Below are 72,089 nucleotides of genomic sequence, written 5' to 3'. Positions count from 1 at the left end.
AATTTTGTAAAAATTGAAACTTATAGCTCTCGGTTAGCACTATAATTGGTGCTAAGATGGATTTTGGGCAATTGTTCGTTTTCAAGAAAATTGCAAAAATGTTGCGCATTCGCACGCGACAAAAACAGAAGTTACTTTTTCAAAAACCAGTTCAAGCACTTATTTCAGCGAAACGTGATGAAAGATTTTAATGCAATTAATTTTAATGTATTATGCATATATTTATCTAAATAGTGTATTTGGTTTGACTTAAAAATATTAAGTTGTCTTTTTTTAAATTAAATTTTAATCACTGTCGCACGCGACATGTCGCACGCGACATTTTTTCCATCATACTTTTTATGCTGTTTTTTTTTACTTTTTAAGTTCATTTGAAGAGCATATGAAGCATTTTCATAGTTTTTTAATATATTCAATATATATTTTTATTTTCAACTGAAATTTCATACTTTAAAAAATAACTTTAATAAAGGTAAACAAAACGAAATATATTCATAACATGTACATAAGAAACATAATTACCTATCTTAAATTACATCATTAATGTCAAAAAAATTTTTTTTATGAATATACTGTTCTAGTAGATTTCGTTTGTTGGCCATTTCAGCAAAACAAATTCATTTGGTTTATAACCGGTATACTGTGCACATTCATTCTATCATTGTTTTTAATGACAAAGTCTCAATTGGCGCTTATGACATGAAATTTATATTATTTTTTGCACATAAAAAGAGTATGCATCATCTACATTAAAAAAAAAAATAATTTAACGAAAAAAAAAAAATTTTTTTTTTGCCATGTCGCACGCGACAAACTTTCAAAAATTCTTAAAAATGAAGTTGTGCTTATATTCATTCAAATTTTATTTTATTATATTTGGTAGCAAAAGATGTGTTTGGACACAATTTTGCATGCTCAATGGACAAAAACTTTAGATGCACTCATAACAAATGCTGTTTTCACTGTCGCACGCGACAAAAATAGAAGCTGATTAGCTGAAAAGAAATTTACCGTTATTAGCTATTGCATCATTTCTTTTATATATTTTGTATATTCCTTGGATATTAAACAAGATATTAAACTAAGGGTATCAATGCATACTGACTCCCTTTAAGGAAATGAATCAAAACAAAACTTGCAGTAGAAATCTTCAAAACAGAACTTTTGCTCATCTTCGACTTTGCATTGAAATTTTTCAAAATGTGTTATGAGTAAATGGAAAAATCGTTTATATTAGTTAAATGTAATATTTTCCCTATAAACAAATGTGAAGAAAACATGCTTTTATAGAGTTTGAATTTTTTGGCGCCGGTTGCACTTTCTAGAGAATTGCCCATATATTATATATATATTCTAAGTTCTGCCGTTCTTGATTTATAAGTGGTCCAACTTTATAGACTTTCTTTTATATATGTATGTAGAAGATAGAAGAAGATATATCTTCATACATATATATATGTATATTCTGAATCGTCATCGACGCTGTTAAATTTTGACAGATTTGTTCATTTGTTATTCTGCATTATCACATATATACATAGATTTATAGAACCTTTTCCATAAGTTTTTGTCTCAATATATGACTTTAGTTGCAAAATTAACAAGTCGAAAGTGCTGGACTGTGAGATACCCGCTACCCATTTTCACAAAAACCATATTCTACACGTTTGCAGTAGGCGATCAGACGGACGCTGATAAAGAGTATATATACTTTATGGGGTCAGAGATGCTTCCTTCTGCCTGTAATATACATTCCCTGCATGCACAAAATTATAATACCCTTTTAACCTATCGGTAATTATTTCTACCACTTTTTATTTGTCATATACATACTCCTTTTCTGTTTTCACTTTTGTTTTCTTTCATATAAATTATTATTGATATTTATTGATAATATAAATTTTATTCTTATTTTATGTTTCCTCTTTAATGAACTATCTGAGATTCAAACTATATGAGTACTTCGGTTTCTTCTGATGTTAAATACAGTTCTGAAACTAAAAATATAACTAATTATAATTTTTTTTTTTTTGTTTTGTTTGTTTATGTAATATATATTGTTTTTTATTATTTACATTTTTCTTTTATGCAATAAAAGTTAAGTTGGGGTTTCTTATTAATCCACATTTTATATAAATATTTTGAATTTTCAAAAGTGGTGCAATTTTTAATTTCGCTGCTGTATGATACATATTTCCTCATATGATAAGGTAAAGAGCGGCCTTCATGTCGTCAGACCTGTGACGAGCAGTCAAAAATATTATATTTGCTGGTTCTCTCCGCTGATCTCTCTTAGCTTAGCAACCGCTCTTGAGCACCGCTTCTATCTATAATTCTGCTAAATCTAAATCGGGAGAGGCGGAAGATGATGATATACAGTGTGTTCCGATGGGTAGATCAGCTAAGTGATCTCGAACATTTTCTATTTTAATAACAAATTGTCTTTAACAAACGTGAACAGGTCTCCAACTTTACTGCAATTAAAAATTTATCGAACGCGTTTAATATAAGTCATCACATATAATAAGTTATTTTAATAATGATTTTATACTTTAAATAACAAATAATTAGGATTATACATACACACAAAACACAAAACAAAATTTAAAAATCAATTTTGGTTCGACTATAGTTTTGGACGAATAAGCATCTTAGCTTTATTGAGATCGTGGCCGGAATCTTTCATTGAAGTTACTCTTAAGGACCATGTAAAAATAAATTATTTATTATATATGTACATATGCTGAACTGCTATTATCTGAAGAAAAGTCATTGTCCCGATCGATGTTTAAGCAAAGCTCAATACGTAACCTTTGAATTCATCGGATACAATCGTATTCTTCGTAACGAATGTACTTTGTTGAGTTATCTGATAATACCATATGAATGTAAAGCTCGAGATAAATTTTTATCCAATCCAAGACAGAAATCGCTATCCGGGGAACCGAATTCTTATCAATACATTGCCCAATCCCTATTGAAATTCTCATTTCCACCAACTCACTGACTATCGGATAAATCATCGAAGAAACTATATGCAATTTTAAACTTTCATTATACTTTTTTAGTATTTAATGCATTGATTGTTTTCCCTTAATTTGTTTTGTTGTAACTCATTTTATATTTGATGAAAATAGTCGAGAATTGGGTGCATAATTTTATAAGTACAAGAGCCGCACTCTTGTTTAATTTGTTGGTTGAATTGAGATGTCTGATACGGAGAAAATAATAATACTAATAATTATCTATAATAGAATAATAAAACATTTAATAGTATGATTAGATACACGAACTTGATGAGTCCCCTTCAATCTGAATATATATCAATTCGATGCATTTAAACACTCAATGATCACTCTAAAGTTTAGAGTCTAAACGGATCAGTGATCAGTACTCTTTTCTCTGCTGATGAACATCGTCTCCATCTTTGCAAATGCTTATTTCTCTATTTAATTTAGAGGTAACTTCAAAGGCTTCATTGAAAGAATATATTCAGGATGATTAGAAATCTATCTTTCATCTCGAAATTGCTGATTGCCTTTATCCTGTATTATTCACTTAGTACCTCACTTCCTGTATTATTCGAGAGGAGAACTAAACAGAACTTACATCACATTGACATTATATCAAAGGCAGCATCAATGGACCAAGAAATCTAATGATGTAACATGGACTTACCATACACCCTCACTACTCGCTCTCTCTCTCTGCCTCTCTCTGTCTATTTCTTTTTTGTCCGTGAGAGTGATTCTATTCCTTACCGTCGCAATGGTGCAGATGATGCAGATTTTGCTGGCTATATGAAATATTATATATTTAAAAATTGTAATTTATTTTTACTAATCATCATGAACCTATTAGCCGAGATTGCTCGATTACAAATTGACCTACAAAAGTTTTTTAAATTTACTTTATTTATATATTTTTTATACCATCGGCAGATTAATCTATTTGTTGCCAGTTTAATTAAAAAAATCGGTACTTTAAATAATTAATCGTAGATTAATTAAAAAGCAAATTTATAACTTCAGTTTATCACTTCTTCATCGCTTCTTTGGGACGAATTAGCATCTTAGCTTCTTTCATGTAAAACATTGGGTAAAACAATTTTGGTTGATTTAAGTTACTGCATAAAAAAAAAATAATTTAGTATATTCCATCAAAAGGGAAAAGTTGTAATGCTTACCAATGCTGACAAGCGTTGTACCACCAGCCACTTTTGATCCCAAGAGCACAATTGCCATCGTACAAATCGTTGTCGCGATCGAATGTTGAGAATTTCATGTTTTCGCTGTATCTCATCGAATCTATAATAATAGTTTCGCTGAATTTACCCAAACTCAGTGCGTATCCATGGTCTTCATCAGATATTTTGAAGTCGTCATAACCAGCGTAGAAGAGACTTCCATTCACAGCAACCAAATGTATATAAAGTTCGAAACGCTGCAAGCTCGTGATACGATGAATTTTCTCGAGCCCCAGGAAGAAATCACTCTTATAAGAGCCGAAACCTTGGCGATACGTTGCCCAATCCCTCTCAAAACTCTCATTTCCACCAACTCGTTGTTGTATTACAATCCATCCAGGTCCAGCTATCTGACTATCACATAAAACATCGAATAAACCTTCGCCAGAGACATTGAGTTGATGTACACCAGGATAATCTCCAAAAGGAGCGCAACTTGTTGGGACAAGAGTATTGAGTAAAGTCTTATTCAATATATCAATTTCAGATTGACATAACTGATTTTCTTGCACTTTATCTATTAGCTTAGTTTCACTTTCATTTAATTCCAATTGAATTTTTTTCTGCTGTTCTCTGATATTCTCTGATGTCCGATTTAATGTATCAATTTCAGACTGACAGAACTTAATAACTTCATATTGCTTTATTAACAAAGTTTTCTTCTCATTTACTTCCAATTCAATTGTTTTTTGATGTTCTGTTATATTTTGAATATTCCCACTTAATCTCTTTATATTTTTATCTCTTTCAATTAAACTAGAATTAAGATTTTGAAATTGAAGTTGGCAATTTTCTAAGTTGGTGGATTTAACAGTTAATTCTCCTTTTAATTTCACAATAATATTTTGTTGCGAACTAATATCAGATTCTAAGTTTTCAACTTTATTTTTACTCAATTGCAAATCGTTTTCCCCTTTAATTACTTTGTTTTTATACTCATCTAATAGATCTGCCTCATTCATGAATTTTTCATGAACTCTGACAATTTCGTGATACTTTTCCATAAGATCCGAATTTAATTCAATTAATTTATTTTCCTTAATTTCTTTATCTTCTAACTCATTTCTAACCTGTCTAAAATAATCAAGCAAAGGTTTTACGGTTTTATAATTATGAATGCGGCACTGTTCTTCCATTTGTCGGTCGGTTTCACACGTCTGATTAGAAGAAGATGTAAACATTCTTAGCACTCACTGTACTACACTGCTTTAAGTAATTGTTCTCACCTCTTCGAAGGCAGCAGTGGCCACCAAGAATATTTCAAGTACTATTAAGAAAAGAACTGTTTTGATTTTTATTTTGCACATTTTTAAATTTTCGACTGCTCGCGGAAAAGATGAATTTGAAACTAAAAGTTTCATTTAAATCGACGAAAATTACAGTTCTGAATTCTGTATGATTTTGGGATTAACACGTGATCAACGGATGTGGGGTCAGCTCAAAAGTTCGTACCGGATGTGAAGGCGATAGCAAATGGTGTCAATGTCGAGACAATATCAACTTTCTGACGCATGTCTAAGAGAGGATTCTTGATTCTTCATGAAATTAGAAGTGATGACAGTTTTTGAGTAATTTATTTTACCAAATTTTGATTATACTTAAAATTCGAAAACTGTGTAGTGTAAAACTGAAATGTATTATATATAGTATACATATGTATCACAGGAACATTATATTGAAGTCCGGATTAAGGAGTTAATATATTATATATATATTATATCACATAGACCTCAAAGTATGCTCAGCTGAAGATGGTGTAACAAAATTATTCAATTTTCTAATTGAGCTTGCATCAACTTATTTAAATGATATTTTTCTTTATTATGGTTGACTTTTTTGTTCTGTTGAACTTAATAAACTTGGAATTCAGATTGGATAAATCACATAAAATTAGATATTAAAATCCAAGCAAATATATTAATTGTTGCTTGTTAAATTAATTCCGAGTTTTAAGGGCAGATGAACATATTGAAAACAATTTTGAACATTTTAATAAATACTATTAGTATTCTGTATAATAAGATTTTCATTAAATAAAATTTCAAACTCAGGGGACTGGGTATCTTGTAGTCGAGCAATCGTTCTGTTTTGATTTATTTAGAACTATTTGTTTAGTAACTACATATATATAATTGCTCCTAAGTCTTTCACACATCATGCCTGCACGTGTTTCTCTCTTCACTCTCAGTTGCTTATCATCGCATTGCTGGCCTTTGCTTCAAAACTGCCGAGCAGCTTGGCAACAATTGTCAGAATGACGTCTTTTTGGGAGAACGCTTCAGCAAAATCATAATTCGCTGACCTGCACCAATTATTTAATTGTTGAAAATAAACAAAATTAAATTCTTCGAAGGCGAAATGTGCGCTCCGCACAGACGAAGACATTTCGAGCACACAAAATATATTCAACGATATATATTATATATATATTCTAAGCTACCTCCCTACCAATTTTCACTCAAATCTATTCTGCCGTTCTTGATTTATAAGTGGTGCAACTATATAGACTTTCTTTTATATATGTATGTAGAAGATAGAAGAATATGTATATATATTCTGACTCGTCATCGACACTGTTAAATTTTGACAGATTTGTTCATTTGTTATTCTGCATTATCACATATATACATAGATTTATAGAACCTTTTCCATAAGTTTTTGTCTCAATATATGCTCGACTGTGAGATACCCGCTACCCATTTTCACAAAAACCATGTTCTACACGTTTGCAGTAGGCGATCAGACGAACATGGCTATATAATCTCGGCTGCCGACGCTGATCAAGAATATATATAATTTATGGGGTCAGAGATGCTTCCATCTGCCTGTAACATACATTCCCTGCAGGCATCCTTTTAACCTATCGGTAATTATTTCTACCACTTTTTATTTGTCATATAACTAACGATTCAAGTGAAAAATAATCGACGAAGAATATAGTTCTGAATGCTGTATGATTTTGGAATTGTCACGTGATCAACGGATGTGGGTTCAGCTCAAAAGCTCGTAGCGGATGTGAGGGCGATAGCAAATTGTGATAATGTCAAATTTCTGACGCATGTCTAGAGCGGCTTCTTGATAATGCAACTAGAAGTGGCGACAGTATTTGAGTAATTGATTTATTGGTAATTTGAATATACTTAAAATAAGAAAACTGTGTAGGGTAAAAATGCAATGTATGTGAAGTGTGGCACTACTGGTGGCTGGCAACGAGTGGCAACGCGAGCTTTGGGAAAGGTTATGGCAGCACTGATCACAAAAGCAAGATCGACGAGAAGTCAGTTGGTGTGTCGGCGTTGACAGGAACAGTTGTCCTCAAATCGTGTTGAACATTATTCTGTTTAATTTATCATTACTTCATTACTTTTATATTTTCTATCAATAAATTACTCTACTTTGTTACATGTATTATATATACATATGCATGTATCACATGGATATTATGGCTGATCTTGAGTTAAATTTATTGTCAATATGTGCAAATTGAGTATTGAATTGGGAAATGCAATTCACAAGAAAGAACAACCTGACTTTGCAATCGTTATTATCAAATATTATTCTACAGGATGAAGTGTCTTTTAAGTCTGTTTTCATTTTCTGTGCTTTTGACAAATATGTATGTATGTATATACTAATCGTTTTATATGTTGTTAATTCATTAAATGTATGTCATGATGTCGGAACAACATGACTTTGACATTGGACGCTGTATTTTCGGGCATTAGGTTTTTACAGTGGAGTGTCATCATCAAAAGAAGCTCAAAGTCTGTTCAGCTGAAGATAATGTGACAAAATTATTCTATTTTCGAATTAAGCTGCATCTCAAAGTAATTAAATATGTGCTTATTTTAAGAGTAATACCCTTTATTGAGGATGGCTTTTCTGTTCTGTTGCATACAAGATGTTTTAATGTACTTGGAATTTTGGAAAATCCAAGCAAATATATATATATTTTTTTTAGCAAACAATTAAAAACAATTTTGAACATAATAATAAATACTATTAATATTGCCAATTAAGATTTAATAAAACAAACTTTCAAGTTCAGGGGACTGGGTATTTTGTAGTCGTGCAATCTCGACAAGATCGTTCTTTTTCAATCTATTTGTTCAGTAAATGCATATATATAATGGCTCCTATGTCTTTCACGCATCATGCCTGCACGTGTTTCTCTCTTCACTCTCAGTTGCTTATCATCGCATTGCTAGCTTTAGCTTCTAAACTACTCAACAGCTTGGCAACAATTGTCAGAATTACGTCTTTTTCGGAGAACGCTTCAGCAAAATCACAATTCACTGACCTACACCAATTATTTAAATGTTGAAAGTAAACAAAATATAATTTTTCGAAGGCGAAATATGCGCCACGCTCAGAGAAAGACATTTTTGAGCACACAAACTATATTCAATATATATTTTGAATCGTCATCAACACAGTTACATTTTGGCAGACTCTGCATTACATTACATTCATATTTTTCAAATAAACTAAAGATACTTATGGAAATATATACATAAGTGCTTTTATTTAATCTACAAATGCATTTCTTTAACGTTAAATTAATAAATATAATTTGCTCATCAGATGCAAGCACAGTCGCAAAAGGTTTCACATAACATGTAAGTACAATGTAGATCGCTATCGCACTCTTTCTCCTTTGCTTCAACCATATAGTTGTTGTTGTTGAGATTTGTTTTTTTGTTTTTGCACATGCAGATGAACAGGCGTCCGTGGGATAGACACGATCAGCCAGCGTTTGTTTTGGCAATCGACTATCGCGTACTCGCTTACACTCGCCTCCAAGCGTGCAACTGTTTGAGCTTAGAAGCAACTGCTTCTCTTATACAACACCACAACTAGCATCGTCTTCCGTTTTAACGAAGTAGCAACTGCTTCCGCTTGACTAATAGCAACTTCTTGTGTTACTCGTATACACAATCCTTTTCTGATTAACTTTTGTTAACTTTCATATTAATTATTATTGATATTTTTTTATTGATAATATAAATTTGATTCTTAGTAAATGCCTAATGTTTAGTCTTGAATTCAAACTATATGAGTATTGTTCTTAAATAAGTTATAAGATGTAAATATGTACATATAAAACAAAATTCAATTATGTTAACAACTATTACTACTGAGTAAATTGTTTCTTAGCTATTCATATTATAAATCACGGTGAATCGATAGAAGGAAAGAGAGCTTTGACTTCGATTTCTACTGATGTGAAATACAGTTCTGAAACTAAAAATATAACTAATTGTATTTTTTTTTTTTTCTATGTTAGTTTATGTAATATATATTGTTTTTATTATTTACATTTTTCTTTTTTTGTAATTAAAGTTAAGTTGGATTTTCTTATTAAATACATTATATATATAAATATTTCGAATTTTCAAAAGTGGTGCAATTTTTAATTTCGCTGCTGTACATATTTGCCCAGTTGATAAGGAAAAGAGCGGCCTTAATGACGTCAGACCTGTGACGAGCAGTCAAAAATATTTTCTGGCTGTCTACGCTAATCTCTCTCTGCAGCTTAGCAACCGCTGTTGAGCACCGATTCTATATATGTTTAAATCTGCCAAATCTAGCGATCGGGAGAGGCGGAAAATTCTGATATACATTGTGTTCCGATGGGTAGATCAGCTAAGAGATCTCGAACATTTTCTATATTAATAACAAATTGTCACCACATTTAATAAGCTATTTTAAAAATTATTTTATAATTTATATACCAAATATGTTGGCATAATAATTAAGAAAATATTTTATTTATACTTAAAATACAAAACAAAATTTAGAAATCAATTATTTTTATATTGTATAGGTTCGGACGAATAAGCATCTTAACTTTATTGAGGTGGTAAATTACACATCGTGGCCAGAATCTTTCATTGAAGTTACTTTTAAGGACAATGTAAAGAAAAATAATTTATTATATATGTACATACATATGTACATATGCTGAACTCCCATCAGAAGTGCAATTATCGGAAGAATTGTCATTGTCGCGATCGATGTTTAGGCAAAGGTCAATACGTAACCATTGTATTCACCGGATATCATCGGATTTTTCGTAAAGAATGTAATTTGTTGAGTCTTCTGAGAATACCATATGACGTATCATTTCGACAGTCCATAGATTTTATCCAATCCAAGACAGAAATAGTTATACGGGGAACCGAATTCTTAGCAATATATTGCCCAATCCAATAAATCATTGAAGAAACTAAAAATCGCAAAATTTTGATCTTATGAACACCTGTATGTTCTCCGCAAGGAGATCATTTAGTAAATAACTTCAATGGTTTCATTGAAAGAATATATTAATGATGACTAGAAATCTATTCTGGGAAATTGATATAAAATTTACAAAAGCAATTACTTTAAAATGGTAAAGTTCAGCAGTAGACATAGAATTTATAGCTTGAAAGCCTTTAAAGATGTGCAACTTACGACAATAAATTGGATAAATTTCTACTTTAAACATTTGATACTATAATTATTAAGATATCATATTCGAAGTCAAATACCTTCCGTTGTTCATTTGTTCATCGCTTCTTTGCGACGCATTTGCAGCTTAGTTTTTTAAGTCCATTGTCTTCATCAGATATTTCGAAGTCGTCATAACGGGCAAAGAAGATCTTGCCATCCATACAATCAAATGCAAATAAAGTTTGAAACTCTGCAACCTTTTTGATACGTTGCCCAATTCCTATCGAAACTCTCATTTCCACCAACTCACTGTTGCATTACAATCCATTCAGGTCTAGCTAACTGACTATCGCATAAATCATCAGATAAACAAACTTTAATTTTATGAACACTAGGATACTCTCCAAGAGGAGACCAACTTGATGCGATAAGAGTATTGACTAAAGTCTTATTCAATGTATCAACTTCAGCTTGACATACGAGTATTAACATATTTTGACTTTCATCAAATTACAACTTAATTGTTTGTTGTTGCTCTGTAATCTCCTGATACTTTCATCCTTTTCAAATAGACTAAAATTAAGTTGTTTTAATTGAACTTCAGAAGATTTTAAACTGTTGGATTTATCTGCTACTTCCTCTCTACAATTATTATAAAGTTTGGAATTTGGTGTTAATTTGTCAACAATTTGCTTTTGTGAATTAATCTCATACCCTAATTATTCAACTTATTTTTCCCTTTTCAGTATATTGATTCTTCTTCCATATTCGATCGGATTCACACGTCTGATAAGAAGTATATTGATACACTTTTACACTACGTTATGTAATTGTTCTCAGCTATTTTTCAGGTGCTGTGACAACAACAAATATTTTATGTACCATTAGTAACAAAACTGCATTTATTATTATTCTGCCTATTGCGATTCTTTCAAGCAAGATGAATATGGAACTGAAAAATGCATTTAAATTTACAAATAAATCTGCTCTTAAAATTTAAGCTGTGTTAATATAAGAGCAATCGAATGTTGCAATAATGATAAGAGATAGACTTTCTCATCGCGTCAACAGAAGAGAAAATATTATCTGATCATCTCAATTTAATGAACGCGTTTATTAATTTAATCTGTTTATTGATTGTTTAGATAAGAAATTAATTTGTGTAGATCATTTATTATGTTACTTTAATATTCAAGGTTCGATAGAAAGGATATATACATGATAATCATAGTTTACTTACTTTTAGGTATTTGCAGCTCTATTGAAACCATTTAGAGAACATAAAATTCAATAAAAACTGTTCCATTTCAACTTTAAAAATAAATCACTACTTAAATAGTCGATCGTTTTTTTTTTTATTCAGAACGCAATTTCTTAATGAACTAATTTTTTATAAATGATTACATAATTGAGCCAAATATTGGATTTTCAGCTCTTCAGTTGCTCACTTCTTCATCGTTTTTTTTGGGCGAATTAGCATTATTGTTTCTTTCAATAGATTTCGTTTGTACCAATTTAGGTTTGACCCGTAGAGTGCATTTAAATTACTGCATAAGAAAAAACCAAAATCAATAATTATGTGTATTTCATCAAAAATAACAGTTTGCAATATTTACCAATTATAACAATTGCTGTACCACCAGCCACTATTGTATTGAACTGCGCAATTTCCATCACTATATGTGTCGTTGTCGCGATCGAATGTTGTGAATTTCATGTTTTCAGCAGTTCTCATCGCATCCTCATTAATAGTTCCACTGAATTTACCCAAACTCAGTTTATATCCACTGTCTTCGTCAGATATTTTGAAGTCGTCATAACGAGCGTTGTAGATACTTCCATTCAGAGCAACCAAATGTATGTAAAGTTCGTGACGCTGCAAACTCGTGATACGATGTATTTTCTCTAATCCGAGGAAGAAATCGCTCCTATAAGAACCGAAACCTTTGCGATACCTTACCCAATCCCTCTCAAAACTCTCATTTCCACCAACTCGTTGTTGTATTACAATCCATCCAGGTCCAGCTAACTGACTATCGCATAAAACATCGAAGAAACCAACTCCAGAGACTCTTATTTCATGAACACCAGGATAATCTCCAAAAGGAGAGCAACTTGATGGGATAAGATTATTGAGTAAAGTCTTATTAAATGTAGCAACCTCAGCTCGACATAAATGATTTTCTTTCACTTTATCTATAATCTTAGTTTCGCTTTTTTTTAATTGCAATTCAATTTTTTTATGTTGTTCTCTGATGTTTTCTGATGTCCGATTTAATGTATCAATTTCAGATTGGCATAACTGAATATCTTTATCTTGATTTATTAATTTAGTTTTACTCTTCTCCAATTGCACTTCAAGTGTTTTCTGATGCTCAGTATTATTTTGAATATTCTCACTAAATCTCTTTATATTTTCATCTTTTTCAATTAAGCTTGAATTGAAAGATTTTAATTGAAGTTCGCAATTTTCTAAGTTGGTGGATTTATCAGCTAATTCTCCTTTTAATTTCACAATAATATTTTGTTGTGAATTAATCTCATATTCGAATTTATCAACTTTACTTTGACACGATTGCAATTCGTTTTCTCCTTTAATTACTTTGTTTTTATATTCATCTAATAGAACTGCGTCCTTCATGAATTTTTCATGAATTTTCACAATTTCATGATACTTTTCCATAAGATCCGAATTTAATTCATTTAACTTATTTTCCTTAATTTCTTTGTCTTCTAACTCATTTCTAACCTGTCTAAAATAATCAAGCAAAGGTTTCACGGTTTTATAATTATGAATCCGGCACTTTTTTTCCATTTCTCGGTCGGATTCGCACGTCTGATAAGAAGAGAGTTTAAACATTCGTGTGCACTGGTTTAGGTAAATGTTCTCACCTCTTCAAAGGCAGCTGTGGCCACCAAGAATAATTGAGGTATTATTAAGAAAAAAACTGAGTTGTTTTTTATTGTACACATTTTGAATATTTCGACTGCTTGCGAAAACAATGAATTTGAAACTAAAAATCTAATTTAAATCGACGGAGAATATTTTTCTGAGTGCTGTTTGATTTTGAGATTAACACGTGATCAACGGATGTGGTTTCAGTTCAAAAGTTCGTAGCGGGAGAGAAGGCGATAGCAAATGGTGTCAATGTCGAGGCAATGCCGACTTTCTATCGCCTCTCTGATTGACGATTCTTGATAATGAAATTAGAAGCGGCGACGACATGTGCATGGTTTATATATTCTAATTCTCATTATTGAACGAGAAGCATCAACATTGCACAAGGAAAAGACTGTAGTGTGGAATTATACTGTATTATTAGAGATGAACGGAATTATTAACAAAATTATCATCATCAGTAACTGCTGATGAGTAAAGATTCCGTCTTTATTTTACACATTATTATTCTCACACATTATTATTCTCTTTTGGCAGTCACTTTATATATTTTATGTTGTCTCTCACTTCGTCTTCGAAAGCTGAGAATTCATATGCAAAGAGTATCACAATTCATCTCGATTCATTCATAAAAGATAATCAAACATGAAACACAATGTTTAAGTTATTTCTACAATTTCATGCTTTCTGATTGAGACAAATCTCATCGGCCAATAAGTGAACAATTTCTAACAATGCTTTAAGCCTTTTAAGTGAAGCTTACACCAGTAATTAAATCTTCTTTCTTAGCAATAAATTCACAACAATTTGACCCTTTTGCTTAAGTGCCGCTTGCAAGTTTTGCATGCGATAAACTTGGACTATCAGTAACCCAAAACAATCGCACAAACTCACACGCAAGGGCTGGATTAAGTTGAAGCATGCCCCCGATTAAGATATTTTGCGGTCATCTACATGTGTTAAGAGCAGAGGCATGCATATAATTACGTTCGAGGCTTCCAGGCAGCTCATTCATCACGTTGCCCAAAACGGGCGTACCGTAAAAGTATCTCAAAGATTGTTAGCACTTGGGCAGACAGAACTGGACAAGGAGGAGACGAGTTATTTATGTTGGACAGCGGCAGCAGCAGCAGGATAACTATTAAAAGTAACTACTTAGCAAACACATCGAAAGACATCCAAAGCAGGCCAAAAACGGACTTTATCCCCAAACAACTTTTTCGGCAAAGTGCCATTTAGTTAAACATTTTGACACATGATAAATGAGTCGCGTAGGAAACCGACAACCCTCCATTAGGTCAGACATATGTTGAATACTGGTCGACTCGATAGATTCAGCTTTGGCAATTAAGAAGCACCACGCCAGGCGCTTTTTGGTTAACCCATAAATAGTATCTGTAATATCAACTGGGTTCATGTAAATTTCGTTGGTCAAAACGGAGGCTGAGGCTCAAGGAGGTTGCAAAGGAAGCGCGAGTGAGCTCATTAAATAGAAAGCATTTATTGCGCATCAAGATACAAGATACAGATACAGTTACAGATACAGATACAAGCCTCGTTGGCCGGTAATAGAATGTCATGAGCAGCTGACACGACGGGAGTTTGCGATTGCACAAGAGGGTGCGAGATTGAATGACGCACTGCACGAATGAGTGAATGAATGAATGAATGAATGAGTGGATGAGTGAATGCCTGAATGCCTTCAATGCTTTGACTGTGATATCAGCAGTCAAACTTTGAGGGCAGCCCAAAAAGCAACAACAACAACAACAGCAACAGCAACAGCATCGTAAAAGTCATCGCCTGCTCGTTCCATTCTGTCGACAGGAAGGTCATTTAAGTTTTAATGATAGAGTTGTGCCAGTGAATAGGAAGGAAGGATGCGCCATCATGGGTAATGAAAAAGTTGCGCCCTCACCAACTTGCGGTTCCTGAATCTCATCGCGCCCCTGCTTCAATTCTCTAGTCGAAAGATTGCTTTAAGTACTGAAACAGCAAAGTAAACATCGAGTGTTGAGTTCTACAAGTAAATTGAAACTTTGATGAGTAAACTAAATGAATGAAGTACAAGGCGAATTTCCCTTCATCTTGGACGGCGTCTTGCGAAGTAATTTCGCTTACAACTATTTCCAATTGGGAAGACGCAATTACAAGCAATGTGACAAAAAGTCTTATGAATCTGATATAACACTTTTGAAGCGCTACATAAAGGATTGGAGTAGTCCAAAATACAAGGTAAAAGTTGTCTCTGCTGAGACCAAAGTGAACCTTAATCTGCTGTAATGTGCTTTCTGTTTCAATTGTTTTCAAAATATTTGAGATCTTATAGTATATCTTTTCTTGGCGTTGCTGAATTTGTTGTTTAAAACAACATTGGAAACCAATAAATAATAAGAGTCGAAGAAAGCTTACAGTCTAGAGAGTTCGACTGTCAGATAGAAGCCACTTATTTTTTATAAAAGCAAATGAAGGGACTATTATTATTAAAATATACCAAATGAATGTACCCAAAATACTGAAAGATACCAAATGTATGTTTTGTTTTAAATCCATTCTTAAAATATACAAAATAAAACTTTAAAATATATACGGTATTTAATATATTTTTGGTTACCTTGAATAATTGTTATAAGATCATTTTAATGAAATAAGAAAATTTTCTTGTTTACTTTCAGTGATTTCGCATTAATCAATTCTTAAAATGTACCAAAAATACAGAATTATACTAAAGGCTATATGTGGTATTTTTTTTGGTTACCTTATATAATTTTTATAGGATCATATTAATTAAATGTGTAAACTTTTTTTATTACTTTCTGTGATTTCGCATTAATAAGTAATTGGATTCTGCACTTTTCCGATTGATTACACATTGGGATAAAATCAAACTGTGCCTTATGCGGGCTGCGTGCGAATCATCGGCAGATCATTCGGGAACAATTGATAGCATTGTGCTGTCAAAGGGCGTGCTATTTGCATCTGTAAAATGCGAACAATTGACGCCGCTTTAGAGCAGAGCGGATATCATTAACGCAATGGAATACGGAATAATTTCAGAGCTAACCCTCGGCTGAAGTCGAGTCGAGCGTTGAGTCGTAATATTGCAGCTCCTGCTGTGTTTTATGCCTTCGCCACTCCACAACACTTTTGCGTAATAAGTGTATTTACTTTGTGTGCCTGTGTCAGTGTGTGTGTGTGTGTGTGTGAAAGGAATGAAAATGGCTTTCGTAATAATGGATTTCATTAAGGCCATGCAGGACAATGAAGGAGTCGCTGCTGATGCTGTTTCCCTGTGTGCCCTTGTGTGTGTGTGTGTGTGTGTGTATGTGTGTGTGTGTTTGTGTGTGTGGACGCCAATTCAAACTACGCCATGCGTAACAAATAAATTCATTAAGCGCAGCCAATGCCTCGTCCAAAACATTATCATCGACCCAGCTGAGCGGAAGGGGAAGGACACAGGCTGAGGTATAGTGTATGTGTGGCAAGCCATAGGAGGGCGGGGAGTGCGGAGAGGAGAGGTACGGAGAAATGGAGAAACGGAGAAACCGTCTCTGACTGAATGATAATAACAAAAGCCGCTCGGCTTGGCACGCGTAATTAAGTCGCATGTTCGAATGTGTTGCCTAGTCGCAACTTCAAATGTTCCAAACCTGGTCCAGAGCTGGCGATTTTTGTATACCCGGCCGTCGCATGTTAAAAGAGTCGACCAACTTACTGGCAAATACAAAAATCAAAAGGTACTTCTTAAAATATCATCAAAATTCAGTATGTCTTATTAATAGTGGTTATATTTTTATAGATTTCATATATTTATAGCAAAAATTCTAAAATCAAATCTACTCTCAAATAAAAAAATCAAGTTCATACAATTTTTCTACAAACTAAAAATTATTATTTTTTTTTTATTATTATTTTTAATTTCTGTTTTAATATTTTATATCATTTACACTTTTTTTTTAAATGTGTATTCATAATATTTTAAAATATTTTTATTTAAACTAAAACATGCATAAAATTTCCCATAAAAAGTATAGAAAACTTTTTTAAAAATTAATAAAATTAAATGGAACTTTTATTTATTGTTAATTATATTCTGTTTATCTTTCTTGATCGTGCTATAGTGAAAAATAAATAAATATAAATATTTGATATATAATTTATATCTCCCTAACTACCATTAAAGTTACACTGCAAAGTTTTGTTTAGCCTTTTATTAGTCGAAATATTATTACTAGTAGAAAAATTTGTGGAAGGTTTTCAATTCTTTTGTTTGCAGCTGTAAAGACAAAAAATGATAATTATTCACTCACAATTAGTACCGAACTTTCAATTGTAAGTTTATGAAAGATGCGATTTTCAGTGAATTCAAATTTTTGGGCTTCTACTTTAGCTGCATGGATTAAATTCGGATGTTTAACGATCTATGCGCCTATTAAAGATTAGATTAGATTTTTAGGGACACACAAAAGAGTTCTACTTAGATGATAAAACTGTATTTGAATGGTAGAATTTCGAATGTTCTTCTGAATACCCAGAATTTTAATTGTATTCCCAAAATGTGGCAGTTGGCCAGTATCTTGAGGGCGAGCACAAAATTCGAGTGAAGCTTTGTTGCTTGTTCGCAATGCGGAAATGTAACATCCGGCCAAACGGTGCCCAGCAGCATTGTTTCCCCGTCATCTCCCCGCTCCGTGAACATTGCCCTCTCCCCTTCCGTCTCTCGTTATTCAAATGATATTTATGCCAGTTTTGCGCACGCTCGATGTTTACGATTATGGGACACGGCCGAAATGGAAGCGGGTCTCTGACTCCGTGACCGGGATTAACATGAAATTGTCAAGTATGCATCTTAGTTGCTCTCCCCCCCCCTCCCCACACACTCTCCAGCATCAGTTGTGCTATTGCGGTTCCGGTGCGAGACGTTTAATTAAAATGTATATGAGCCGTGGAACTGCGACAACAACGACTCCTCCAGAGACAAAGAAAGAGAGAGAGAGAGAGAGAGTGAGCAAAAAAGCAAACGAGCGCTTCATAAATTTCAAATTAATCAATGGGCTTACACGACCGTTGTCGTCCTTGTCTCGCTGTTAAAATTGCATTTGTCTTGTTAACCAAAAAAGAACCTGCTACGTCTTTGTCCTCGTCTTGGACTGCGGTCTTACATGCGAATTGAAAGTAATGCTCTGTCTCCTTAGGCCCAAGTATTAGATACATAAATTGCCAGCGAGGAACCAAGGCACAGGTGGCGTGCCTCTGGTTCAGGAAGTAAGCTCGGGGAATCAACTAGCAAATTGTCGCGCAGTTAGCAAAAGTTTTAGCATCATTTAATTGTTTGCAACGCAGCGTCTGTTAATGGCGACAGCATCAAAGAATTTGCTATATTGGCTGAATTACTTAAGTAATGCAGTGAAAAAGTTCGATATTTACAATTTAAAGACCACATTTTAAGACGAAAGCAAAGTTTATTAATATAACAACAAAATCAAGTAAACAAGTAAGAAAAATACAGACGAGTGTGCTCAAGATTGTGAATACAAGAAAACAGTTCGGTATTTATTTTAAAATATACCTAATTATTATAACGCAATAATACTAAAAACATAACAAAGATTATTTTAGGTATATCAATATCACGGTATAACCACCATATACGCCTGATCCTTAGGTAATTAAAAAATTGGCCAGGCTAAAACGGAAGAATACGAGGGGGAATGATAAGAAAACATTAAATGAATACATAGATTCCTTATATCATTCTATGAAGAACCTGGTTTTTGAAATTATTCATCACAAATTGGGCAATACTCATTACTGAAATTATTTTCTTTATTTCTAATGAATAAAATATTCACACCAACAAAATGTGTAAATTTGAAAAATGCTTTTCTCATTAAAATTAAAAACCCTGATTAAATTGACCAACGAACATCCACATTTTGAATAGCTTTAAGAAAATGTTAAAAAAACACAATTTTGTTAAATTTGAATAATCATTTTTTTCATTTAAATTACCATTAAATACCAAATGGTTTTGTATGTCAACCTTATTTTAAGGCTTATAAATATAATATTATACATATTTTCACCAATGATTATTGGCGTACTTTAAAGCTACATTTCCTGGAGGCACAAAGTTATAATAAAATATATTAATAGTGCAAAATTAAAAATTAGAAAATTCACTAAGCGTAAGGCTTTTGTTGCTCTATTAAATCTATTAAAAGATTTTTAGCCTTATGCCAAATATTGAGAATACTTTGGAGGGCTAAAGAAAGGAACACATTTTTAGGTTTGTTTTATGCTCATTAACATATCTCACGCATTTAATGTTAATGCTAAATAATAAATGCGACTAAACAGTAAATAAAAGACATAGGAAATGATTTATGTAACATGAGAACCATTAAAAATGCCGGATTTGGTCACGCTGTTGAATATATTTGACACTAGCTATGAAATGTATTTCGTATTATTTTGCGGTTTTGACCACGTGAAAATACGTGCCCAAAGTAAAATACAAATATTTGGTATGAGACGTTGAGCTAATTGCGGCCTATTCAGTTGGCCAAATTAATTGGCCGCTTTTGGAGGATCCATTAGGGCACAAAATTGAAATTTATTGCGTAGATTTGTAAGTCGGCAATGCGAAACACGTGTGCGGCGGCCCAAAACGCACACACACACACACACAAATTTATTACTCGAGAATAACAAAAAAAAAATAAGCGGCGAACGAGATTTAAAAAGCCAAAGAAACAAGAAGCAACCTCCCATCGAGTGGAGCACAATAATGGCGTAATGGGTTAATTAGCCTTATCGCCGTCATAGGCGAGGGCAAGACCCATCCGCAGTTCTTTGGCTCAACAAAGTGTTACAAATATCACACTTAGCATAGAAGAACAAAAAAAGAAAAACAAACAAAAATGAACTCGACCAAAAATAACAATTGGCTACAGCTTGACCTTCCAATTAATCAAATGCTGCAATGCAAATTTACGTTCATATTTCGTATGCGTATCCGTGAGATACGCAACACTCAACTGGCCTCAAAGAAACGGTCAACAAATGCAAATGTAACTCCAACTATCCGACACTCTCTCAACGGTCTATATATGTATATACATATACCAGTAGTATCGGGGTCTTACCGGGCCTCTTTACAACTTTTGGAATGTGCGTGTCTCGAGAAGCTCGAAACAGCTGAAAAGCTATACAATTATATTTATGTAGCCTAAAACCGAAACAGAGCTAAGTAATGTCAATGTTTCCAGTTCCCATAATCATAACTTACGCCAAAAGGTCACTCCATAGGCCTGGAGTGAAACAGCTGACTTAAATAGCCGCACAGTGGTGCAAGTATGTTCTATTTTGTCTTCATTTTCGACTGCTTTTAAAAGTATATTTGCAGTATTAAAATATAATGTATTTAAATGAAAGGAACACTTAGGATTATTGAAACACTTGATTAGAAAATGTGAATAAGGATTTTAATTCAATTGATTGAAGTAATTAAAAAACAATGTTAATTAATAACATTTACAGAAAAAGTTGTTGCAAAAAAACTTTAAATTACCTATAAATTACCTATAAATTATACTTATGCAAAATCAATTGAATTTTATAAAAAATATTACTCTAATTTTTGATATTAATATTATGGTAACCTTTTGGAAAGGTTATTTAATAAAACGAATTATTATTAATACTACAAATAAGAGTTTCTACCTCTAATTTAAGGACACAAGTTCTAATGTGTTCTTATATTTTCTTGAATTTTATATTTAACTTTCTTTCTTTATTTAAGTTATTATATACAGGCATGTTTCATTAAAAAATCTTAAATTGATTTTGTAAAGATTTTAAATTTAATTTCAGATTGCACTTGCTAATACGTATTTACATATATATTATATATATTTGAAAATGAATTTTATGAAAATATTGTGTAAGGAAATTTTAGAAATTATTTTTTTTAAAAGACAAGAAATATATTAGGAAGACTCTTAGGCTGTTCTGTACTTTGTCAGATTATATAATATAATCCATGAAACACTTGTCCCGATCTTTTTTACGTCTTGCCACAGTGTGGCAGTCCAAACTTACCCCACATACCAAAGTGCCGCACATACGCCTATGCGTGATTATTTTGCGCCTCGAAAGCGAGGAAAAATGTTAATTAAATGATATTCCCAGCTAGGGCTTACCAAAAAAAAAAAAAAAAAACAAAAAAAGAAACAATAACGTGTGCAGAGAGAAAACCCCTGAAATGTGGCCAGTGTCCGGTGGTTGCTTGGTTCGCGACTCGCCGGAAAAGTGCCTCGAATTATGCATTACTAAAGGTATTTTGCGGCGGCCCACGCATATATTAGCGCCCAGATAGTGATCAGAAGGGGCTCAGGAGTGACCAACTAGCCGGGTCACATGATTTTGCATATCGGCCAGTGGAAATATAAACAGAAACAGGCGAAAGAGAAATATAATAATAATAATACGAGTACGAGCAAGAGGAGAAGGAAAATGTCAGGCAGTCGAGCGGGAATGTGGTTGAGTGACGACTGACAGCGCCTGCCTCGAATAGGCTCAACTCACGCACAGCTCAGAGCTGGCTGACCTGTGACCTCTGGCTAACTAGCAGGTGATGGACAGCTGAGGGGGTGTTCAAGGTGTGAGCGGACAGCTCTCTCCCTCTCTCTCTCTCTCTCCCTTTTTATATATATTTGTAAGTATTTCTCTTTTTCCTGCTCCGCTTCACACGTCAACGGCAACAAAGCCGAAAATTAGTTAACTTTTTTTTTCCATAAATATTTACATCTGCCCTACACCTGCACCTTGCAGTCGGTAGAGTCCATTAGTGCTTTGACACAACGATGGGAAAACTAACGGCTGCTTCAAAAATGTTCCAACCCTTGGACCCTAAGACTAAAGATCGGCGACCATTCGTAATCACATTGATTGATTGTCATTTCAATTGTACTACGAATTGTATTACATTTCTTGAATTCTTCCTCATCTTTTGTGAGTTGTGATATGAAGTTGTCTTTCAGACCATTGATGCGACAGACTCCCTATAGAGACATTTATCTTAATTGATGTGCTTATTACTTGGCCGGAAGTCTCTTAATTAATCGCGTCGTTGCAGCCTCTTAATGATAACAAATTATGTGCATCGCAAAGCAAATCAACAACATGTAAGCTAGACAAATTCATCATAATCATTGTAAATTATTCTATAGAATATTTCTTCATTTAATTCTCAGTTAAATTCGATCTTTCAATTATGTTTTAATTATAATATAGATAGGAAAAAAAACGTTGAAGCTTAAGATCAAAATACAATTGTTACTTCAAGTGGTTCTTTTAGTTAAATTGTGCATTTATTTTCGAAGATGCGTTTTGAAAAATATAAAAATTTAAAATTTTGATTATATTAAGATTATTTTTTATTTTTTCGGAATTTTTTTTTTAGTTTCTTGATAATTCTCATCAATAATTCAATACAATAAATTTTGTACTTGGTCTGGCTGTATTTTAAAAATTTGAACAAAAAAACCTCATATGTTATTTGTTTTTAGTACTTACATTCTATTCTTTCATAAAAATTAAAAAAACCTTATAATTTGCTATTAAAAGAAATATGAATATTTTATTTACTTTACAAGCCACAAAGGTCTTAAATTTACAAAAAAAGGGGGAATTTTGGATATGGAACTAAAAAAAGTAATCAAAAGTGCTTAAATTATTTGATTTTCTAGTATTAATTTTGATAATTTTAAAAAGAAAAATTGGGGTTTGCTTTTGATTTCTTGAGAGTTTGTATTTTATATTTTTTGCATATTTTCATTTTGTTTATTTATTTTGAAGAAGCTTTTAATTTTCTGTATAAAATGACTACATCATTTATTAATATTTTCTTAATTTCAAACAAACTTTTAATTTTTTCAATAAAATTACCAAAGGGCAAGAGCTTGGAAAAAATATTAACTAAATTATAAATTAGAAAATAAGATGTTGCAATATTATTCCATTATAGATTGCTAAGCTACAAAAATATAACATATTGTATTATTTTAATTATTTATGTTTAGCTCTTCTTTGTCAGATATATAAATGCTTTGTAGAGTATTTTGAATGGCGCTCAAGTTGTCAAAGTTTTTCCTATAACAATAAGTTTTTCGTTTCCCGCCAGTCGCACACATTTCATATTTTCGGGAGTGTTTGGTCTGAGTGGCCCTACAAAGCCATCTAATAATCCATCCACATTCGTATGTAGCAAACATTTCCAACTTCTGACGGCTCTGATGACTGACAGCATTTGGGGATGGGGCTGTCGTTGTTGTTGTTTTTGTTTTTGTTGCTGTTCGCTGCTGTTGGTTGTGGCATTTTCAATTGTTGCTAATGAGTGCCACAAATTAATTAGGTTACTTCGTTACGCTGACGCTATAAGCAATAAGCTATGCAAGGGGGAGCGAGAGCCTGATGCTAAGTTGTGATAGTTGCTCAAAATTAGCATAAATTTCTAATTCTCTTTCTCGCTTCCGCTATTTGACTCCCTCTCTCTCCCTGTCTCTCTCTCGCTAGCTCTCACTTCGCACGGAAAATTGAGCAATTTTCCAACGTTTTTCTTGGCGAGGTGAAAAACGTAACGCCTCAGTTCAATTATGAGCAACTTTACTTCTACTCTGCATTCCTTTTTTACGATCTTATCAGTTCACTTTTACCCCTCCATACAATGGCCATGACATGCAGAAATCGTTGGAGATTTTTTTAGCGAAATTAATTGAATTTAATGTAGGCGTGGCAGGGCTCGTAAGATGACACAGCAAGAGACGACGATAAATGGCAATCGGCTTAAAAGTCGGCTCAACAAATTAAATCGAAGCAAAATTGAAATTCAACAGACATTGGCGAAAAACATTTTAAAAATGTTTACATAAATGAACATTTTTGATTTTAAATGGTTTAAATCACAAGTAAAGTCGTTTTATATATTCATAATTTATAGAGTTTAGCTGTGAATGATGAAAAGGGTTTTACAATTATTTGCAAATAAAATAAGGACTGATATGGATGTTAAAATCTTATTTTAAAAATCTAGGAAATTAATATAGCTTTCAACCACTGATTTATTATCGAGGGAGAGAAAATTGTTTTACTGATTGGTAAAAAATATAAAAAAAACTGTGTCACACTTCAGATTGAAGATTGATTAAATTAAATCGAAGCAAAATTAAAATTTAAGAGAGACTTGTGACTATGCAAGAGAGCATAAATGCTTTCATTAATGAACATTTTTCATTTTAAGTGATAGCAACTGATTCAAAACACAAGTAAAGTCGTTTTATATAACAATGCATTGAATTTTACAATTATTTGCAAATATATCAAACACTGATGTAGATTTCAAAATCTGATGTAAAAACTGTAGAAAATGAACATAGCTTTTAACTTCTGATTAATTATCGAGAGAAAGAAAAATGTTTTACTGTTAAAAATGTTTTACTGTAAAAAATGTTTTACTGTTAAAAAAATAAAAGAGAACTGGGGGGAAAAAATGGATAAATCTGAACTTACTTTAAAAATTGATGCCAAGGCAATATTAATTAGTACTAAGTATGTTAGAGTTAGTACCAATAACGAGATAATAAATTTGTGCCCGCAGGACATGTATATAACAGACAAAAGGCGTCATCTCCGAGCTATAAAGAATATATTCTTTATCAGCGATATAGCCATGTCCGTCTGTCTGTATGAACACCTAGATTTCAAGACTATAAGAGATGGAGATATAATTTTTTTGTCGACAGCACTTGTTAGGTGTTATGTTTTATAACATTTTACTTGAAGCTAAATATAAAGTTTTGGATAGGCAATAAAAAATACTCTTATGGCAAATTACGCGTACTGCAGTGGGGTCTTAGCTGCGTCAGCTGACAATCTTGTATATTTTGACCTCTATAGTATATTTCGAATACTTTATCGATATACCATTTTTTTGTAATTTTGGGGCATATTATTTTATTGGAATTGGGTAGCGGGTATCTCACAGCCGAGTACACTCGATTGTTGTTTTCTTAATTGATTTTTTTGCAATTGGTAGAAAATAGTGAATCCATAAAGTGTTGTAAGTCTTCAATGAAATCGACCCTTGGTGTCATCCAAAGAGCAGCAATAAGTAATCGATTGCAATTGTACAAATCACTGTGATCGATAAGTAAACGATAATCGATAAACGATTTTAAAGTAAATTGAAAATGTAAGAGTCGAATGCCAATGACTTTTGCTTGTCGGCAAGCTTATAGCAAAAGCGTTGCCTGCTATTATTGTTATCATTATTAAATTTTGCTCTGCGTAGTGCTGATTATTAGGGCTTACACTCACACACACACACATGTGTGTGTGCACAATTACATTTTCATAAAGGATACGCATAAGCAGCTTATGCCTACGCATCAGTACGGGAAGCAGAAGCTGGATAATAGCAGCAGGAAAGGCAACGAACGCCACAGAGCAAAGGTATAGGAATTAGTTTGGGGACTGAGTTGAGGGGTTCATGATGTGGGTCGTATGGTGAGCTGGGAAGGAGAGCTTGAGGGGGAGGGGGAAACGGAGGATTGCGGTTTACTGGAAGTTCTTGTTACTCGTAAGCGTCTATTATGAAGCGAAAAGTAACGCTAATGAGTAAATCAAGTGCACATGTGTGGGCCGTTCAACTGGAATCCTTGAATGCTCGAATCCTTGAATCTCCCCTCTGGATGCCTTCCCCCCTCCCCCTTCCCCCCCCTCTCACACTAGAGAGCATTGCCTTTGAAGCTGCGCCAGTTGGCGTGTTGAAGCATAAATAAGCCGCGAACTACGCTCGCTTCTTGCCCCACTTGGCGCTGTTTTAATAGCTAAATTATGTAATCATGATGTGTGATACACACACAAAGACACACACACTCGCACACTTACACACACATACATATGTAGCCAGTGAGCAGTAGCTGTGCTTGCCACTGCGTTGCACGTTCGTGTTGCGGCATTTATGCAAATCCTGTGACGTCGCTTCGCTTCTTCGCACAAACTTTTACTTTGCCATCAGCCCCTATCTGTGGGCAGGGGCACGCCTACCGCACATCGCCCAACACCCACCCGCCCTCTGTCTGCCCCTTTTTAATTTGAAATTTTTCATAATGAGCAGTGGCGGCATGTGGCATGTGGGAGCAGCTGAGTTTGAAGTACGCAAAAAGCAAACGAGAAGGGGCACGAGCTGCTTGCTTTGACGTTGCCATAGTGTGAAGATTAAATTCTACTAATTAGAGACGTCGAGTGGAATGTTCGCGCTTTTGTATGTACAGCACCCCCCATCCCCATCCCTAGATCCCCTTTTAATGTTCCCTCTTCCCACTGGTAGGGAAAGAAAGAGAGCAAACAGAGTGAGAGTGGGAAAGAGGTGGTTTTTGGGTGGCGGGAAGTTTGTGTGGGCGCCTGATTGGGCAATGGCAAACAAAATGGCGTTGAACTCGTTGGTGCAGTCAAAGACCCCCAACAAATCGCAGTACCCCTTGCCCTCTCTCTTTGCCCGCACTCCACACTCCTTTCAGCCTTCACCACGTAATGCTTCAACGCTTTTATTGATATGTCGAGCGTAAAAAGTTCAAATCTGTAGAGCAAACAACAACAACAAAAAAAGCCAGAACACTACTTAGCACAAAGTGCGAGGGCTGCTTCAAAGTCTCTACGGTAAATCTTTATGATCTAAGAAACTATTCATTAAATAGAATCTTCTAAAATAAACAATCTTGGATTATATTTTTGTTATTTTTCTGAACAAAATATGAATATAGTGAACAAGTAATTTAAAAAAAAGGATGATATGTAATTCAATACGTTAAAATTGGTTGTTAATCTGGAATATTTTATTTACTGTATTTACTGTATAGTATTTTATGAATACAATATCATATCGATGTACTAAATATAGCTAATCTAATATATTTTTTTTGTAACTACATTTAAATATAATTTGCCAAATTTCAAATAATCATTTTCAAACCTTTTAAATATACATTTATTTATACATCTACTTTTATTTTATTTAAGTTACAAGCAGATTTGCACTATTGGCGAATTATTAAATGTACTAAAAATACACAAACATTGTGGTATAATTGATAAAGGCATCTTTGTAGAGTAATTCAACATTCGGAGCATCGTCATAATATCACTATATTTAAAGAGTTTTTTTTAGGGTATCAGCTAGCAGACAGATTCTTCAATTACAAATTTACATGAAAATCAAAGTTTTGTTTGCTTGGATTTTCATAAAAAAATATGTCGGCTTAAATAAAAGTCCGTTACTTTTTGTCGGTTGAATTTCGCGCCACAGAGCACAGAGGGAAATATGTGAGGGCAAGAGAGAGAAAGAGAGGGCAAGAGAGAGAGAGAGAGAGAGAGATAGAGAGGGGGAAAGAGGGAAAGGGAGAGATAGAGATGGAAAGAGTAAAAAAGGGAACACGTCAAGCGGTAAATGAATTTATTATTATTATTTCTGTGTTTGCTTAATTTTCGGTCGGTGTCATAAATGCGAAAATAATTAAAAATGGATTTCAGTTTTTTGCCACATGCCACACAGACAGACACAAATACACACGCATACACACACACACACACACACACACACACACACACACACACTGTTTGGACATGACAGGACAGTGCAACAGGAAAGATGAAGGTGGGGGGAGGTGGGAGGGGGATTACACTATAGAATGGAATGGCGGAAAAGTGGCAACTTTTTGGACACGAACTTGTTAAAACTTTGGCGCTGTGTTTTATATTTAATTTAATTAAAACTCACACTGAATAAGCCGCTGACATGTTTCATTCTCTCTACTTTCCTCAGATATGCCAGCCCAAAGATGTGAACTGCAGTATCACCAATATTTGACGTTATTTTGAATACTCTGCCACAACTAACATATTTATAGCTAATAGTTATAGCAAAGGGTTTTTTTGTTCTTGGTATTTAATGTTGGATTCATATAACTTGTAGATATACTAGTTTATTTTTTAAACTAGTAGATTGTTTATACTAAAGGTGTTTTACGAATTTTTAAACTTTGTGGTCTTGAGCTAAGAGAGAGCTAAGTCACAAATTATTGACATATTTCGAAAGCAATATGTTGAAGAAATATTTTAACTATAATATTTAGTATTTTTACTATAATAATATACACAAATTTAACGTTTATGGTGTGGGTATTTCCAAGTCAAGCGGCTCCCATTTTATGCAATCGCATTATAAGAAAGATTGAATGAACAAAAACAAAAAAAGAACATTCGCATTTAATTAGCTAACGACTTTAAACGGATTGTCAGCGAGAAACTGTAGGGGATGTTGGATGGGAGAGGGGATGGTTTCTTGGTTGCTAAATCAATTATACAATAAAACGGTTGACAAATTGCCCACAAAGCAGTGACGGTGAGAGGGGACAACGGGGCAAGGAGGCAACTGGCAACTGGCAACTGAGGATGGGCAAGCGAGTTAACTCTCATGTAGTCGAGTGAAGTTGTCAGGAGGCAAAATGCGTTTTTAATTTTTCAACAACTGGCTCAGCTTGTGGTTGCCACTTGGAGACGTGAGATGGGGCAGGTTACCATATACATATGTAGTATATCAGCTGCTGCTCAGGCAAAGTGGCATTCACTTTGATGTTTCACTTCAACCAACTGCCTCTCTTCTGTTGCGCCAAATGATTCTCATTGAAATTTTATTTTTCATCTGGCTGTGGATAAAGTTCACAGGCTGCATCATAAAATGTAATGACAGCCTCCTTGCTCCCTCGCTCGCTCGATAATGACGAACGCGAATGATGATGCTGCTTGAGTATCAGAGAGTGATGCAACTGCGGCAGCAAGCAGTAGAGAAAGTAGCTAAAGAAGTCGAGAATAACATAAAAGAAAGCTACAGTCTAGAGTGGTTGACTGTGATATACTCGTTACACTGAAAAGAAAAAGTTTTAAAACCCAAAATCTCGTCTGGGTCGCGGCATTTGTAATTAATATGATATAGTTAAACGTTTTGTTTCTATTTTGACATACATGTTCAAACAATCGAAACAATTTTAAGCACCCCTGCTTTAAAGGTGTATTTACGTAAGACGATTTTGGTAGGTATCCTATGTCTTGTTCCTGCCTCTACGCTACCTCCTCACCAATTGTCAGCCATATCAGTTAGGCCGTTCTTGAGTTGTAAACAGTGTAACTAACACAACTTCATTTTATATATAATACTTCATTGTATATATAGATTAGACAGCATAATATACATAGATGAGGCTTCTTCGTCCTAAAGATCTCCCCATCCAATCACCAGCTCAATTGGATCGACGAGAAGCATAAAATCGAATAGCCCCAATAATTAAGTATGCTTTTTTTCATGATCATATTTACGAATCGCACCAAAATGTTTTATATGTTAGCTCGCTTTGGCCATCTCTCTTTTATACTGATGATTTCAGTCTCCGTCTATATCAATGCTTGGCGTGGCAAAAATTTGAAACAAACTTGATCTGCGTGCAAACATAACAAATGCTGTCGAAAAAAAATTATAGCTCTATCTCTTATAGTCTTTGAGATCCAGTATTTCATACGGACAGATGGACAGACACACAGACACACAGACGGACAGACGGACATGGCTATATCGTCTCGGTTGTTGACGCTGATCAAGAATATATATACTTTATTGGGTCGGAGATGTCTCCTTCTACCTGTTACATACATTTCCTGCCGGCACAAAGTTATAATACCCTATAACAAGAAAAAAAGTTCAATAATCGCGATAAGTAGTCCCACATCTTTGATAAGAGCGTGTTTTTTCAAGTACTTGATTGCAGAACGAATGTATTTTGTTTTACGTATTGATTTTTTTCCAATATGAATATAGTTATGAGGCTCGATTGATTTTATAAAGTACAATTACACAATTACTCTTAAACACTTCAGAAAATATAATATAAACAATCAACATAAACTGTGTTACAATTCATGTTATTTAAATACATCCATTATAGAATCTACTTTATAATTGGTTATTTATTTAATAAATATATATAATCGTTTATCATAGTCATTTATAAAGTGTTATATTTGCGAGTAAATCCGACAACTTTGTCCACCTTGTGTGCATAGTTCAATCACTATCTCATAAGGCAACCGCAAGGTATGCAGGCTATATTCGAGGTGTAGGTGTGCTGCATGCGGTGCAGCAGCATCTTCAAAGGTTGTGGCACCCTCAAGTGTACTTTGATACCGACTGTTTTCCGCACTCTCGGCTCCAGCGGCGAGCATTCAACGTGTTTCCTCCCACGGCAGTAAGAGGAAGCAATTATGAGAGCAGGCAGCACATTCAACTCGAGCTCCAGCATCAGCCCACAAAATGCAGTGTTTCCAGCTGCCCTGTTTTTAGCCAATCTCAATCCCTCGCCCCTTTTTGCCAGTTGCAGCTACTTTTTGCCACAAAAGCGTCACAGCGCGTGTTGCTCATAAGATAAAGATAATAGAAAAGTTGAATTTATAGCAAAACACTTTTTCAATCATGCAACCAAAACGTGTGCCACGAACCCTCAACTCTGCTCCAAGTCTATCCACACTGTGTTCATGCTAGGGAAAAAAGACTCTGCTAGGATATGGATCCTTCTTCTTCTTCTTCTGCTTGCAGTCGACGTCAAATCATTTCCGCAACACTTGCTTATACACATTGTTGTTGTTGTTGTTGTTATTGCTGTTACTCACGTTCACGTTGTTTTGTTTCTGAATAACGTCAAAGTTAATGGCTGCTGACACTTGAGCACCATTAATACAACGACTGCTGAATACTCTGCTTCACTTGATTTGCTCTCGTTTTTAAAAAGATTCAAACGTATTTCTAAATAATGTTTTCTAAATGTTTTTATCTCAACAATTTTCCATTTATTTTTTATTTTTTATTCTTATCAACAAAAATTCCCATTACGAAAAATATCTACATATAAAAGTAATACAATAAAATAAGAAATGTCATCTTAGAGTTAATTGATTGTTGATTATAGAATATTTTAGAGTTACATTACTTTGCTTTAACTTTCGGTTAGAGTATGCCAAAGTAACTTTTGGCTGTGCATAAAACATCTGCCTGCGAATATTTTCTCTCTGTCTCTCTCTTTCTCTCTGCCTCACACGCTCAGTCCACCACCCAAATGTATCTGGCAGATAAACTCGACTTGACTCGAGAGACAGAGAGTAGAGTAGACCTCCAGGGCGATCTAACTGACTATTCATGCGTCTCAAATTTTGCAATACAATCCTCCCCCTCCAAAAAGGAAATGTATAAAAGGCAAAAAGAAAAAAATACTATATAAAAGATGATGAAAAGCGCCGCACATTACACTTTACGTTGAGGCTTGGGCAAACAAGTTGTTCCCCTTTTTTTTTTTTTTGCTATTTTATCTCTTCACCAGATTCAAGGGGACACCGCACTGTATATGTCTCTTTCCCACCATCCTCCTGCGTCGTGGCACACAAATTGATAAGAAACTTTAAAGAATATTTAGCGAACTTTCAGTTATTGCTGCTGAGTAACAAATGTTATTTTCAATTTATATATTAGTGTCATTGCGTCATGGAATTGAAGTCAACAATATTTATATTTAATTTTGATTAAATATAAAAAAGGAGTAAAAGAAAAACATAGTTGAATGTGTACATTGAAATGATATCTTCAGGATAATCGTAAGTCTGTTCGGAGAGTGGTAATATGTATAAAGTTTACAACAAAAATTACTTTAAAATGGTCAAGTGGAGTATTAGATACAGAATTTGCAGATATACTGAACTGATATAATGTGGAACTGAAAAATACACCTAAATCGGCTCTAAGCATTTAATCTGCGTTAATATAAATGCAATAGAATTTTGCATTAATGATAAGAGATAGGCTCTCTCAAAATTGTCTTATGATATTCTCTGAGCGAGAGACTTCATGATAATGAAATTTAATGGAAACTTAATTGAATTGATTAAAAGCTGCTACATCAACGCGTTTACTTTAATTTAATATTGAAGGTTCGATTGAAATAATATAAATGGGATAATCGTAGGTTTACTTACTTTTAAGTATTTGCAGTTTTATTGAAAGCATCTAGATACTTACAATTTGCTACATCAAATCATAAAATACAATAACAACTGATCAATTTAAATTATAAAAATAAATCGCTGCATTAAATAGTCGATAGTTTTTTTTATTCAGAACGCAATTTCTTAATGCACCAATTATATATTATATAAATGATTACATTATTTAGTAAAATATCGGAATTTCGGCTCTTCAGTTGCTCACTTCTTCATCGCTTCTTTTGGGGCGAATTAGCATCTTTGCTTCTTTCAATGGATTTCGTCGGTACCAATTTAGATCTGGCCCATATGGTGCATTTTAATTACTGAATAAGGAAAAACGAAAATCAATAATTATGTGTATTCCATCGAAAATAACAATCTGCAATATTTACCAATTATAACAATACGTGTACCACCAGCCACTTTTGTAATGAAGTGCGCAATTACCATTCTGAATGTTGTGGTCGCGATCGAATGTTGTGAATTTCATGTTTTCGCCGTTTCTCATCGCATCCTCATTAATAGTACCACTGAATTTACCCAAACTCAGTTTAAATCCACTGTCTTCGTCAGCTATTTTGAAGTCGTCATATCGAGCGTTGAAGGTACTTCCACTCACAGCAACCAAATGAATATAAAGTTCGTGACGCTGCAAACTCGTGATACGATGTATTTTCTCTAGTCCGAGGAAGAAATCGCTGCTATAAGAACCGAAACCTTTGCGATACGTTGCCCAATCCCTATTGAAATCCTCATTTCCCCCAACTCGTTGTTGTATTACAATCCATCCAGGTCCAGCTAACTGACTATCGCATAAAACATCAAAGAAACCAACTCCAGAAACATTAAGTTGATGAACATCTGAATCTCCAAATGGGATGCAAGATGTGGGACTTAACTTATTAAGTTCAGATTGACATAACTGATTTTCTTTCACTTTATCTATTAGCTTAGCTTCACTCTCTTTTAATTGCAATTCAATTTTTTTCTGTTGTTCTCTGATGTTTTCTGATGTCCGATTTAATGTATCAATTGCAGATTGGCATAACTGAATGTCTTTATCTTGACTTATTAATTTAGTTTTACTCTTCTCTAATTGCACTTCAAGTGTTTTCTGATGCTCAGTATTATTTTGAATATTCTCACTAAATCTTTTTATATTTTCATCTTTTTCAATTAAGCCAGAATTAAGGTTTTTAAATTGAAGTTCGCCATTTTCTAAGTTAGTTGTTTTATCAGCTAATCCTCCTTTTAATTTCACAATAATATTTTGTTGCGAATTAATCTCAGATTCTAATTTCTCAACTTTATTTTTACTCAATTGCAAATCGCTTTCCCCTTTAAGTACTTTGTTTTTATACTCATCTAATAGAGCTGCCTCCTTCATGAGATTTTCATGAATTCTCACAATTTCATGATACTTTTCCATAAGATCAGAATTTAATTCATTTAACTTATTTGCCTTAATTTCACTGTCTTCTAACTGTTGTCTAAAATAATCAAGCAACGGTTTCACAGTTTCATAGGTCTGACTGCAGCAGTTTTCTGCCATTTGCCCGTCCGATTCATTCGTCTGATAAGAAGAAACAACAGGTAAACATTCTTAGCACGCACTGTATTACACTGCTTTATGTAATTGTTCTCACCTCTTCGAAGGCAGCTGCTGCCACCAAGAATATTTGAAGTATTATTAAGAAAACAGTTGCGTTGATTTCTATTTTGCACATTTTGAATGTTTCGACTGAATGCCAGCAAGAATAATTTGCAACTAAAAGTTGAATTTAAATCGAAGAATTCAACTCCGAGTTGCTGTTTTGTTTTTGAGCTTTCAACGGATGTGGGTTCAGCTCAAAAATTTGTAGCGGAAGTGAAGGCGATAGCAAATGGTGTCAATGTCGAGAGAATGTCAACTTTCTGACGCATGTCTGAGAGAGGATTCTTGTTAATGAAATTATAAGTGATGACAGTTTTTGAGTAATTTATTTAGCCGAATTTTGATTATAATTAAAATTAGAAAACTATGTAGTGCAAAATTGTAATGTAATATACATATACATATATAAATATAAATACATATACAGTATGCATCACAGGGACATTATATTGAAGTCAGGATTAAGGAGTCAAAATATTGATGATTTCACATAGACCTAACGTTTCATGATCAGCTCTCTCTCTTTCTCTCTCTCTATCTCTCTCGCTCTATATGTCTCTCTGTCTCTCTTCTATGTCACCGTTTTCAATCAGTGAGAGTGATTCTATGGCTTATCTCCGCAATGCTGATGCTGATGCGTTCGAAATGCTTTTAGTATTCTGCCAATTCTGCTCGACTGGGTATCTTGTAGTCGAGCAATCGTTCTGTTTTGATTTATTTCGAAGTATTTGTCCAGTTAATACATTTATATAATTGATCCTAAGTCTTTCACACATCATGCCTGCACGTGTTTCTCTCTTCACTCTCAGTTGCTTATCATCGCATTGCTGGCCTTTGCTTCAAAACTGCCGAGCAGCTTGGCAACAATTGTCAGAATGACGTCTTTTTGGGAGAACGCTTCAGCAAAATCATAATTCACTGACCTGCACCAATTCGAAATTTTAAGCACACAAAATATATTCAATATATATTCTGAATCGTCATCAACACTGTTAAGTTTTGACAGATTCGTTCATTTGTTATTCTGCATTACCACATACATAGATTCACAGAACCTTCTCAATAAGTTTTTGTCTAAATATATGAATGCAACTAAAATTAACATGTCGAGAGAGCTCGACTATGAGATACCCGTTACCCATTTTCACAAGAACCATATTCTACTATTCAATACATTTTACAAATATACCACAGAGATATTAAAATATACAAAGGGCTATGTTTAATATATTCATAAAGTACTACATTCAAAATCTACGATATAAAACAAAATATATCAGATATTTTGCCCAAGTACTTGTCATAGAACTAACGATTCATAATTTAGGATTTTCTTAACGCAATAATTTGAAACAAAGTTGATTAGTGTAAAGCTCTGCTGCTTAGCTCAGAGGTCTGAGCATTTTCAAAGCTTAGCGAATGCAGATGAGTTCAACGAGAGCGAATATTTGTTTACCAAGATTTTTGATAGGGAGAAATAATCTTGTTATAATATTTTTTTTTTCAGAAAAAAAAAAATTAAAAGATCTTAAAATTGAACAAAGACATTTTAAATATAGATCAAACAATTCTAAATTTAGATAGTTTAAAATAAATCAACAAAAAATTAGATTGAGCTAACAGCAATAACACCAGAGTTTTCGTTTTAATTCTAAAGTATGGGGTTCCAACATTTTAGGAAACAAAAATAAAATTATGTTTTTTAATCTAGAAAAAAAAAACATTCTTAAATCAAAATTTTATTTCTAAAATAAGCAAATTTAGCATAAAAATCTTGACGTATGATTTCAGGTCTAAAAATCTTATTTCAAGATTGTTCATTTATTTCTAGTTTGACCTAATCAACGAATCAATTGAAATAAAATACGCTCCTTCATAAATCATATGTTAATTGAATTCATGTTTTTGCTGTCTCTCATCGCATACTCAAAATTTCCATTCCATTTACTTTAACTCAGTGCGTTTCTATCGTCTTGCCAACAAAATTAACTTTTCAATTGCATGATACTTTTCTATAATATTCGAACTGAAATCAAAATCTTTTTTTCGTTTAGTTTACTTTGACGTAACTAATTTAGGATTTGTTGAATGTAATCGAACATTGGTAGATCAAGCCTTATGTAATTATAATCACCTCTACTTCAGTAGTTGTGACCATCAATAATATTTTAAATAATATCAGAAACAACACTGGGTTTCTTTTTATTCTGCCCTCAAGCAAGAGGAATATGAAATAAAAGTTTAATTTAAATCAACAAAAAGTTTAGTTAAGTTAATCAAATGAATGTCAAGTTTGAACCTTAAATCAATATCGAAAATCAACCACATATCTAATTTTTTTTTTTATTGTAAACAATCTAAATTTAAGATTGTTTGATCTGGATTTAAGATTTTCATATATACGAAACAACTAGAGAAAAACAGAGATCAATGACTACACGTCACAATGATTTACGGCATCTCTACTAACTGAGCTAAAACAACATCACAAGAAATAAGGTTCTAATATAATATTAAAGGCATTTTAAGAAACCAGGACAAAATTTTTTTTGTCTAAGATTGAAAAGTTTTTTATTCAAGACTTGCAATATTATTTTCAATCTAGAATGAAACAATATTGTATTATTAAATGTTTTTCAACTTGAAATTTTGCATACAAATTTTGATAGTTTCAATATTATTTCAAGATGGTTTTGTTTAAGATCGAAAAATTCTTAAATTTTTGTGTTTTTTCGAATTTTTATTATTTAACTTATGTACAAAACATAAGAAATGAATCTAAGTAGTCTCATTAAGAAATATAAAAAAAAACAAAATCTACTAGTATGTCTTCAGTTATGCTCATTTTGAACATTTCAACAAAAGTTTATTTTTTAATACTTGGTCCTAAGACTCTTATTTCTAATTAATATATTTATGCTATTTGCTTTTAATCAAATTTTGTTGATTCTAGAATCGTAGAGTCGGCTATCGACCACAAATTGGAAAAATTGGAAATTTTAAGAGAATCATTAAAGTAGTTTTTTGCTTTTTCGAGAGGTAAGAATACAGACTCCTATACTCGGTGAATTGAATATGAAATGAGTTTTTGGTAGGATTTAGGGAAACTGAAAAGAGAAAGAGAGAAGGATAGAAAGAGAGAGGGGGTGTTGTTATTAACGAAGGGATTAGTCAGGCAATTTGTTTACTTAGAACAAACAGTGCGCGACAGAATCGTCTAATCGTCTAAAAGCCCCTGAGGAAAACCATCTCTACACATACATACATACGTATGTACTCAACGTGCAACATTTGCCACGAACTTGCGCCTCCCTCAGCTTTATTTTGGGTTTCTTGTGGCGTCGTCGTCGTCTTGGTGGCGTCGTCAAAGTGCCAAAGTTTTTCATTGTAATAAATATTTTAATTTTGAACTTGAGCAATTAACCCAAGAAACGCATGTGAAGATTGTGCCACACACACACACACACGCACAATTGAGTGGAGATGTGAAAAGTGGAAGTGCAAATGTAATGGTAAGGGAGTTGGCTGTGCTTATGCTGTCATGGCAATTGAACGACTCCTCAAGCAGGAGGCGGGTCAACCACATGTACAAGAGACTTACCCTCACCCCATTCCCTCCCCCACACTCTCCGAGCATTATGAACTTAAGCTGTTGCCCCAACCCACAAACTTCAACCTTCAACAACAACAGCAATAACATTAAGATCCTTAGCCAGACTTCTCAGTCGAATTGCTCTTTCGGTTCTGTTTATAAACTTTTGTCTTTTGCATTATTCAACGGAAAAGTTAACTGTTTGTTCTAACAATTTAAATAAAAACTAGAGCAGAAGTTTTGCAAGAAGTATACTGATGCAAATGAGAAAATATGTCTAAAATAAATCAAATATTTTAGTTTTTATTGCACATTTTTATTGACAATTACCAAACGCATCTGCATTCAAATATGTCCCATTGTCGATGTTATTATGTTTTTAAACAATTATTCAATTGTCAAAAGATGTTAAATTTTATTGTCATTGTAATGTTTTTCAATAAGAAAACGCAGTTTAGATAAATGTTTATAATTTATCGAACATATTTCAATCAATCAATATAAATATGAAATATAATGCAACAAAGCTTTGTAGGCTACAATCACATATCACTTATAAGTTGCGAATCTATTTTTTATATGACTATGCCCGCTTCTTAAAAGGAAGAAGGGTATTATAATTTTGGGTCTGCAAATATAAGTATGTTAACAGGCAGAAGGAGTTATCTCCGATTCTATGAAGTTTATGCTTCACCAGCGATATAACCGTGTCCGTCTGAACACCTAGAATTTAGAGACTATAAGAAACTGAGCTATAATTTCTTTCCAAAGCACTTTAAATCCTTGCACGCAGATCAAGTTTGTTTCAAAACGAAAAATATCGAATTACAAGTGTAAATTAAAACTAAAAAAAGTTAGTATAGACAATAATTACTATATTATTTATAATTTGATGGTAATCGGATAAAAATTGTAAAAAAACAAGTAAGAAAGCTACAGTCGAGTGTGCTCGACTGTGAGATACCCGCTACCCAGTTTTAATAAAGGCAAAATATTGCGGTATCATTTTCAAACTATACCGAATATACTGCAAAAATACTAAAAATATACCAATAGGTATATTTGGTATATCGATATAGTACACCATTCAAAATATACCATAGACGGCACAATGTGCCAGATTGTCGGCCAAAGCAACTCAGACCCCTAGTAAGTAGGCGTTTTTGCCCATACAAAAGTATTTCTTTAATAACTTCCACAATTTTTATCTGATCGCAACCAAATCATAAATACTATAGTAATTATAGTATGTTTCAAAATTCGTAACTCTAGCTTAAAAATTACGCTTGTTATTCGATTTTTTTGATTTGCGGGGGCGGAAGTGGGCGTGGCAAAAATTTGAAACAAACTTGATCTGCGTGCAAACATAACAAATGCTGTCGAAAAAAATTATAGCTCTATCTCTTATAGTCTCTGAGATCCAGTGTTTCATACGGACAGACGGACAGACGGACAGACACACAGACGGACAGACGGACATGGCTATATCGTCTCGGCTGTTGACGCTGATCAAGAATATATATACTTTATAGGGTCGGAGATGCCTCCTTCTACCTGTTACATACATTTCCTGCCGGCACAAAGTTATAATACCCTTCTACCCTATGGGTAGCGGGTATAAAAAAAAATTAAAATATCAGATTGCAATCGTGTCTTAACTGATTTGACTGACAATCTGGTACATTTTTATCTCTGTAGTATCTGTAGTATCTAGAATGTAGAATTCCATCGATATACCAAATATGGCCTTTGCTATATTTTCAGTACTTTTGAGGTATACTGTTTGTTATATTTTAAGAATAATACCGCACTTATTTGCTTTTATATAAAATGTGTGGCGGGTATCTCATTTCCTATTTGTTTTTTATTGATTTTTACTCAAAAAAAATTTTAATATAATAATTCCATTATTGGTGATGAAAATCATAAAAGCAAAATGTTTTTCGGACCTTGCTTTACATCCAAACATCTCTATGCCAGCTATATGTTATATAGTATTTGGATTCGCGGAATTTATTTGTAACTAGAAATGTTTGTTGCTTTCTTCGCTGATTCGTTTTTATGCGTGAACTTGTTTATGTGTTTTTGCCATCTCATTCAGGTAAGTTGCGACTTTATCCCCGATATACTCGTTATTTAACCCGTTCGGAGTGTTCCATCAGCTGGAAACGCGCATGCACAAAGACCTTAATTATAAAAGTCAACAATGGGCAAGGGGAACGAGAACGGGTTGTTGAGTTACCACCGACTTTGTTTTATTGTCATCAACTGAATGAAAATCCGCTCGCAGTCGGAGTCGTTTGCCCAAAAGTAAAACTCGCATGTAATTAAAATCAAATCCTTTTTTTACGACTGTATTTATTTATTTTTTCCTTCGCTCTTTTACGCTTATTTTGTTGAATGCGCCGCGAACCTGCACAAATTAAACAAACCTAAATGGAAAAAAAGATATTGTGAAAAAAAGAAACACACAAGGACAATCAAAAATTGTGATAAATTTTTATATCAATTTTTTCGTTTCGCTGTACAATTTTCCAGTTCTCATTCGGTCAACAATAAAAGCGAAATGGCAGTTGGGGAAAAATCAACGGAAAAAGGGTTCACAACAGTAAATGAAAACTGGGCGAGACCCGTGCGGCTTAAAGGCTTAACAGCTGATTTATTTCAATACGAGTAGAACAAACAATACTTTAATATTCGGACCGAAAAAGAAAAGAATAAATAAAATAATATGTTACACTATACTAATGTGGAGTTTCTTTATAGATTATACAATCAGATTTGTTTTTTATTTGTTTGCTAATGTAAATTTTGGGAAAAGTTCAAGTGTGAATGATGCAACCACCCAAAAACAAAAAAAAAAAGTTAGCATAGATCTAACTCCAGAGCTTGCCAGTTAACCATTTTAATTATTGTCCACTTTTATTGCAGTCCGCGATTGCAGATAAAGTCGACTAACGTCGCTCGTCGCCCATTTTATCTGTCAATGTCAATATCAACACAGTCACAGTCTTGCCCCAGAGCTGAGCCCCTGGTCCATATAATTCCCCTCTCTCTCTCTCTCTAGCTCTTTCCATTGCGATTCCCATTCCCATTTCCACTCTCGTTCTCATTCTCATGCTGCTGGCCATGTCATCGGCATCAGCTGGCGATTAACTTTGCAAAGGCAAAGGCAAAGGCAACCCTTTTATCGCGCCAACGGCGATATGCTAATGATGGCCATGGCCATGCCCACTCAGCCCACAATTTGATGGGCCGCGGGCAGCGTTGTACACTTTTTTGCGTGTTTTATTATTTCCCCACAACTCGTTGTAGCATTTACCATTTGCCTTTGCTGTTGCTGCTGCTTTTATTATTTTCAAGTTTAATTAACTTTTCTCTTGTTTTCGGCTCACATAAATTTTCAACTCTTTGCTGCCCTTTGCCAGTGGGCACAAGCCGAGTGGCAGCAGCGAGAGATGGCGAAGGAGCAGGTAGCACAGGATCTGTTTGGCTCGAAATTTGATACGTTGCTGTTGTCATAAGCCTTGGGAGATGGATGTGCCCCAGCTGAAACTTTTGCTGAATTAACTCGACCAATTCCAAACTCATCTACTCAGCATTTCCTCTCTCTCTCTATCTCTCTCTCTCTCTCTCCCGCTCTCTCATCCTCTTTTTCCAGAATCTACATCCACAAGAGGACAAACTATCCCTTTTAAAGAACTACCAATATATACGCATTCGGCTTAGTGTGGCACAACTAACAGATACCCTGTTAATTTTCGAAAAATGTACAACAACAGAAATGGTTTGTCGAGTTTTTACAGGGTATATGCGTGTGAGTAGCTGGATGAGAGGCATATGCACAGGAAATGTTGTTAGTATTTTAAAGGGTGTTTTACATTTATTGTATTAACAGCGTAAAATACTATGATATCAGAGATGCAAAAGTAATAATTACAGCTTGCAATTCTTTAATGAATTTGTTCACTTATCAAAAATTCTTCCAGCACTCCCCGCCTTTGATAATTCTATAACTAAAGGGTGTATAGCTGATGAAAGGTGAAAAGTTATGTGAACTTTGTCTTCTTAACTAATCAACAATTAATGTAGTACTAAAAGTTGAAATTTTACGGTCAAAACTCCCGCTTGTGGTAATTTTTCAATTGCAGGGTATACAAAGAGCACTTGGCTTGTGGTCGACAAGTGCTTACGTAATTTCGCACTCTTAATGTGCTGGATATGAGTACACATAATAATCGTAATAACAATGCCAGCACATCCACATCTTATAAATGCGAAACTTTGCAGATCTCACCGCCCCTCGACCGCCCCTCGCTCCACTGTGTCTCTGTTTTGAACTCACTCTGCGATAGCTGCCAGTTCATCTGTCAATTAGACTTTAATGTATTGCGATTGTACTCGAAGTTATACGCAATTACGTTAGAACTTCAAGGCAGAGGGAGGAGTCTGAGCAGCCGAAAGGCAAATGAACACATTTATTGAGTGACAGACAGCAAAGCATTACACATTTTGCCATACTAAATAAAAAATAATAACAATTTTCCGCTTGGCAACTTGATGAACGCAAGTAAAACAAAGAAACTGCAGAAAAAGAGATGAGATAATCCTAAATCAAAGTCGAACTTTTTTGAATAGGTAAGAAATTAAAGATTATATGAAATATATATACTTTTTTTTTGTAAATCTTAGATCATTTTGGGCCTTACGATCATGTAAATTTCAGCAATCGATAAGATCAACCGAGGCGCTCGCAGTTCTTACACTGTTTTGGTTCTTTTTTGATAAAGTTGAATTTATGGTTTTTACCCTCGAGCTGTCTGGCTTCAATCCACATCACGCTCCCCATCCCGCGTCCCTCGCTGTCGTTGATTGGTGCGACTTTGCAGTGATCTTGCGAAGCTTGTCAGTTGCTCTTGAGATTTATGTCTGCAGCAATGTTCGAAATCGAGCTAACAAACAAGTATTGTCTACAACTCCAGCAAACACACCGAGATATTTACATATATATCTCTTTTTGATTATTTATTTATTTATGTTGTGCTCGGTGCTCTGGGCGCTCAAGCTGGGGTTTTCATTTTGGGCAAAGTGTCAGTGCTGAGATTTATTCATGCTCCAAGAGAAAAAAAAAAACGAATTTGATGCCACGAGCTTAAACATTTGAAATGAGTTTGCTAAAGAATCCAACAAATGTTAGATAGTCTACAAAATGTATCTACTTATTGATGTAGACGCAGAGAGAAAAGCAGATATTCAAAAATCATGAATCAAAATACAGAACATTTGAACGTTTTGGGAACTTAAAGCAGAGAATTTTCAAACTTCAAAATAAAACACAAAACAATTATTTTCTTTCATTTTAAGCAAACAAGATTTTGTAAACTTTTGGATTCTGGAAATAAGAATTAAATCCTTAAATTCAGGAATGGATTATGTAGAATTACAGCAAAGTTTAAATTTTAAATTTCTTGCTTAAATTTTGATATCGTTTTATCTTGATTATAGATTTCTTATCTTGATTTTAACATTTTTTTTCTTTTGTGTACGTTTTATATATTAGAGCTAATTTGTTATTGATACAAATAACAACACAGACCTTAAAATGTAATATCGTATACGACATTAATTTTAGATCTTAACTACGTCTTTAAAAAAATAATGAGAAATTAAAAAAATCGGGATAGAAAAAAATTTGAAGATTTAATCGATCTTAAAAAAAAACAATCTTAAATCAATTTTTCGTTTAAGTCAATTTAAAAAAAATATATCATAAATAACATACACAAATGTGTACAAAAATATATGTACACACATATATATAATATAAAAGTATCTGCACTCCTTTTTTTTTAGGTTTGTTTTATTTTAAACAATCTAAATTTAGGATTGTTGGATGTTGTTATAAGATTTTGCCTTATTGGTTCAACTTAAAGATTTTTCCATTCTTAAAACAAGATTATAATTTTGAATTTCAAGATTGAGTAATGAGATATTTTAATGATTTTCAATTTTGATTTAAGAATCTTCTTGGTTTAATTTTGACATACAAACAATATCGATTCAAGATTTTATTCTTTCGGTGTACAAGAATTTAGCATATAAGACGAACATGTTGAAGAAAAAAGTTCATATTTGATTATTTAAATGATATAAATATAATATAATAATAATATTCTACTATATATGCCAGCATTTAATGACGCATGCAGCAAATTTTGGTTTACTGTTGAAATCATAGAATGACACCTTTGAAAGATATCTCGATGGATCGACATCCTGGCAGGTCACTCAAAGATCGAATCATAGATATTGGTTTGTGCGTTTGATTTAACTTGCCACTCGCAGCTCCCTTTCTCTTTCTCTCTCTATCTCTCTCTCTCTCTATATGTTTATCCATTTTCTTGAATGTTATTTTCCTTTACTCTTTCATTTCTTAATTCTTGGGGTCGTTTGATCAATCTTGATGGCAAAGGCTGCTGTGTGACAGGCAGCAACCTGGCAACTTGGGCTGATGGCAAGCAGCAACCTGAAGCGAGATCCACACACATACATAAATACACGAACACACACACACACACACACTCATACACTCAGCTGTCTGCCTGTGTTGAAGGTGCGGCCGAAATCTGCTGTGTTTGTTGTTGTCGTTGCCTTTATATTCGATCTAACTTCGTGTTGGTTTCTTTTGTGGGTCTTTCGTATGGTTGTTGTTGTGTGTGTGTGTGTTTTTTTTTGTTCGTTTCTTTTATTCCTTTTTTGCTACATTTGGTTGTTATTGTTGTTGTCGTCGCTTGGCTGTGGTTAGCGCGTTGGCTTCAGACAACAATTTTGACCTGGTCTCAATCTTCTTGCTGTTGTTGTAATGGATACAGTCGTTGATTGCAGTCGCTGTTTCTGTTGTTGTTGCTGTTGTTGTTGTTGACTTTTTCATGCAATTTAAGTCTTATTTATGGTTCTTGTTGATGTGATCGTGTTGATGGTCGGCTCTTCGTTTCTCTCTTCTTCTTTCGCTCTTTACCACTTTTTTTTTTGCTTTTCCTGTCTTCAGTTGGATTTGTTGATGTCTTATATGTACATACCTGAATGTACATACATTGATGTACATATGTATGTATGTGTTGTATTCACAATATAATCCTAAACAATCCTATAATCAAGGCGAAATAACTTTAAGTGATAAAATTTTCGATTTCTTTGGATATATTTAATGTTGATTTAGATTTCGATTATTTTGTTTTGTCGTGCAGAAGTAAAATTTGAAAACTGAGTATTGATTATTTAGAAAAGACAGTTCGGCACTCTGAGTGTGACTCCCAAAAGTGAAGTGCAATCAATTCTATGAGCTCCACTTTAGCACTAAAAAACAATAAGAATAACAACAAAATAGTAAAACAGATTTGATTCAAAGTAAACAACAGCGATATGAATATATGAGATCATGTTTGATGGTAATTATGCTCATGTCTATGTCAGACACACAGCTTAGCTATACCCTGTAATTATGTGAAGTTGGAGCCACACAAATAATAATGAATAATACAAAAAATATATGCTGCACTTTTACAGGATATGTGCATGTTCACGATATAAGTATTAACAAAGTTGATGTTCATATATAACATAATTTTTCTATTTATTCTGCACGTTCCAGTCATCAAAACAGTTTTTATCTCGAGAGTCATACAATTTGATGGCTATAGGCAAATGTGCTTGACTTTGAAATACCCGCCACATATATAAATAAACTTTTTTCATAGTATCGATCAATATTCAGGGGGCTCTGAAAATATTATGCTGAGGATCAGCAAAGTATCAAGCGCATGTATTGATAATATCCGTTAATGGTGTGGCGAACGGGTATGCAAAGAGTCGAGCAACACATTGAGCTGCAAATAGAACGCTGTCAAACTAGTTGGTAGACCTAGGTTAGTTCTTAAACTTTATCACAATCTGAGCCATGTTCCCAGACCTGTTTCTTGGCCTGACTTAGATTCGTTTCATGTTTATGGTGCTTGAGCCAGCAAAGCCAAAGCCAAAGTGGTTGGGCCTGCCAAACAACAAAGAGTCTGTCCAAATATATATATGTATATATATTTGTGTATATACATATGTATGTGTATATAGTACTCACTATATACTCATTGTCCGCGTGTTGTTTACGAACAAGAAGTTTTGCGGCAATGGATGTGGTTTGTGGTTTAGCTGCTTTTATGGAGACAACAACAACAGCAAAACCAAAAACTAAATCAAAAACAATAACAGCTGCTAGACTAGCACATACCCATTAATTGGTATTGTTTAAGTGACGATTCGCAGGCAGAAATGTCGTGCGTTGAATTAACCCCATTACAGGGTATTTCAATGAAATGATATTTTTTAGGCAAAAGCAAATAGAGAAGTAGAGAAAGAAGTTACAGTCGGGTGTGATGAACTGTGAAATACTCGTTACACATTTTAATATACCGCAAATAATACTAAAGTTGTATATTGATATTCGAAATGTACCATAGCGATGAAAATATATTTTTATATACCAGCCAAGGTTGCCTTGGAGCCGTAGTAAGTAGGCTTATTTGTTCATACAAAAGTTATTCTTGTATAACTTCTACAATTTTCATCCGATCGCAACAAAATTTTCAGGAATTATGAAAATTAAAGTTCTAAAGGTATTCGATATTTATCGTGGGCGTCGCAAATATTTTGAAACAATCTGAGATATAGGTTTTCATACGGACAGACAGACAGACAGACTGATCTGGTTACATCGTGTCGTCTGTTAACCCTGATCAATATACTTTATAGGATCGGAGTCGACTCCTTTAACCTGTTGCATACATTTCCTGAAGGCACAAAGTTTTCATACCCTTCTACCCTATGGGATGGGGTATAAAAGAAAAACGAAATCGACAACAAGAGGCAAGAAACATTGGTTAAAAAGCCATCAAAGAGCAAGACGTCAACAACAACAACAACTTCAACCAGTCCAAATCGCAGCCGGAGTCGGAGTCGATGTTGATGTCGAAGTCGAAGTCAGAGTTGGATTCGGAGTCACGATGTTGGGTTGGTCGGTCTGTCAGTGGTTTGGCTGTTGGTTGAGGTTTGTTTTGCTCTGTGTTGTTGCTGCTTTCGTTTGTTTGGAACCAGTTTTTGGCCTCAGCTCGAAACTTTATTTACAATATTGTTTTCGCTGTTAACGACGATGCTGTTGGATGCGATTTGAGCTCAACTTGTTGTTGTTGTTATACTTGTTGTTGTGGTTTTGACCCAAGCCCCTTTTTTATACCCGGCAGCCAACGCCATATTGGGGTATTCACAACAGTTGCTTAAAATTTTAAATTGTGTTTGAATTTTAAATGAATATTTCACAAAATTTTTTTTTTGTTGTACATTGTTATCTTTTAGTGTTATTAAAGTACAGATAGAATGTTAAGTAAAGCTGTTTTCTTTTTGTCAAAGATTTGATGCCAAAGAATTTATATCTTATATATCCTTTATATAAAGACTATGGCTTGACAATTTTTTAATTACAGAAAGATCTTGGTATTCTTATTTTGTGTTTTCAAAATCACTTTAGTTGCTTCAAATCGACTGAATATTCCGGGTATCATTCAGCTGAGCACACTCAACTGTATTTGTTTTCATCTTTCTCTCTGTGTGTGCGTGCAATAAAGAAACTGGTATACCAACTACTTGGTCTCAAGACGAAACTCACGACAATGTGGCCAATTTGATGTGCATCTCGCATGGTTAGCACTGCCAACCCCTCCCTCCGTCCCTCTCTTTCACTCTCTTTCTTCGCTCTCTGCTCTATCATTGTCCCTCTTTTTGGGTGTTGATGGGTCCCGTGCGGTTTATCAATCATTAACAGGCAACGCACTCATAAAAGTCCATTGCCTAAATGGCCATCACATTATACAGATGCCGTCTTTCAGATTTACAAATGCCCATACAACAAAAACAAAAAAACATACCCATAAACTTTAGCTCAATCTCAAACTCCAACTCTAACGCAAACAAAGAACCGTTTTTACTGAAAAATCCGAAAATTTTTGTATGGTCATAACATTTTACGAGTTTTGGACCGAGATGACCAGAAAACTGCACTTAGCCGTCTTAGTTGATTAGACATTTTCTGTGCGAGTATTACGATGCTTTTCTTTTGTAACTTTGTGTCGGCAGGAAATGTATGTGATAGGCAGAAGGAGGCATCTCCGACCCTATAAAGTATATATATTCTTGATCAGCGTCAACAACTGAGATGATCTGTCTGTCTGTCCGTTCGTCTGTATGAATACCTAGATCTCGGAGACTTTAGGAGATAAGATGGAATTTTTTTTCAACAGCAGGCGGATCAAATTTGTTTCATATGTTTGCCACGCCCACTTCCTCACACGCAAATCGATACAAAACGAATAAGAAATGTAATTTCATATCTAGAATGTTGCAACATACAATAATATCACAGTCTTTATCATTCCTGAAAATTTGGTTAAGATCTGATAAAAACAAGTTGAAGATATTAAAGAAAAAGTTTTGTATTGGGAAAACGCCTTCTGCAGTGGAGTCTTTGTTGTTTTGTCTGGCAATCTGGTATATTTTGCACTTCCTGAATGTAGTATTGCATCAATATACCTAACATAGACTTCGGTATATTTTTAAAATTTTTGTTGTATATTAATTTGGGTAGCGAATATCTTACAGTCGAGCACACTCTATTAAAGCTTTAGTATTTTTCAATGGAATGTTATTTCTTTAATCTTTTCACATTATAGAATTTCTTGCAAGGTATAAACGAGCATTCAAATTTCATTTGACAAAGAGTCAAAATCCTGGAGACAAAATATATAGCCTAGAATTAGTTAGTTGCATAAATCAATGGATGACAATAACTATACTATATAATGAATCTATATGCAAATTTCAATAGAAAAGCGCATTTGGGACAATTTATAATTTCCAGGAATTTATTAATTGCCATTCCTCGAAATTATAACAAACATTATCAGGCTTATACATGAATATGTAAGCGCGTTTATTGTAGAATATTGATGAGATTAGGTCCGAAATCTAATCGTGTCTAGAAGCATTATTTAAATTCCTAGAATCAGTGCTGCCAATTTAGCTATTTCATCAGCACATTCCATTTTATTTGATTATTATTATATATTTATTTTGTACATATTTAACACTTGACTACTTTAATTACAAAGTTGTGCATCCAAATTACAAGTCAAAAATAATATATATATAAATATATATAAAAAATATTATTTAAAAGTTATTTTATTAGGTGGGCTTTGTTTTTTTTTTTAATTGCTTGTCACTTAATAAACATCTAAAAATATGAGAAAATTATTTTTTAATAGAACGCACATCAATTGATCTAAACCATTAGTAAACATAGTAAAAATCGTGATAAAGAAAAAGTATAACTTTATGTTATGATATTTTGTTATATTTATGCTTTTGCTTTGGAATCGTTGTCAGCAAAGTCAAATGAACGCTGGATTAGCTAAGATCAATGTAACTTGCTGTTCAGCTGCTGTGGCTATCTATACATCCAAGAATAAATATATATTGAATTCAGTTGAAATTCCAAAAAAATGATACTGATTATGTGTGACATGTTTACTTATTTACCTCTTACGCATCATTATCATTTAAATATAGAACTCAAGGTCAGAGGAGGGCAAGATAGAAAATGAACCGCATGTTGGGGAATTTTGTTGTGGATTGCATTGAAGCTTTGCAATGCTTCGAGACTTTGCCACTTTGCACTTTCTCTTCAATGCAAAAGGGAATCGTAAACTGAATGTCAACCAAAAAGAAAGAGAGAGAGAGAGAGAGAAAACATAATTTGCTTTACTTAGTTTTAGCTACGCTCTGGTATTTTTATTGCAATTTCTGTTAGTTGGTTCGTTGCGACAAGAACAAAAACAAGTGAAGAGCAAAGCCAAGACCCAATCGCACATCCCACATCGACCCAGTTCGTGGCCGGCTGTGGTTCAACTCACAACCGACCCAAACCGAATGGACCAAAAGCAATGTAACATGCCAAATGTGTCCCGGAATTTAATTAAACATTTTCTGCGCTTATTCGTGTATACCATTTACCCCAAGCTCACCCTCTAATCTGCCAGCCAGGGTTGATTCGACCAGCTCCCCTGATGTGTGTGTGTGTGTGTGTGTGTGTGTGTGTCTGTGGCTGAGGATGGGCGAGTTCGGTTCTTTTTGAGGGTTCTGTGTGAAGGTTATTGACATATTTTAACAACTATTTGCGAAAGGCTTTAGTTTCACTTCAATTTCGTTTCGAGTTGTCCTCACACTGCCTTCTTTTTTTCACTCTCTCTCTCTCATCACATAATTGAAACAAGTGCAAAATGTCTTAATTCTGTTGGTCGTTTCACTTCGTTTGTTTGGCATTTAAATGTCCGCGCGGCATCAATATTTGTATTCTTGCAAATATCTGCCATTTGCCATCTAAATAACTTTATTCAAATTAATCCATGAAGGGCACCAAAGTAAAAATTGATATTACTCAAGATATGTAAAGAAAGCAAAGACTGATTTGTCTGACAATACTCTCACTGCAGTTGATACTATGAGCAATATAAAATAGCTGAAAGTGAACTCGAAAAACGAAATGAAAGGAAGTACTATACATAATATGAGATGTCGCCTGTTTGCATTAGTCAAACAATCTGGAACTTTAGCAAAAAAACTATAACGTAATTTTGTAGATATGTATATAATAATAATATAATTTCAAAATGATTCATAATAAAAGGAAAGACATTCTATATAATTGCATGGGAGTTAAATGTGCTTCAATTCGAACATATGTAAATATGTATATAAATGGTTATTATTATATGTTTAGTTGTATAAGAGAAGAAGTTGCCATTAGTCAAACGGAAGCAGTTGCTGCAATACTCAGAGACGCAATCGTTAAATCGAAGACTTTGCTAGTTGTGGCTAGGTAAAACAGAAGTTGTTTCTAAGCTCAAGCCCTTGCACTTTTGTAGGCGAGTGCAAGCGAGTACGCGATAGTCAATTGCCAAAACAAGCGCTGCCTGATCGTGTCTATCACACAGAAAAAGCGTTGCAGCAGGTGTTGCTAGGGTTGAAAAAGCCAAACGTGAAAACGTTAAGTATAACGGAAGAAGTTGCTATTAGTTAAGTGGAAGCAGTTGCTAGATAAGGATGCTAGTTTCGTTGATGTATAACAGAATAAGCTGCTATTAAGCTCAAACAGTCGCAAGTTTTTTGGCGAGTGCAAGCGAGTGCGCGATAGTCGTTTGTCAAAACAAACGTTTGATGATCGTTTCTATCACACAGACGTATGTACAAACAGATTTGAGTAAATATTCATCTGCATGTGGAAAAGCAAGTATCAAATCTCAACAACAACAACTACTTATGTATGTATGTATGAGAGTGAGTGTGTTAGCGCTCTATAAGTACTCACCCGTGTGCACACTGACTTATGTATTGCATATGTATTGTGTAAATATACATACATAATATGTGCGTCTATATATTTATTTAAATGTACTGGCAGATCGAACTATAAGCACTTACATACATATATATTTTATATACTGCATGTAGATTAGGTTTGTAACGGAATGAAGATTAGGTTTGTACCTATATATAATAGCTATACACTGATAATTAGCATTGAAACTTGAAGTTTTCATTACTGCAATGCAGTTTAGCTTTTTTTTAATTTTTAATGTCAGACGCCATGGACAGAAGATTTGAAATATTATAAAAATAATAATCAAGACAATCGCTCTCACTTAATGAACAACATACAGACGGAGGCTGCACTCATCAGTAGATGCCAATAAAAAGAGAAAGAGTCTCTGTGACATCAATATATCACATTCGATATAATGTTTTTATGATGCAACTTCTTAGAGTAATTTTGCACTGCAGTGTTTTAAGTCTGTATTGTTCTTTCTAATCGTTTCAAGTGCATATTTCAAATTTCGAATCCACTTCGCCTTTTCTGCTTCCATTATCAAGAAGCCTCTCTCGGGCAGGCAGTCGAAAGTCGAGCTTGTCGGTTCTCTCGGCACGAATAGAGATTCAATTTGCTGTCACTTTCTCGTCCGCTATGAATTTTTAATCTGAACCCACATCGGTTCTATACGTATTAGCTGTTCAATCTCATAGCAGACTCAAAGCTGACTTTTTCGATTTAAATTACGCTTTTAGTTTCAAATTCATCTTTTCCGCGAGCAGTCGAAATATTCAAAATGTGCAAACTAAAAATCAACTCAGTTCTTTTCTTGATACTACTTCAAATATTTTTGGTGGCCACAGCTGCCTTCGACGAGGTGAGAACAATTACATAAAGTAGTGTAATACAGTGAGTGCTAAGAATGTTAACATCTTCTTCTTATCAGACGTGCGAATCCGACCGAGAAATGGAAAAACAGTGCCGCTTGCATAACTATAAAACTGTGAAACCTTTGCTTGATTATTTTAGACAGGTTAGAAATGAGTTAGAAGACAAAGAAATTAAGGAAAATAAGTTAAATGAATTAAATTCGGATCTTATGGAAAAGTATCATGAAATTGTAAGAATTCATGAAAAATTCATGAATGAGGCAGATCTATTAGATGATTATAAAAACAAAGTACTTAAAGGGGAAAGCGATTTGCAATTGAGTAAAAATAAAGTTGAGAAATTAGAATCTGAGATTAATTCACAACAAAATATTATTGTGAAATTAAAAGGAGAATTAGCTGATAAAACAACTAACTTAAGAAATTGCGAACTTCAATTCAAAAATCTTAATTCTAGTTTAATTGAAAAAGATAAAAAAATAAAAATATTTAGTGAGAATATTCAAAATAATACTGAGCATCAGAAAACACTTGAAGTGCAATTAGAGAAGAGTAAATCTAAATTAATAAATAAAGATAAAGATATTCAGTTATGCCAATCTGCAATTGATACATTAAATCGGACATCAGAAAACATCAGAGAACAACAGAAAAAAATTCAATTGGAATTAAATGAAAGTGAAACTAAGCTAATAGATAAAGTGAAAGAAAATCAGTTATGTCAATCTGAAATTGATATATTGAATAAGACTTTACTCAATACTCTTGTCCCAACAAGTTGCTCTCCTTTTGGGGATTATCCTGGTGTCCATCAACTCAATGTCTCTGGCGTAGGTTTATTCGATGTTTTATGCGATAGTCAGTTAGCTGGACCTGGATGGATTGTAATACAGCAACGAGTTGGGGGAAATGAGAGTTTCAATAGGAATTGGGCAACGTATCGCAAAGGTTTCGGTTCTTATAAGAGTGATTTCTTCCTGGGACTAGAGAAAATACATCGTATCACGAGCTTGCAGCGTCACGAACTTTACATACATTTGGTTGCTCTGAATGGAAGTACCTACAATGCTCGATATGACGACATCAAAATATCTGACGAAGACAATGGATATAAACTGAGTTTGGGTAAATTCAGCGGAACTATTATTAGGGACTCGATGATATACACCGAAAACATGAAATTCACAACATTTGATCGCGACAACGACGAATCTGGTGTAGGTAATTGCGCAGTTATTTACAAAAGTGGCTGGTGGTACAGGAAATGTTATAGTTGGTAAATATTGCAAATTGCTATTTTCGTTGGAATACACATAATTATTGATTTTTGTTTTTTCTTATGCAGTAATTTAAATGCACCTTATGGGCCAGATCTAATTTGCTATGAGAAAAATAAAATCGAACTCAAAGAAGCTAAGATGCTAATTCGCCCCAAAGAAGCGATGAAGAAGTGAGCAACTGAAGAGATGAAATTAAAATATTTGACTCAATTATGTAATCATTTATATATAATTGGATGATTACAATTTTGCGTTCTAAATAAAAACAAGTAAGAAAGCTACAGTCGAGTGTGCTCGACTGTGAGATACCCGCTACCCATTTTGAATAAAAGCAAAATATTACGGTACTAATCGCAAAATATTAAAAATAAATATGCATGTATTCTCGATCGGGATTTGAGCTCGAGCACCACCGACCAGGTGGTTAAAAAAAGTTTGTACCCCGAGCGGGCTCGAACTCGAGCACCGCAAAATGCTCGTATTGCAGTCTTCCACCTGAGCTATCGCATTGCTTATGAATCCCGTATGCATACAGATACTAATATAGGCGTGCATGTATATACGTATACGCATACATACAATACATACATGCGCATACAAAAGTATTTATTTAATAACTTCGACAATTTGTATCTGATCGCAATCAATAAGGAATCACAATTACTTTAGTTGTTATTTAATATATCAAAATTTGCAACTCTAGTTATTCGATTTATCTTGATTTGCAGGTGCGGAAGTGGGCGTGGCAAAAATTTGAAATAAACTTGATCTGCGTGCAAACATAACAAATGCTGTCGAAAATTATTGCTCTATCTCCTATACTCTCTGAGATCAAGGTGTTCATACGAACAGACGAACAGACAGACAGACGGGCATGGCTAGATCGTCTCGTATATCAAGAATATAAATTCTTTTTGGGGTTGGAGATGCCTGTTACAGATATTTCCTGCCGGCACAAAGTTATAATACCCTTCTATCCTATAGGTAGCGGGTATAAAAAGACACAACATTATTGCTATTAAACCTTTTCCCTTTCAATCTCGCTTTCGTGAGCTACACAGCTGCTGCTTAGTTTTAAATTTAATTAGTTCAATATCTCTTTGTGATTTACAAGTTTTATTATTATTGACTGGATCACCGAGAACTCTTAACGAATTATTGAAGTTGGAGTGCAGTAGAAACTCAGTTCAGAGAATATCTGCAAACACATCAATTAATAATAATACTTAACAGAAAACATAATATATATAATATTTAATATGTTTTAAAAATTTTAAAACTTTTTGCTTTATGATTTTTATACTTTTTTAACTTTTTAATTTATTAACAATATATCAACATTTCATTTAATATATACATATATAAAAATATATATGTATATTTATTCTTACACTTTGATTTGAATGTATAGTTAAATGAAATTTTGTTCCTTTTTTATAAATTTCCTACCTTAAGATTTATTTCTTCATTATTCTTTATTAACTTTTAATTTATGTACAATATAATATTTTATATTAACACTTTCACTGCTTTAATTTAAAAGCACCTAAATAAATTTGTACTCATTTTTCGTTCTGAATTATTTTAATTTAGTTACATTATAATATTGATCCATTTTATATACTATAATATTTTTATTGTAACGTTTGCATTGCTTTAATTTGAATGTATGGCGAAATTATGAATTCAAAAACAAGAAAATATATAAAAATTCTTGAATTTGAGAAATTATCGATCTTAAATCAGGATTTTCAAAATAATATCGATGCGCACAGATCGAAAAGGTCTCATACTCAAGATGAAGTTTGTCGAACACGATTTTTCTCCCAGTGTACTTAAGTATATACTACATACGTACGTATAATTTACGTACTCACTGCACTGCATTAACCCACACATTGAAACAATCTCTTCTTGTTTTGCTTGCGATGTTGTTCTCACAACCTTTGCATGATCGTTGCGCTTCGCGCAATCAAATGATCGCTGCGAAAAGCGAACACAAAACGTAGAGCGCAAACGTTTGCACAAACAACACAACGCAATCGAGTGTCTCACTCGCACTTACGCTCTCATGCTTGCGTTTTCTCTCGCATTTTAACTTTCAGTCACTCTCTTAGTTTAGAGTATTCTGCATTTGCGCATGCAAGCTTGTGCTCAGTGTTGTGCCTGCGCTCCAACGGCAGAGAGCTTTTTGTGGATCGTGCAAGTAACAAAAACAAAACAAAATATGAACTCACGTGACAGACAATTCTGGACGGAGTTTCTGCTACTCTATCGATCGTTGCCGGCCGTCTGGAAGGTCAAAAGTCCAGAGTACAGTAGTCGCGCTTTAAAGTCCGCCGGATACGAGCAGCTGGTCCAAAAGCTGCACGAGGTCGAACCACATGCGGATCGTGCCCTAGTGGTGAAGAAGATCAACTCGTTTCGTACAAATTTTCGACGCGATTTGCGCAAACGCGTGGAAGGCGAGCGACTCGGCGAGGCGCCATTTGAGTCGACGCTTTGGTACTTTGAGCTGCTTGGCTTTTTGGAAGATCAGGAATCATCATTGGGCTCAAGCCAGAGCTTGCACAAAGCCAACAGTCCTGAGCAGCAAACACACAGCGAAGCATTTGTAAGTGAAAATTGTAATAGCTTCCACTCGTTATCATGGCTTCCTCCTATTTTCTCTCCTCTCCCTCTCTTAGCATTCAAAAAAGCGTCGCTCTTCGATTAAATACGAATTAACTGCAGCTCCCGCAACCGCTTTAGCAGCCACACCTCGCTCCTCCCGTCCACCCCTTGACGAATCGGAGGCTTTGGCTCACATCTGGCGCAATCAATACGATGAGTTGGCGCCGCGACAAAAGCTTCTCGCCCGAAAGCTTATCTCCGATGTGCTTTACTACGGCTGCTTGGATCAGTTGGCGCCCCATCATGTAACCCAGCTGCAGCAGCTGATGCTGCCACACACCCGCATCTCCTCGCCACAGATCGAAGATGTTTCCTCGTCGCCACAGCGAAGACTTGAAAATTGTGATGATGATAACGATGCTAGTGATACACTCGATGAGAATGGCTGAGATATTTTGGCATTAAAAAAAGCACATATCAGATTGAACAAAAATTACTTTGAAAATAAAACTAAAATATGTATAGTATTCAAAAATGACTTTTACAATATTTAAATTCTTATGGTAGTTTTAAGCTACCGTTTAGTATCACTTATATATAAAAAACAAAATTAAATGGCAGGCTTTGTGGAAGGTAATATTTATTATTTTCTTTTATGCACACTCTTTTTCTATGAAGTTTAATATAGTTGTCGAATCAATTACTTATTTTGAACGGAAACCTTCCGGACGGACACAAATTTGCAATAAATGTTGAAGATTGTTTTCATTGCAAATATATAGGAAATTTAATACCAAATAGACTTCAGTTCCTTCGTATTTTTTTATATAATACCTAACTACGTATACTTTATATACTAAATACTTTACTAACAATTTGAATCCTAACTTTACATCTTATAATAATATATAATAATATATTAAGTGTTATATCCCGTATACTTCAAGTACTAACTGTAGACCTCATTTAATGAGCTTTTAATTAATAATCAACTACTTATACTTCATATATTAAATTGCGTATACTTTATATTTTATATTAATATATCAAGTATCTTTTATAAACTGCACATACTGCGTATACTTTATGCTCCAAGTATACATAGTAATACTTTATGTATCAAATGTACTATGTATACACTAGAAGCATACTTTAAATATCTCACTTACTGGGTATACTTTATATACCAAGTATACTACTGCCCATGCCATGCCCATACAGATATATTGTACTTAATTTAGTTCACAAAGTACTTTACTTCATAAATCTCACATACTGCATATACTTTATATACCAAATTACTACGTATTCTTGGTTCACTTTATAAAATTTATATACCATATAACTACGTATACTTTATATGTAAATATATCTCACATGGACTTCACTTACCAAATATACTAAGTATACTATACACACTTTATCGTATACACTGCGTATACTTTATATATACTATAAATTAGGGTAATTCATATATCTAACATACTACTATCATATTATATACAAACATATTATACTGTGTATACTTCATTTCGCTCACAAACGTATACTTAATACATCTCACATACTGCGTATACTTTATATTGCAAATATACTACTGCCCATGCATATTATGAACATTTTACATAAACTCTGCAAAAGCCAATCTGCAAGAGGGATGACGTTATAACCTTTACACAATGTAGATGAAATATTGTTTCTTAAAATACCTATTTTAATAATTTTAACAACAAAATAAATTATAATGTAGAAATTCCAGTAACTTTACACAATGGATTTATTTTATTTTTCAAATGTAAGTAGATTCAGAATATCGGAATATCGGACCTAGATAAAAACAATACAACGATAAAGGGTTAACTAGTTTTCTTTAAACGGAATCGATTTTGGAATAGTTAATAGTAATACTATTGACAATCTTATAATAATACGTATTAAAGTAAATAAAATAAATTACAAGTCAAGCAAAAAACAAAAAAAAAGGTTAAATATAAGTTGAATAGAACACAATAAAAGAAAAACTTGGGAAAAACGAAAATAAACTGATTAGAAGGGAAGAAATGGAGATAAATTGGACTCTTGGTTCAATTGCTTGCCAGGAAAGGAAAACAAATTAACAACATTTATGTGCAAGATTAAAACGTGGGGAATTGAAAAACTTGAGCGAGGAAGCGAAACGATGAAAAAGCAAATAGCAATTACGAGTTAGTCAGAAACAAATGACACTTTTAGTCGCAAGGCCGCGTCGATTTGAAAAATGCAAATTTATTGGCATTTAATTTGAAAGAGAAACAGAACAGAGTGTGAGAGAGAAAGAGAGAGAGAGAGATAGAGAAATAAAGAACAAAAGCAAGATCCCCATAATGTGCACGGAAAACTGTACAAAAACAACACGAGGGGCGTACCACAAACAACAAATTCGGCATATAAACGAGCGCATAATGAGCTTCGCTGTGGGATGAGCCTCGATAGACAGAGGCGGAGAGATGGCTTGAAAATCGCATTAAATGCCTAAAAATAGTAGCACACACACAAACATACATGAGCGTACGAATAAAAAGTGGCATAAGTAACAGCCCGTCGAGTCGACGGTGCTGCCTTTTTTATGCTCTCTGCATATCATGCAATTACTTTCCACTCAAATGTCAATTTAAATTGAAGTTTTATGCAAAAACCATACTTGAAACTTTGCCTCGCTCGTCTGCTTCCGCCACTTGCCTCATGCCTCATGCCTCATGCCACTTGCCGGTTGCCAGCTGCCAGCTTGCGATTCCCGCTTGAATCGCTCAAGAACAATACGCCGCCTGGCAACTCAATCTGACACAGCTCCTTCTCCTTCTGCTCTCTCTCTCTCTCTCTCTCGCTCGCTCACTCTCTCTTGGTCTTCAGCGAAACCCAAATCCAATCCCCAAAATACACCATGCTCATTTCCGGAACAAGATGCTGGTTCTCCAAAAGTCTTCAGTCTTGGCTCTGTTCGTGTTTGCGTTCAGCTTTTTTTTATGTGTTAGATGCACATTTCGGAAATTAAGTTGAAATTTATTAGCACATCTTTGTCGTCGAATTACATGCGATTGCTTTTTTCACAGCACCAAAACATTTCAAGTGTCTTCGGCTTGAAGTTCAACGATCTTGAGAATACCCTAAAATACAGTAAATATTTTTGATCTTACACTCTGACTCATAATAACCACTTAAAAATGTTATCAAACTTTAAAGAAATTGAAAATAAAATTTAAGTTTTATTTTACTTGGAAAACTTGCATAATTTTAATCTATGAATGATTCTGAAACGTTGTCTTTGCTTGAGTTGATTATTATTTTTGAAAATAATTTAAGTTTTCTCGCTGCCGATTCTCAGTTAATAAATGAGTGCCTGCATATAGGTTTCCTTCAATTGATTGGTTGTTAATTGACTCAACTGTGTGCAGCCAACCGATATGCCAGACTCAATCAAACGTAGAGTACTTGCCGCTCACAAATGTATCTGAAGGACTCTCAATGAGCACAAACACACACACAGACACAGACGCTTATTTATTTGCACATATGTGAGAGTGTGTGTGTATGTGTGGGCATTCGCTTTCCATTTGGTTGAGTATTAGTGCCTCAATATTACACAATTTCGAATCGCATCAAGTCGTTAAAAGTTTCGATTACACAACGCGTTTTACAATTGCCATCAAAATGGATATCGAATAGGGCGCAACGCGAATCTCTGCAAAACCAAACAAAAAAAAAACTAAAAAAAAATCGAGACCGAAACCGAAACTGAAACAAGAACAACAACCACAACTAAATGTTTTGGAGTGGGGCTGTTGGTGATGGTGCTAAAACAAATATTGAAAGTGGCATTAAAAATAAAAAAAAACAACAGAGAAAAAAACAAATTCGAAAAAGAGAGAAAAATACTTTGCGAACGTTGATTTTATTGCCATGAATTTGCGCTCAAATGGCAAATCAATGTGTTTCCTTCTGCCAGTCAATTTTATGGTTGTATTGTTTCCCATATCCTGTGCCACAGGGTTACAGCATCAGCAGCATCACCACCATCACCATATCACATCATCAAGGGCGAACACAAAACATTGCAGAGCGAAATAGTGCTGAGATGCCAGACCATCGAGTGGTTCCAGCTGAACAGGCATTGATTACACTTAAGTAATCATTAGAAAGGGGTTTTTCGCTTGCGAATGCCGCAGAAAACAGAATGGCAAAAGGGATGGTGATATTGCGAGACAGAGAGATAGAGAGAGAGAGAGAGAGAAATATAGGGAGTGCGACTTACATATCTATTTTACACTTAAGCATTAATCCGATAGCTTTACTTTTCAAAATCAGCAACAAACGTTTGGCGCAAAAAAAAAGACCCGTGGATTGCGAAATTACAAGAGAGAAAAAGAGAAAGACAGAGTGAGAGAGAGAGAGAGAGGAATTAACTGATACCTTTACTTCTAAAATGCAGCAACAAACGATTACGAATAGCGCACAAAGTAGAATAAGAGAAATCACTGAAAGAGAATTCTTACTCAGAAATTTTCACTATACTTTTCAAATTTAAAGTCTTCCCTTTTTTGAACTGCACTCCAAACGTTTACGAATGTCGCACAAAACAGAATAGCAAAAAGAAATGTGCGGAGAAAGAACGAAGTCTTCTCTACGCTTTAAGCTTAAATAGCCATCTTTTGTTTTACATTTAACGTTGACAAAACGATTACGAATACCGCACAAAACACAATTCAAAAAACTAAAATCAGCATATTTCTCTAATAAGGACGCTTGTGTGAATAAGAACTCCAATTGATAACAGCCACTTTTATATATTTTGTACTTGTAATTGCCACAAATAATCCTTTAATTCGTAATGCCTATCGATATGTTATCGCTGGCAGGACACGCACGCACATCGTCATCGCTCCCTCCCCAACAATATCGAAAGTATATTCGTTAGTTTTATGCCCCGGTATTCCCATTAACTTTTCATCGCAATTTTTAATGCCAACGCTTTTAACGCAACACCCCCGCCCTCAATAAAACTCAGGCAACAAACTATGCATATAAAAAGAAAAGCAGAAATGTTTACTACTTTGTGTATTGTGAGCCCCTCTTCGCCGCTTATCTGTGAGTCTGCCACTCACAAGTGATGCATTGATTTTTCGATATACAAAACATTTTTATTCAAACAAAAGAGTGCATCCAAGGCAAAGGGCACCTGGCACAAGGAGCGCTTTTAACGGCTTTCCTCCACCTCCTCTGCCTCCGACTTCGCCTGCGGCTCTTGCTCAGCAACCGTTAGCACCCCGTGCAGATTTTTGTTGCTTTTGTTTTTATAGCGGCGTGTAATGTGATTTATAGCCTGTTCGGTCCTTAAAATAAATTCCTTTTAATGGTTTTTTATTGCCATCAGTAGTCGCCATTGCCGTCGTCAGCGTTAATGTTAATTAAACTATTGTAATGCTTGTTGCTGCAAAAACGCTTTGAGGAAGCCAGCGGAGGCAAGCATGAAAACCTGCCGAGCATTTGGGATCACTTACTCAATGTTTTTTTTTGCCATGTGTGCAGTTTTAGTTAGGAATTACGATGAAAGGATTTGCTTAGCCATGACCTCCAGTGATATATGTATAGTTGTGATATATGCTTTCAATCGACTGAAAGCATTCTGCAATCGAACGGATAAATTGCATGTCATTAAATTATTTTCACACACTAGTATTGTGATTCCATTAGTACCAAGGGAAGTGGGGTATGACAGGTGAGTGGGAAGCTGAGTTGACTAACTGAAGAGTCTACGCATCTATTATCTTATATCTCTTCAATTGTTTTCTGATGTTCTGACTTATTTTGGATCTTTGGATAATAGCACTTCAAACTTGTTTCATCCTTCTAAATAATAGTACAATTGAGTTTATTTAATTGCAACTCAAAACAAGTCGAGTGTGCTCGACTGTAAAATACCCATTTTGAATAAATGTAAAAAATTAAGGTATTTTTTCTAAAATATACCGTAAAAATACTGATAAAGAACCATTCAAATTATACCACACAGTGCAACTATACCAGATAGTCAGCCAAAATAACTCAGATCGGGAATCGAAAAACTTGAGAAGAAAATTTTATAAAATAAAGAGGAAACAAATTATAAAAATAACCTTAATGATCAATATTTAATTGAAACGATATCTGCAGTATAATTAAAAGTCTATTAGTTGGTAGGTAATAGTAAAAAAAAGTACAATGAAAAGTATTTTAATATACTCAAGTACAGCATCAGGAAAGCATCTAAAAATGTACAAATTGCGACAACAAATTGATTTGTATACAAAATATAAGACACAATAAAAACTGATCTACATTAATATTCATAATCTATAGAGTATTTTTTAAGAAAGCATACATATACATATAAACGATTACAACAAAGAGACAAACATCAAAATATCAGCTTTTCAGTTGTTCGATTGTTCATTGCTTGTTCCGGGAGTACTAATCGCCAAAATCTTTATCACGATCGAATGTTGACAATTTCATATTGAATTTACCCAAACTCAGTTTGTATCCATTGTCTTCATCAGATATTTTGAAGTCGTCATAACGAGCGAAGTAAACACTTCCACTCACAGAAACCAAATGTATGTACAGTTCACAACGTTGCAAGCTCGTGATACGATGTATTTTCTGCAATCCAAGAAAGAAATCACTTTCAAGGAAAATGAAATCTTTGCGATACGCTGCCCAATCCGTATTGAAACCCTCATTAATGTTATGTTTATTTACTTTTTTTAAGCTCACTATCTTCTTACTCATTTCTAACCTGTCTTAAATAATTGTGCAAAGGTTTCACAGTTTTATAGTTCTTCCATTTGTTGATCGAATTTATATGTCTAATAAGAAGAAAATAAATATTCTTTACTGTTATACACTGCTTAATGTAATTATTATTAGCTTTCCTCCAACTGATGTTGCAACGACAAATATTTCATGTGTTATTAGTAACAAAAATGATTTTCATATTATTCTACCCATTATATATTAACACATTAGTGATAAGAGTTAGACTCTCTCATCGGAACAACAGAAGAGAATATTTTATAAAATTGATTAGATGCTGCTACATCAACGAGATTTTTAATTTAATCGGTTTATTGAATATTTAGATACCAAAAAAATTTAATTAGATCATCTATTAAATTAATTTAACATTCAAAGTTCGCTTAGGAAGATATGTACAAAATAATCATAAGTTTCCTTACTTTTAAGTATTTGCACCTCTATTGAAAGCACTTAGAGACTTACAATTTGATACAACAAAACATAAAATACAATAAATACTGATCAATTTCAACATTACAAATAAATCGCTGCATTATATAATCGATAGTTTTTTTTTATTTAGAACGCAAGTTCTTAATGTACCAATTATATATAAATGATTACATTTTTTAGTAAAATATCGGAATTTCGGCTCTTCAGTTGCTCACTTCTTCATCGCTTCTTTGGGGCGAATTAGCATCTTAGCTTCTTTAAGTTCGACTTTATTTTTCTCCCACCAAACTAGATGTTCCACGTATGGTGCATTCAAATTACTGCATAAGAAAAAACAAAAATCAATAATCATGTGTATTTCATCAAAAGTAACAAATTGAAATATTTACCAATCGTAACATTTCTTGTACCACCAGCCACTTTTGAAAAAAAAATGCGCAATTACCATCTTTATTGTCGTTGTCGCGATCGAATGTTGAGAATCTCATGTTTTCGCCTTTTCTCATCGCATCCTCATTAATAGTTCCACTGAATTTACCCAAACTCAGTTTATATTCACTGTCTTCATCAGATATTTTGAAGTCGTCATATCGAGCGTTGAAGGTACTTCCATTCACAGCAACCAAATGTAAGTAAAGTTCGTGACGCTGCAAGCTCGTGATACGATGAATTTTCTCTAGTCCGAGGAGGAAATCGCTCCTATAAGAACCGAAACCTTTGCGATACCTTGCCCAATTCCTATTGAAACTCTCATTTCCTCCAACTCGTTGCTGTATTACAATCCATCCAGGTCCAGCTATCTGGCTATCACATAAAACATCAAAGAAACCAACGCCAGAAACATTGAGTTGATGAACATCTGAATCTCCAAATGGGATGCAAGATGTGGGACTTAACTTATCAAGGTCAGATTGGCATAACTGAATATCCTTATCTTGATTTATTAATTTAGTTTTAATCTTCTCTAATTGCTCTTTAAGTGTTTTCTGATGTTCAGTATTATTTTGAATATTCTCACTAATTCTCTTTATTTTTTCATCTTTTTCAATTAAGCTAGAATTAAGATTTTTAAATTGAAGTTCGCAATTTTCTAAGTTGGTGGATTTATCAGCTAATTCTCTTTTTAATTTCACAATAATATTTTGTTTTGAATTAATTTCAGATTCGAATTTATCAACTTTATTTTGACACGATTGCAAATCGTTTTCCCCTTTAAGTACTTTGTTTTTATACTCATCTAATAGAGCTGCCTCATTCATGAATTTGTCATGAATTCTCACAATTTCATGATACTTTTGCATAAGATCCGCATTTAATACATTTAACTTAGTTTCCTTAATTTCTTTGTCTTCTAACTCATTTCGCACTTGCCTAAAATAATCAAGCAAAGGTTTCACAGTCTTATAGTTATGAATCCGGCACTTTTTTTCCATTTCTCGGTCGGATTCGCACGTCTGATAAGAAGAAGATGTTAACATTCTTAGCACTCACTGTACTGCACTGCCTTATGTAAATGTTCTCACCTCTTCGAAGGCAGCTGTGGTCACCAAGAATATTTCAAGTACTATTAAGAAAAGAACTGAGTTGAGTTTTATTTTCAACATTTTGAATATTTCGACTGTTCGCGGAAAAGATGAATTTGAAACTAAAAGCTTAATTTAAATCGACGAAGAATATAGCTCTGAGTACTGTATGATTTTGAAATCAACACGTGATCAACGGATGTGGGTTCAGCTCAAAAGTTCGTAGCGGAGGTGAAGGCGATAGCTAAAGGTGTCAATGTCGAGACAATGTCATATTTCTGACGAGGATTCTTGATAATGAAATTAGAAGTGGCGAATTTTTATTATATTTAAAATTAGAAAACGGTGTTGTGTAAAATTGCAATGTATTATATATACATATGTATCACAGGGGCATAATCTTGAAGTCTGGATTAATTAATATTAATGATCTCACATAGACCTAGTGTAACATGATCTGCTCTCTCTCTCTCTCTTTCTCTCTGTCTCTCATCTACGTCACCGTTTCAACCAATGAGAGTGATTCTTTGGCTTATCTCCGCAATGCTGACGCAGATGCGTTCCAATTGATGAGGCGACACACTCATGCTTATTTTATATGTTTTAATTTATATTATATAAAACACAACAAAAATATACTTCATTCAATGCAATAAAATGGCTGATCTTGAGTTAAATTTATATTTAATATGTACAAATTGAGTCTTGAATTAAGAAATGCAATTCACAAGAAAGGGCAACCTGACTCTGCAATCATTACTTAATTATTATCAAACTTTATTCTACAGGGTGAAATGTCTGTTTTCACTTTGTGTGCTTTTGACATATATGTAGGTATATACTGATCGTTCTATATGTTGCTAATACACTAAATGTATGTCATGCTGTCGGATCAACATGACATTGACATTGGCACGCTGTATTTTTTGGTATTAAGATTTTAGAGTGGGGTATCATCATCAAAAGAAGCTCAAAGTCTGTTCAGCTGAAGATGGTGTGACAAAATTATTCTATTTTCGAATTGAGCTGCATATAAAAGTACTTCAATACCTACCTACCTATTTAAAGAATAATATCCTGTAGTATGGTTGACTTTTCTGTTCTGTTGCATACAAGATGTTTTAATGTACTTGGAATTTTAATGTACTTGGAATTTAGGAAAATTCAAGCCAATATATTAATTTTTAAATACGTCTCATTTATTGAGAGAAAACAATTGAAAAGAATTTTGAACATAATAATAAATACTATTAATATTGCCAAATTAAGATTTAATTAAAATTCAGGGGACTGGGTATCTTGTAGTCGATCAATCGAGCAATCTGTGAGATATCCGCTACCCATTTTCACAAAAACCATATTCTACAAATATACTACACAGATATTGAATATACAAAGGGCTATATTTGGTATATTCATAAAATACTACATACAAAATCTGCGATAGAGTACAAAATATACCAGATTGTTAGCCAAAGTAACTGTGTCACGTTTGCAGTAGACGGACACACGGACCTGGCTATATAATCTCGGCTGTCAACGCTGATCAATACTTGTGAGTGATTCGTTTATACGAATTATTGTTTTACTTAGACTTAGAAGAAAATAGTAATGTATTATTATACTAGAGAAATTAATAAGAAGTTGTATTACAGGAACGTTATTTTAAAGTCAGGATCAAGGAGCCAAGATATTGATTATGTCACTTAGGCCTAACGTATCATGATCAGCACTCTCTCTCTTCATATCTTCATTGTCCGTGAGAGCGATTATATTTCTTATCGTCGCAATAGTGACGTTAAGTTTGGAGGCTACATAAAATATAAAAATAAATATTCATCGAGATTGATCGTTTATAAAATTACCCTATTAATGTATTTAAAATTTACTTATTTATTTTTATATTAATGTTAGCTTTTAGAAGAGAAGAAAAGTGAAAAAAACTGATGGTTTGACTATGCGTTTCTCAAAATGTTGACTCAGCTTCCACAAACATTAGAATCGTAAACTCTTGGTAGTAGGATTTCAAATAAACTTTCCGCGACATCAACAATTGAAAATAAACTAACTAAATTAATTTTCAACTTTGAAGTTTAAGTGCAAATATGAAATTTGCATGTTTACTTATAGTTGAATCTGCAAATTGCATTTAATTAACGTTCAAATAATTAATGAATATAATCAAAAGCAAGCGCAGCCACAAAATGTTTCACACAATGCATATGCAAGTCAGTGTGCGTACATGTGAGTACAATAGTATATGACGCTATCGCGCTCACTCTCCTTTGCTCTATCAGAAACACACAGTTGTTGTTGTTGAGATTTGCTCTTTGTTTTTGCAAATGCAGATGAACATGCGTCTATGGGATAGACAAGATCAGCCAGCGTTTGTTTTGGCAATTGACTATCGCGTACTCGCTTACACTCGCCTCTAAGCGTGCAACTGTTTGAGCTTAAAATCAACTGCTTCTCTTATACATCACCACAACTAGCATCGTCTTCCGTTTTAACGAAGTAGCAACTGCTTCCACTTGACTAATAGCAACTTCTACTGTTACTCGTATACATAATCCTTTTCTGTTTAACGTTTGTTCTCTTTCACACTGTAAGAGCATCTTATATAAATTATAAAATGTACATATATCATCCTAATAAGATTAATTCAAATGTTATGCTTCGGAAAACATAATTCAATAATGTTAACTACTATTACTACTGAGTAAAAAGTTTCTTAGTCTAAATCACGATGAATCGGTAGAAGAAAAATGTACTTTGACTTCGATATTTACTGATGTTAAATACAGTTCTGATTAAAAAAATAGAACCAATTTTAAATTTTTATTTTATTCATTTTATTTTTATGTGTGTTTATATAATATTTATTTTTTTTATTATCTACATTTTTCAATTATTTTATTAAAGTTTGGTTTTCTTATTAATCTGTGTTTTATAGAAATATTTCGAATTTTCAAAAGTGGTGCAATTTTTAATTTCGCTGCTATAAATTTTTGCTGAGTTGATAAGGAATAGAGCGGCCTTCATGACGTCAGACTTGTGACGAGCAGTCAAAAATATTTGCTGGCTCTCTCCGCTGATCTCTCTCAGCTTAGCAACCGCTCTTTAGCACCGCTTCTATCTATAATTTTGCTAAATCTAGCGATCGGGAGAGGCGCAAGATGCTGATATACATTGTGTTCCGATGGGTAGATCAGCTAAGTGATCTCGAACATTTTCTATTTTAATAACAAATTGTCTTTAACAAACGTGAACAGGTCTCCAACTTTACTGCAATTAAAAGTGTATCGAAGTAACGCATGTCGACTAAAAAAACCTATAAAGAAGCCTTTCGTGAACGAATTTCTACTTTCAATTTTCATATCAAATTCACTTTCAATTTTGAACACTTTGTCTTAAAGATTAACCTACTCATTTTGACCTCAGTTCATCACAGCCATATTATTTGGGATTAGGCTTTGCGCAGTGAAATGCATTTGGGATTACGATGTGTTGATTTAGCTCAGCATCCAGAACACACAGGTGCTGCTCTCCCTTGGCAGCATCAACCAGTTTAGATGCCCACACTGTGCTCAGCTTCTAATTCCTTATGTGCGGCGATGGCCATCAACATCCTCATCCACATTTCCATTTCCACTGACTTTTCTCCCTTGTCTTCTTCCTTCTCGGCTCGTTTATAAATATTTAACGACTCAAGTTTGGCTCCCTAGACGAGGATGTGGCCACGCCGAGAGTCATTCCCATTTGAAAATTGCGTTCATGATAATTGCGGTTCTGCTTTTTTTTTCTTCTTGTTTTTTGTTCAGAGGCCGCAGCTGCGTTTAATGGCTTTTTCACAATTTAAGCAAGTTGTGTTTTCTTATTTTTCGTATTTTGTTTTTTTTTTTGGTCATAGGCTGCTTTGTGTACTGCAATAAATTGTTGATATTACACGCATTTCACATACTTTGTGGTATTTGTTTTTTTATTAAAATTTTAGACTGTTTGCGGCAGATTATTGACAATGGACACACCCTTGAATTGAACTCATTACGACTGGACAAACATTGGTTTGTAAATGATAACAAGCACAATCTAAATCGAGAGATTACACAAGGGAAAGTTAAGAAAAAAGTTTATATTAGAGTTGAGCTAAATTGCAAAGTAAATGCGATTTTAATACAAAAGAGTTGAACAGCTGAAACATGCGAATAAGACAATGAAACAATGTGATTTCTTACATTATCATTAAACTTCGACTTCAATACTTAGTTATATCATAAATATGAAATGAATGCATTTAAAATTATAATAAAAAATGACAAATAGAAGCTAAACAGTGCGAATTCTATATTTCGTATATATAAAATATACGATATCATATTCTCTTATTCGCCGTAAAATTCGTTGTGAGCTGAATTCTCAGATTTAGTTGATTTATCATAAAACTTGATATTATTTTCACTGACTAAAATACTTCAATTATGACATCCGAATGTTGAGAATATCAGCAATTATTACTTAGACGTCCACAGTTTAGATCGTTGTGTTTATAAGACACGGCTAGACAAGGTCGAGGTGCCGTCTGCAGTACAAATAAAGTGCTTGAACAATTTCATATATGAATACGATTATATCGACGTCTCCAAAATATTCTTTGAGCCCCTTCGATTGTACTCACACCTTGTTGCTGCCAGGGCCAAGTCCAAATAATGTTGTAATTTACAGAAAACGAAAACGAAATCGAGAGAAAAAAATAGATGTTGTTGTTGTTGTTTCGTTTTTTTGTTCAAACGATAAACAAAAGGCAAAATAAATAGTGAAAAATAACAAGTCATAAACATGATTTATATGCAAAGTGCGCGCCGTGAGATTGTGGAATGGTTTTTTGTTTTTAATTTTGTTTTTTTTTTGTATATTATGGTATATACTTTATGTATGTATATGTTATGTATATGATTATGTTGTTGTTTTGGAAGCCATGTGGTGCCAGATCTTCGATATTAGCGTCAATTTATGCATGTTGACTCTTTGGTACAAATCGTGCGCCAAGACAATGGGCCAACAATTGAACTACTACCAAAATACGCCAAAACAGTTTCTGGTTAAGCATGCTGAGGAGTGCGGAGTGCGGGGTGTGGAATGAGGGAGCGACCCTCGCAGCGGGACACACAAATGTTGTTTGTCACACACGCACACACACACACATACAGCTGACGAGTTGACGACGATCATCATCATCATCATGAAGATCGGCTCGCAACCTCAGCATTCAATCAGAAACCTGCCCAGTCATCGGGTTCAGGTTCGTTTTAGGGTTTGGGTTTAGATTTAGGTTTTAGGTTTTTAGGGTCTGTGATATCTATAGACGCTTCTTGTTAGCCAGAGATTGTATTTAGGGTTTTTTTTTGTGTTGTTTTTTGTTTTTGTTTTCTGTCTTCCAGACAATGGCCGCACTTGTGCCACACTTGGCCTGCCTTTCTGCCTCATTGTGTGTGCGCAATGAGCAATGATTAAATTAATTATGCCTTACAGGTAGAATGATCTAGCTCTCTCTCTCTCTTTCTATCTCTCTTTTTTTTGTTCTGCACTTTGCTGTATAGAAATGCAGCAAGCGTGCAATAATCGACTGCAGGACATTTGATATTTTTGACACTTTTCACAGACTTGTAAATTACAAAATACGCATCCCAAAAAACATCCTAATACCTGCCTCTCCTCTACCTGCCCAACAATTGAAGTGTAATTTATGACAACAATGCATGGCGATTGTCCCACAGTGCTCTGACTCCTGGCTGCCTGCCTGTCTATCTCTCGATCGATAAGCGCGATAAGCCCTTGATCAGGTTGCCAAGCAGAATCCTCTGTCTTGGTCTTGGGTTCTCTTCACTATCCCTACTATTCAGCTATTCAATAGACATTCGAAATTGTATTGAAACGATCTTCAATCCTCTTCTATCTGTCGTTGCACTTCTATTGTCTTGGGATCGAAAGAGACAACAGGAAGTGTGTAATGAAATTGGAGTAGAGTAAATAATGTAATTGCGATATGATTTTGCACATGAAGATATTACGCTTGATCACATAAATGATCAATCAGGCAGCTCGTTTCCTGTTCATTCAGTGCAATTGCAGTAAGTATTTTTATATCATTTATATTTATATATATTTTAAGAACTAACAAATGCATTTGATACAAAATTGCACTCGCGGAAAATGTAAACAATTTTCGCATAATTCTCACTCAAATGTCAAATGTGAGAAAAGCGATTTGCATGGCGCCCCAAAAATAGATGAAAATTTTACGACCACCCACAGAATTGTGGATACTTCCGTGGGTTGAGGCCGAAAATAAAAAGAAAATACGCCGAAAACTAAAATAATCAGTATCAGAAATGCAGCCGACAAACAAACTGATGAACTTGCAGATACCCTTTAGTGTGGCAGAAGCGCAATTAATAGATCACAGAAACATTATTCTATTATTGCGAATGTTCAGTGTATATATAGCAATATATATATATACACATAGATATTGTAGGTTCGTGGGTTTTGGCAACGCGTTGCGATTTTTAAATAGTCTGCTCGTCTAATTTTGATGTCGTCAATCAATAAAAATACAATTTTCATTTTGGCTTCCTTCGATTTGGACGACGCAGAATTTCTTGGACGCCGCATCGATTCTGGGATAAACAAAAACGAAACAGTGGCCAAAATTGTGAATGTGGGGCAACAGCAGTCGAGTGCTGTTGCATCTCGCCCCTCCCCCCCTTGCCACATTCGTGGCGCCATTATCAGCAAACAAACAATGGGTTGAATTTAGCCAAATCGCCGGCAAAATAAAAATGATTTTAGTGCGCTTTTCAATTTTATTTCCCAAGTTGCGACCGCTGTGGCATCGCTTGTTATTTTGATTTTTATTTTTGTACTTAAATAAAGCGCAATTTGTTTGTTGTTCCCCTTCACCGCCCCGCAACGCGCTCTTTCAGCTCTATCCATCATGATTCCTCATCGTTTCGAATACCCTAACTTAGGTTATATGAATCGATCGTTATCAGTGCGAATGAATCTTTTCTTTCTTAAAGCGATGCA

The 72,089-nt window shown here is 34.1% G+C and overlaps 6 protein-coding genes across 8 annotated transcripts in view; 2 read left to right on the top strand and 4 right to left on the bottom strand.

The window, feature by feature from the left end:
* Positions 1–5,019, bottom strand: part of LOC132789531 (fibrinogen-like protein 1) — a 13,633-nt gene extending 8,614 nt beyond the window's left edge. Inside the window, exons 1-2 of one of the 2 annotated variants that reach the window (XR_009632705.1) lie at positions 4,187–5,019; positions 3,963–4,126 (exon numbers count right to left, since the gene is read on the bottom strand). Coding sequence is in view for 1 of the 2 variants with exons in the window: in XM_060797597.1 (XP_060653580.1) it covers positions 4,187–4,302 (116 nt within the window). In the remaining variant the exon portion in view is untranslated. Of the gene's footprint in view, positions 1–3,962; positions 4,127–4,186 lie in introns of those variants that run through there. The other variant, XM_060797597.1, reaches the window with a different exon arrangement.
* Positions 5,020–12,025: 7,006 nt separating this feature from the next.
* Positions 12,026–13,699, bottom strand: LOC132790922 (fibrinogen-like protein 1). The gene is made up of 3 exons (XM_060799681.1): positions 13,574–13,699; positions 12,298–13,517; positions 12,026–12,228 (listed from the first exon to the last, which is right to left on the bottom strand). The coding sequence occupies exons 1-3, from the start codon at positions 13,652–13,654 to the stop codon at positions 12,126–12,128; spliced, it is 1,404 nt and encodes a 467-aa protein (XP_060655664.1). The 5' UTR covers positions 13,655–13,699; the 3' UTR covers positions 12,026–12,125.
* Positions 13,700–32,837: 19,138 nt separating this feature from the next.
* LOC132789530 (fibroleukin-like) lies at positions 32,838–34,484 on the bottom strand. The gene is made up of 3 exons (XM_060797596.1): positions 34,367–34,484; positions 33,113–34,293; positions 32,838–33,043 (listed from the first exon to the last, which is right to left on the bottom strand). The coding sequence occupies exons 1-3, from the start codon at positions 34,445–34,447 to the stop codon at positions 33,037–33,039; spliced, it is 1,269 nt and encodes a 422-aa protein (XP_060653579.1). The 5' UTR covers positions 34,448–34,484; the 3' UTR covers positions 32,838–33,036.
* Positions 34,485–52,195: 17,711 nt separating this feature from the next.
* Positions 52,196–54,851, top strand: LOC132793210 (angiopoietin-related protein 7-like). 2 transcript variants are annotated; one of them, XR_009633091.1, is made up of 4 exons: positions 52,196–52,311; positions 52,381–53,600; positions 53,670–53,873; positions 54,333–54,851. XR_009633091.1 is itself a non-coding variant. In XM_060802944.1 (3 exons), exons 1-3 carry the CDS (start codon positions 52,231–52,233, stop codon positions 53,776–53,778), a joined length of 1,410 nt encoding a protein of 469 aa, XP_060658927.1. In that variant the 5' UTR covers positions 52,196–52,230; the 3' UTR covers positions 53,779–54,029. The 2 variants fall into 2 exon arrangements, 1 of the variants encoding a protein (XP_060658927.1); XM_060802944.1 differs by lacking the exon at positions 54,333–54,851 and having other exon boundaries at positions 53,670–54,029.
* Positions 54,852–55,285: 434 nt separating this feature from the next.
* Positions 55,286–56,721, top strand: LOC132790138 (uncharacterized). Its single transcript, XM_060798581.1, has 2 exons — positions 55,286–56,218; positions 56,292–56,721. The coding sequence occupies exons 1-2, from the start codon at positions 55,745–55,747 to the stop codon at positions 56,664–56,666; spliced, it is 849 nt and encodes a 282-aa protein (XP_060654564.1). The 5' UTR covers positions 55,286–55,744; the 3' UTR covers positions 56,667–56,721.
* A 6,685-nt stretch (positions 56,722–63,406) lies between these two features.
* Positions 63,407–65,112, bottom strand: LOC132790124 (fibrinogen-like protein 1). The gene is made up of 3 exons (XM_060798562.1): positions 65,004–65,112; positions 63,870–64,934; positions 63,407–63,800 (listed from the first exon to the last, which is right to left on the bottom strand). The coding sequence occupies exons 1-3, from the start codon at positions 65,082–65,084 to the stop codon at positions 63,798–63,800; spliced, it is 1,149 nt and encodes a 382-aa protein (XP_060654545.1). The 5' UTR covers positions 65,085–65,112; the 3' UTR covers positions 63,407–63,797.
* Positions 65,113–72,089: the final 6,977 nt, after the last annotated feature.

Source organism: Drosophila nasuta, chromosome 3, assembly GCF_023558535.2.
Source record: "Drosophila nasuta strain 15112-1781.00 chromosome 3, ASM2355853v1, whole genome shotgun sequence".
NCBI classification, from domain to species: domain Eukaryota; kingdom Metazoa; phylum Arthropoda; class Insecta; order Diptera; family Drosophilidae; genus Drosophila; species Drosophila nasuta.
This window is presented reverse-complemented; position numbering and strand designations above follow the sequence as displayed.

Excerpts from the sequence above, each read along its gene's own strand:
- LOC132790922 (XM_060799681.1), bottom strand. The coding sequence starts at position 13,654 with ATGTGTACAATAAAAAACAACTCAGTTTTTTTCTTAATAATACCTCAA. Across the intron at positions 13,518-13,573 it reads CCACAGCTGCCTTTGAAGAG|ACGTGCGAATCCGACCGAGA; the intron begins GTGAGAACATTT and ends TCTTCTTATCAG. Across the intron at positions 12,229-12,297 it reads TACAGCAATTGTTATAATTG|TAATTTAAATGCACTCTACG; the intron begins GTAAATATTGCA and ends TTTCTTATGCAG.
- LOC132789530 (XM_060797596.1), bottom strand. The coding sequence starts at position 34,447 with ATGTGCAAAATAGAAATCAACGCAACTGTTTTCTTAATAATACTTCAA. Across the intron at positions 34,294-34,366 it reads CAGCAGCTGCCTTCGAAGAG|ACGAATGAATCGGACGGGCA; the intron begins GTGAGAACAATT and ends TCTTCTTATCAG.
- LOC132793210 (XM_060802944.1), top strand. The coding sequence starts at position 52,231 with ATGTGCAAACTAAAAATCAACTCAGTTCTTTTCTTGATACTACTTCAA. Across the intron at positions 52,312-52,380 it reads CCACAGCTGCCTTCGACGAG|ACGTGCGAATCCGACCGAGA; the intron begins GTGAGAACAATT and ends TCTTCTTATCAG. Across the intron at positions 53,601-53,669 it reads TACAGGAAATGTTATAGTTG|TAATTTAAATGCACCTTATG; the intron begins GTAAATATTGCA and ends TTTCTTATGCAG.
- LOC132790138 (XM_060798581.1), top strand. The coding sequence starts at position 55,745 with ATGCAAGCTTGTGCTCAGTGTTGTGCCTGCGCTCCAACGGCAGAGAGC. Across the intron at positions 56,219-56,291 it reads AAACACACAGCGAAGCATTT|CATTCAAAAAAGCGTCGCTC; the intron begins GTAAGTGAAAAT and ends TCCCTCTCTTAG.
- LOC132790124 (XM_060798562.1), bottom strand. The coding sequence starts at position 65,084 with ATGTTGAAAATAAAACTCAACTCAGTTCTTTTCTTAATAGTACTTGAA. Across the intron at positions 64,935-65,003 it reads CCACAGCTGCCTTCGAAGAG|ACGTGCGAATCCGACCGAGA; the intron begins GTGAGAACATTT and ends TCTTCTTATCAG.